Below are 72089 nucleotides of genomic sequence, written 5' to 3'. Positions count from 1 at the left end.
ATGAGGCTAAGCACTGCCTCCCTTCTTGCATAAGGCTAAGCACTGTCTTTCCCTGCATGAGACTAAGCATTGTCTCCCTCTTTGCATGAGGCTAAGCATTGCCTCCCTAATTGCATAAGGCTAAGCATTGCCTTTCCCGCATGAGACTAAGCATTGTTTCTTTCTTTGCATGAGGCAAAGATCTAGCTCCCTTCTTGCATAAGGCTAAGCACTGCCTTTTCCTCAAGATTAAATACTATCTCCACTACGCCATCTAAGAAATAGCATTATTCTCTGTTCACCTAGGGCTAAGCGCTGCCCTCATCTTACATAAGACTAAGCCTTATCTTATCCTATATTCGCATATGACCAAATATCATATCTTTGCATGGGCTGAAACATCGCCATTTTATCCAAAGGCGTCATAGTCCGAAGGCATCATCCTCATAGCCAGAAGACACCATTCCATGGCCTGAGGATCTCTCAAAAGTGCACGCCATTATTCAAAGGCGTCATAGACCTGATGCACCATCCTCATGGCCCGAGGACATCATTTCATGGCTTGCAAATCCCTTATCACATGATTCATGGCCCAGGACGTCATAGTCTAAGGACATCATCCCCCACCATCCAAAGACAACTTTCATGGTCCAAAGGGAATTTGCATCATGTTAAATTCTCACAATATTCCATATATACTTGCATGCATCGTGTTTTAAGTTTTGCAGGTAATCCAGGAAGTAACCGTTCTTCAAACGGGAGCAATCTTTGCTCCGGTTTCCGTTCATAATGTTCACGTCCTGCAATTGCTTCAAACATAACCGACCACCATCAATTACCCGTCTTTTACTCTATGACCATTCAAATATTTGCTCTGTGATACATCCATAATGTTTCAAATTCACATTCACGACTTCATAAATTCATCCGATACTATCCCACCCAAAAGAACCCTCTCTGAAACATGCAAGAACTCCTATAGCAACTCCATCGACCTCGTTCACCATTGGATTTCGAACTACACACGGCCTGATTCCTGTAACACCAGGGATATGTAGGCAACTCACGAACAAGGGTTCGGCCTCTATTTTCTCAAATCACATCATTCCTCACTCAATTCGACCAAAATTGGTCATCATTTTCTTTACCCGACAACTCTTTCATCATTTTCGGGTAAAGAGGGGCAGCTGTTGATACCCAATTTTCCCTCATATTTCTCAAATAGTATATATACTTTCAAAATATTATATTTTGCATCATTATTTAGTTTACAAGCATTTTTTATAATTTTCCATAATTTTAGAGCTTCAAAATTGATTTTACTTACATTTAAATTACTTGAATATCTATTAATTACTCCTTCAAATTATTTTGTGATGACTTAATTACCTAAAATTATTATTTGCACCCATAATACATGTTTCAAATATTTTTACTTCGTTTTATATAATTACATTAGTATTTTTAAACTATTTGCACAATCTTACAATAATAGCCTATATTTTATAATTTTATTGCATTCGTCATTTTATTCAAGGTCGAAGTAGTATCTTACATTTTTATAATCTTCTACTATTGTTTTAAAATATTAATTGGCATAAATGGCATTTTTATGTTTTTATTATCTATTTTTTATTAAATTATTTCCCCTTAATTCCCTATTTTAAATCTGGCCCAATATTAGGATTAATTTCGGACCATTAAGGTCCGAATAAACCCCTAGCCCAACAACCTCATCAGCCCAAATGACCCAATTCCCCAACCCATTACATAAACCAACCCCAGCCTATTTTAATCCCGGCCGTTGATCAATTCTCACAACACTCTCCCCCACTTTTCTTATATCCCCTCACCCAAACCCTAATCCCCATTCTCTCTTCAGCAGACGCCCTCAAACACTCCTCTCTCCCACAGAAAAACCCTAGCCACCCTCTCGTTCTTCTTCGAATCCCTCTCAATCATGGATTCCTTCCATGATTTTCTTGCCTTTGATGTATTCTTTCAGTATTACCTGCAAGGCCATGGTATCACTTAGTACTTGCCTGAACATGGCAAGTAGTATCTCTCAGAATCTGGTCGTTCAACTTTAATCGGTTGAATCTGGACGATATCTTGTCTATGTGCATCATGACCATGCTATATGGGTCCGATTAGCCAAGATCTCCGGCCAATTTTCTATTTCTTTTAATTAGGGTTTACCTAATTTTTTCCTAATCCAATTTTTTTTTATTGACTCTGCATGTTATTATTTCCTTATTTTAGGTTTTATTTACTTTGTTTCCTTGTTTATTCATCCAATTTTGCTACTATATAAACCCCTCCCCGTTCCCCTTTAGGACAGACCTTAATCGATATACTTTCACTAAAATTGGAACTTTGTTCTATGATTCCCTCATTCTCTTTGTTCTTGGCCGGCTAAAAGCCAAGGCCACTGAGATTCTATTGTTCGAAATTTCTCTTGGTACGAGCATTGCCCGGGGTTCTTTTGAACCTCTTGGAAACTTTGATGCATATAGATTCTGGGTTCTTGTGGATCTTTTGTTCTTTATTGTTGTCCGTTTAACTGGTAAGTCGCTTGACCTTTTGCAATTTCATTTTTATGTGTCTCTGATTTGCATGTGTTCTCACTTCTGAAATATATGGCTTAATGTGTCTCTGGGTTACTTTTATGCACAACTCTGTTAACGTTACACTTGTTTTAAGTCTTTTTAGCATTTAACTTCTCATAATGCTGCTAGTTATGAGATTATCTATGTCTAACTTGGATAACCTAAACCTTCCTAAGCTCGTTTAGCTAGTGTATTGATGCCTGAGTGTTCATGAATATGCTTACCTGCTTTGTCCTGAATCTCTGTAGTGAATGCCTCATAATATAGAGATAACCTGTGACTTGTTTCTCTGCTATTTTTGTCACTCAGTATGCTCACTTGATCCCATACCCCTTTAGTGATTGTTTGAGGTTTTAGAACAGTCACCTCAACTTGTTTTCCCTACCATGTTTTGAACTGTTTCATGATATTAGGATGAATCCCTGACATAACCTAGACCTTCTTTAGTTAATTAGTCTACTGTGTCAATACCTGAATGCCTACATTTTCTATTTGACATGAAGTTTACTATGTTTTGAATCTTTGCAATGATAGTCTTGCATATGTAATGTGTTCTAATATGTGCTAAGACCTTTTCTATCAACTATGATCTACTCCCTCACAGCATGTTTCTATTTTGCTTAGTCTTATATCCTTAATGACTATTTGAAACCTTTAGAATGGCCATCTTAGCTTGTGTTTCCATACCATGTTTGACATATCTAAGACCTGTAGTATTCAAATCTCTAAGTCAGTGCCTTATTTAAACTTGTTGGTATTATGCACCTGTGTATGATAACTTCTGTCAATCTCGCAAACTTATTTCTCCCCTAACTCTTTCAATATGTGGATGTTTATCTGTTATTTTGCTAAGTGTTGAAATCCTGCTGAACTTGTTTCTAAGTCCTGCGACCTGTTTGATTAACTGCTTTGTATGCTCAGCTTTGCTATGTCTACTTTAATCCATAAGTGAATTTCCTTAACTCATGTCCCTCAACCATTGTCCACTCTGCCTCATATGTTTCCTATGCTATTATGAACCTCTTATTCTTAGCCGGCTGAAAGCCAAGGCTGCCAAGGCTCTTACTACTGACCTCCCTAGTGTGAGCACTGCTCGGGATCCATTTGAGAACCTTGTGAACTATGACACTCTAGGACTTGGAGTCTTTTAGCCATTCTCTTTACTTCTGAAATCTGAGTTATCTCAGATACCCAATTCTTTCCTCATTCTATCTATTGAGCATATAAGCCGTTAAAAATGATTTCGAGGTAACTCTATGTTTGGTCATGTAGTCAATCTATGGCTGTCTTGTTTTGGTTTGGGTTTTCCTTTTGATCTCTGGTTTGCTGATAGATGTAGTCCCTGTTAATCGGGGTGTGCTAATTTGGTGAAGGAGTTTTGTTGGAGGCCTAGGCAATGCTGGGTATTTCTTTTGGGCCTGTTATAGATCCACTACTATTGTTTGTACAATTCCTTGTAATTCATTATTGGGCCTATAATACCTTTGTATAAATAGCTGGGGTGTTAGTAAAAATGGGGAATGGGTAGATTTTTAATATTTGTGTACAAAAGGGTAGACAATATGCCTATAGGACTCAGTGATTTACTTTCTATATATGCTATTCAATCACTATGTGCATTGTTAGAAATCATATCCTTAGGAAAATCACACACACACACTATTCGTATACCATTAAACATGAGTTTAAATGCTTCATCTACTTCTATGTCTACTGCTACGTGTTTCTAGACATCGTGCCTATAGGAAGTAAACACTCCTTCAATTTGCATAACCGCTTCAAATACATTAGAAATCATGCCTGTAGGATTTTAATTAGTTAATTGTCATTGCTATTATGATGCTCACCTAGAAAACATGTCTATAGGGACTAAATATAGGAAATCAGTTCCAATCGCCAATCTTTAGAAATCCTGCCTATAGGATATCTCCACTCGTTTTAATACAGAACACTTCAAACACTATTTATTGTTTCACCATGTTACTGTTAAAAAGCACGAGCAATTCTAAATACTTTCCAATCTATTCATTGTTCTCTACTGCGAAAATCACTTAGAAATCATGTCAATAGGTTTAATAATTTATTTCTTTAATAATCAGCATGCGATAACCGTAATTATTTACGAATCATGTCTATAAGTGGCGCCTTAAACTGCCTGCCTATTTGAATCCATGGTCATCTAGAAATCATGTTTGTAGGGCTTAATGATCTCTAATTCTGTCTCAGTCCTGAGACTGTCTAAACGCATGATATAAGAAATTGTTTTGCGTGCATTTGTCGCCTAAGTGTGGAGGCTAATTTGAGCCCTTAACTGTCCTTATATGAAGTGCTACGTGTTTTTTTATGTCTCTTAGCTTTTAAACATTTTGAGCAGCCTAGGTAAAGTCTAGAACTACCTAAATAGAGGTCCAAAACCTCCCGGACCATAGGTATGGGACAGGTAATACACGCATAGGGCTCGACTTAGAATTGAATTAGAGCGCTTTTAGGTAAACAACTCTAACATAGTAATCGGGTAGCAGGAGATGATAGTCTGTGCCCGCTGAATAATATGTGTTACTTCCTACCCCAAGGGAGTTGCGAAATATTATTTATGTAGCACGGGGTGATCCTTTAGGCTAAAAAACTTAGGATCACCCCCCCTCCCCCTTTCCTTTCTATGTTTGCTATTAGAATTGGAATAGTTGTATCTCTATATTCATATTAAGATTTTTGTAATAAAATTCTTTGACCTTTATATTCGCTTTGCTTATTTGATCACTAAGCCTAATCCACATAATTTTAAGTTCGGTCAGGACCCACAGTTGTGGACCTCGAAGAGTGCCTAACACATTCTCTTTGAAGTAATTTGAGCCCTTACCCGATCTTTGGTGACGCTGACTAATCAAACAGAGTTATCTGCAAAATAGGTCCCCTAACGCACCTTAAAAATTATTAGGTGGCGACTCTTCTTTTAGCACTCTATCTCCCACTCCAAAAAAAAGAGTTGTCACAATGTCAAAACCCGCTTTCACGAGAAAACGGGGCACGACATATATTCAATTAACATTGGCAAGATCAATTTTTTTTAGGTTCACGAAATAGATCAGACCAATTACTTATTAAATAAATCAAAGGAGTCTAGCAACTATTAATATAATAAAGTGATAATATATATTTTTTTAAAATTAAATATGGTTGTAACTATTAATGAAAAAATTATGAAGATTGGTTTATAAGTAGGATATTTATATTTATTTAGAAAGCTTTTTAGATCTTTTAACCTTTTAATTATGGAGTTTCAACTTTTATAATAAATATAGATAGATTGTTTGCATGCACCAGATATATCATCATATATTCAAGAAATAGGATTCCTTGCAAATTGCACCCCTAAGGTATGCACTCTTTTTTACAGTTTACATCTTACCCTATTTTTAAAATGATATGAACCCTAATCTTCTTTGTTTCTTGTAAAATCATAAAAAAAAAATATTTGTTTTCTTATTATGAGGGCAAAATAGAAAAGGCACAATTATGAAATTTTATTTTACCTGCAAGAAGGTACTATTTCGAGGGATTTGCATATATACTCAGCTTTGGGGTCACCATTGAAGTTATACTCATATTGCTAGACAAGAGTGGGTTGCTCTAGTGGTGAGCACCCTCCACTTCCAACCAAGAGGTTGTGAGTTCGAGTCACCCCAAGAGCAAGGTGGGGAGTTCTTGGAGAGAGGGAGCCGAGGGTCTATCGGAAGCAGCCTCTCTACCCCAGGGTAGGGGTAAGGTCTGCGTACACACTACCCTCCCCAGACCCCACTAGTGGGATTATACTGGGTTGTTATTGTTGTTGTTGTTGTTTAGAGACTTAGTGGGTCTGAAGTTGGAAAAATCTGTGTCCAAACCTAAGATGCCCTTAAGGTTGTTTTTGTCACGACCCAATTTCTTCAATAGGTCGTGATGGCGCCCAACGTAGCCGCTAGGCAAGCCAACGGTGAACTAGCCATGTGTTTATTCTTTTTAATGGTTTCGAAATAGTTGGTTTTTATTTATTAAGTAAGAGGTGAAAGATTTAATAAAATGAAGCATAAAAAAATATAAGGACAAGTGTAGTGAATTAAATACTCAAAAGCCATCGAATGTCTACTAGCATATATTTCAAGACCTAGTGTCACAAGTGTATGAGCTACTAGTAGAATATATAACAATACTAAACTACTGTCTGAAATAGAGTAGACAGAAGGTAAAGCAAAAAAGAGACATCGGGTGCTACCGAATACACTCAGAAGAGCAGCTCACCACTAGGCCTCGGGATATCGGGGGTGCACGCCGGTAAGACTGCCAGATGCACCTATCTCATATCATGCACAATTGGTATAGAAGTGTAGCGTGAGTACATAAACAACATATACCTAGTAAGTATCCAGTCTAACCTCTAAGAAGTAGTGAATAGGGGTTGCCAAACACACTTACAATGGGATAACAATAAAATACCGGAATGCTAAATAGACATAGAGTATGTGAACAATGATATTAACACAATAACAACAGTGGTCAAATAATTCCTCAACAAGTAGTAAATTCCAGGAGTCTTCTATTAGCACATACTAATTCCAAGTAAATTCCGAACAAATAAATAAATTATAATCTCTCAATTCATGAAAAGTAATATCAAGTATGTTCAGGCTTCAAACATTAATGTGTACACTGCCAAAGGTCGAGCGGCATGAATCAAGGATGCATCTATATATTGTTGAGGCGTTCGTCCCGCTCCACAAGAAGAGAGGATACTTTATGAACAACCGATTTAAAAGCTAATACAAGGCTAATGCACAAAGAATCACAATTTCTGTTAACGGTCAAGCAACCCGCCAAAACTCAAGTAAATGTAGTTCGGTCTTTACAAATTCCTTAATAAGTTTCAATATAGTTTAGGCACTTTAATTAACAAGTAGGGTGCAAACATTACAAGTATTTCATGATTTGGGTCCTAAGCTACCGGGACATAAGCATAATTAGTATCTACGCACGGACTCTCATCACCTCGTGCGTACGTAGCCCCCACAATTAGAAGCAAGTAGTAATTTAAATCACCTATGGGGTAAATTACCTCTTACAAGGTTAGGCAAGAGACTTACCCTATCTAAAAGCTCGCTTTCTGGCACAAATTTGTTCTAAAGCCTCAACTCGATGCCAAACAATCTGAAACTAGTCAATTGTTATATAAATTAATCAATTCATGTTCAAAAGTTCATAATTTAACTATTAGAGTAATTACCCAACCCAAAGTAGAAGATTCCTAAAACTCACCCTCCAGGCTCACGTGCCCGGATTCCAGAAATTTTCGAAGATAAATGTTACCCATAACCTCACGAACTCAAATATATAATTTTCACCCAATTCCATAATCATTTTCGTGGTTAAATCTTATTTTTATCGAAACCTAAATTTTTCAACTAAACCTATAATTTCCACTATTTTACATGTTAAGATCTATTCATAATCTATGTATTTAACTTACATTGGATAAGAATTACTTACTTTATATAGCTAGGTGGAAATCCCTCTCTAAGAAGCTCCAAAAATCGCCCAAGAAGTGAAATAAATGAACCAAAATGGCCTAAGTCCCGTATTAAATGGACCTCACTGCCTCCAGCGCTTCTGCTTCTTTGGACCGTAAGCCGCATCTGAGGCGCCACACCTGCGGAAAATCCATCGCAGGTACAGTCCTAACCCAGGCTAGCTGACTCCACTTCTGCGGATGGGTTCCCTCTTTTGCGGACCCGCTTCTGCGGAAAGTGGAGCGCACCTGCGGTCCAGGCCTGGCCAGCCTCTTCTCGTACCTGCGGTCTTTTTCATCGCAGAAGCGAGGCCGCTTCTGCGGGCCACTGGCCACTCACCCAAAACCACTTCTGTGGCCAAGAGCTCGCACCTGCGGCCAAAAGCTCGCAAGTGCGGGCACACTAGAACTGGTGCACCAGCAGCTCCTTTCAAGCTCAAACTCGATTTGTGCATCCTCTGAGTAGCACTCGAGGCCCCCGAAGCCTCGTCCAAATATATCAACAAGTTCGTAAACATAAGACGGATTTGCTCGAACCCTCGGAATGTGTAAAACAACATAAAAATTAAGAATCACCCTCCAAATCAAATCGAATCAACTTATGACCTAAGTCAAACTTAACCCTTTTAAGCCAATATTAAGGAACTAAGTGTTCCGATTTCAACCTGAACCCTTCCAAACCCAAACTAACCATTCTCGTAAGTCATAAAATAGTAAAATCACATACGGCGAGTCTTATTTAGGAGAACGGGGTTCTAAAAAGCAAATGACCAGTCGGGTCATTACATTCTCCGCCTCTTAAAGAAACGTTCATCCTCGAATGGGTCTAGAATCGTACCAGGAGTGCCGAATAAATGTGGATATCTGCTCCGCAAGTCCTCCTCGGCCTCCCAAGTTGCCTCCTCGACTGGTTGGCCCCTCCACTGAACCTTTACCACAGAAATCTTCTTGGACCTCGACTGGCGAACCTTCCTGTCAACAATGGCAACTGGCTCCTCCTAATAACCCAGACTCTCATCTAGTTGAACCGTGTTATAGTCTAACACATGCAGCCTGTCGGTATGATACTTTCGGAGCATAGACACGTGGAAGACTGGATGAACTCCCGATAGACTGGGAGACAAGACAAGCTCATAAGCAACCTCCCCAACTCACCTCAACACCTCAAATGAACCTATAAACCTTGGGCTCAACTTGCCCTTTTTTCCGAACCTAATGATCCCCTTCATCGGAGAGACTTTTAAGAGAACCTTCTCGCCCACCATAAATGATAAATCACGTGCCTTGTAATCCGCATAACTCTTATGTCTGGACTCTGCTGTGCGAAGTTGCTCCTGAATAAACTTTACCATTTCCAAGGCATCCTTCACCAAATCAGTACCATATAACTTAGCCTCGCCGGCCTAAAACCACCCGATGGGAGAGCGACATCGCCGACCATATAAAGCCTCAAATAGAGCCATCTCGATGTTGTACTGATAAATGTTGTTGTAAGCAAACTCGGCCAAAGGAAAGAATCGATCCCACTGCCCTCTGAAGTAAATCACACATGCTTTGAGAAAATCCTTCAAGATTTGAATCGTCCGCTCCGACTGCCCATCGATCTGCGGATGAAAGGTTGTGCTGAGTGATAAATGATGAAAAATGCATGTTTTTTAGTATGTTTGCATATTATTTCTTTTGTGAGTTGCGGGAGAGTACATGTTTATAAACATAGAATATGCCCATTACATATTTATTGTGTGTAGGAATGAATTTGGATGGAAGTTGGCAAGAATTGGATGATTTGATGCAAAAAGAGTAGAGATGCAAGACCTGGGAGCATGCCACAATTGGTGCATTACATGAAAGTAAGCACAAAATGGCCTAGGGAATGAACAAAAAAATAGTGGAGTATGGAGGTTGGCACAAGACCTGGCACGCAAAAGAACAAAGAAAAAAAAAAGAAATAACTGGGAGCGTGTTAGAAGTTGCGCGTTGCACCAACTCTAGCACGCGACTCGACGTGTCCTTTTCGAATTAGGAGAAATCAAGGACGCCCCACATCAGCCCTAATTGATATAAATACACCATAAAACATCCATTTGAAAGGGGAGACATTACTTTAGGGGAAGATAACACCCAAGGAGGCAACAATACGCGAGGAGCAAGGAGAAAGATTTAACCACAAGTTTTTCCTTTCCTCTTCCTATTTTTCATTGTTGGTTATGACTTTTAGTATTGTAGTTTTACATACTATTATGAGTAACTAATTTATTATCTAGAGTTTGGATGGAACCTCTTGGAGGATGAATTCTTATTATGTTTTAATATAATTTAACCTTTAGATTTATCTACTTGTTCAACTACGTGCTTATTTCAGTTGATTGAATGGCCATCGATTGATTGTGCCTATTTATTATGTGTTGCTTGAGAAAAAATACATATTTAGGTGGTTGTTTAACAACGTCACTCCTAAGGTATATGAGAGATCAATACTGCGGGTTTAAAAGCGGGATTAGAGATAGCGAAGCTTTGATGTGATCATAGTGAGTGGTGAAAAAGTGCGATCTAGCGTAATTCGAGAGAATATGACTAGTAAATTATTGTAGTTTCTCGAGAGAGAATTACGATAAGTTGAGTGGTCATGATCAGTAGAGCATAATTAGGCAAAATTATAGAACACATAGCAGGAAGTATTCCGACAATTGGGAAAATCATAACTCTAGGCCTCCTTAATTTTGTCTCCAATCCTTAGTTTCTTTATTTGATAAACTTCTACTGCTTTTTGATAATCATTAGTTAATTAGTTTAAGTAACTTAGAAAGCTTGCCCTCTTGGTGATATTGAACAGTTTTAGTGAAACCTTAGTTCTCTATGGGATTCGACTCCGGACTCTTAGACCGAATTATATTTGCAGCGACCGCTTATCCTTTTTAGGACTAGAGTTGGGCGTGATCAAATTTTGGCGCCGTTGTCGGGGAACTAACGGTGTAGTTGTAGCTGTAAATATTGCTAATTTCAAGTTTGAACTTTTATTTTATTTTGTTTTTATTTTTGATTTAAGAAACATGACATCTTGGAATTATGGGAGTTTAGGTGTTGGTAATTCTACTTTTTATCCTTATACATATTACGAAGGAAACCACTCGTGGAAGAATTATCAAAATGTTCCTGAGAGAGATTTATGTGCACTAACTCAATCTTATGTGTGGAATGCGTGTGATATGTGTAGTGGTCAAGATGGACACTTTTATGGTTGTGCTTATATTTATTATCCTCCCCAATCCCTTACTATGATGGTTCTACTTTTTCTTGTGAAGTTAATAGGAACAAAGAGCCTAGGGATGATGACACGAAAGAGATCAAGGATATGCTAAGGTGCCTTGTGGAATAAAATAATGACACACAATTACGGATACAAAGGCAAGAGGAAACTATTCACAACCTGAAGGCTCAAGTGAGTCAAATGGTAGAAGCTTTGAATGTTCAACAACTCAATATGGTGGATAGTAGCCAAAAACAATATGAATTAGAGTCAGCAGTTGACACTCTGGTGGAGGAGGTTAGAGTAGAATACCACAACCGAGCCAACTAGAATTTGAGGATGTTTATGTTGAAGACGTGATACTAGAGTCAGCCAAGGATAGTGAGGATACAAATTTTGTTGATTCTAGTGTCATTGGTGTTGAGGATGTTGAAAGTCCTGAAGTTTATGTATTTGAGCACATTGGTCCTCACTCCAATCATTTTTTCACATTGTGTTTGGATGATGATATGAAAATAGAGTCATTCGATCCAATTGAGGAATCAAGGAATGAGGAACAAGGTCCCTATATTCTGGAATTGTTCGTGCCAGAAAGACAGGATTGCGTACCTCATCTAGAGGCGAAGAAGTGTAGAATAGTACAGTGGTTGTTTGGGCCAACTACATTTGTTACACCACCCCTGGATTATAACCGAAAACTTGAAGCAAAACTTGGGTTCAATTCATAGGCTCAAGGTGGAGACAGAAAATGGTTCACGCCGTGCCGCGACGTTAAATCGGGCACTTTTTGGGAGGCAACCCAATTTTACTGCTTTCTTTTATTTTTAATTTCTTCTTAATTCTTTTATTGTATTATTTTTGTATTGTCGTTTTTGATTTTCTAGGAGCATGGGAAGCAAAGTTATTGGAAGGATGCCACAGCAAGCCAGATCGTTGGAACTAAGTGTGGGGTACCCACACAAAGGGTCATGCCTGGGAGAAGTCTGAGTACCCTATGAGCTACTAATGCTTCGGCCTTTTGCCTACCAAGGAGTTTCTTTTACCCTCTTGTATTTATGGGTGTGCATTGGGGACAATGCACAATTTTAAGTGTAGGGTGAAGAGACTGTTTGGATGATTTCCTATGCTATTTTAGTTGTATTATTTTATGTGTGTTGAAAAAAACAATAATAAGGTAGGAATAATTCCTCTTGGTTTTTCTTATGGCCACGGTTCTTTTCCAAGGGATGACTCTTTGAACCGGGTAGTAGTTTCTTTTGTAGGTAAACCTCTTGGTTTTTCTTATGGCCACGGTTCTTTTCCAAGGGATGACTCTTTGAACTGGGTAGTAGTTTCTTTTGTAGGTAAACTTTTCAACAAAAAAAAAGTTTTGAACTTTTCCCTACGATGGACTTCCTAGACAGCTTTCTTGGGGGTTTAAAGTCTAAACAAAAATATAAAAAAAACTCTTTTTTTAAAAACTGATAATGGAATAAGAAGAACTTGAGTGTCTATGTTTTTGACATGATTTATATCGGGGCTTAGAGGTGGAGCATTTGTACTGAGTACTTTCTTCTTGGTTCTTGTGACTATATTGGGATCATTTATTGACTCCTGTTGTTACTTCCTAGTGTTTGGATTATATGATGACTGTGCTAGTTGCTTTAACTTGAGAGAAGGGTCTGAGCCGTCCTGAGTAAGTCATGTGCATTGTGTGAGGTGAGATTTTGGTTGTACTCTGTTCATCCCTTGTAAGTCTAGAACTTTCCCCGTGTGTGAGTTGAAGCGAAATGATTAAGTCATGTGAGTCTAGGAAATGATATAGGCATTTCTTTGATTGACCCTTGAGCCTATTTGCGTACCAGTGATAACATTCGTAGTCAGCCTTTTGAGCATGTAGACCTTTTTCTTTGGCACCCACATTATGAGCCAACCCCTATTTTGTTATAAATCGTATCTTGTTCACCCTTTACCTCCGAAAGCACTTAAGTTGCAGAAAGAGTAAGGAAAAGATTGGGTAGCTTTTGAGTGGAACCATAAAAAGGCTGGCAAGGTGCATTTGTGGATAAAAGTCTTACTAGCCGGAAATACCAAATTAAGGAGAGTGTAAAACAAAACACAAAAGAAAAAAAAGAAAAATGAATGACACCTCCCATATGTTTGTTTGGGCTAGTGAGTATCTATATGTTGATGTACTTAATGAAGAAAGGCTTAATTGTGTATGGTTTCACGGCAAAATATTGAATCGATCATGACAAGAATGTGCTTGAAAGTGTGATGTATTAAAGTGCTTAGGAGGGTTAGTCACTATTTTCCTATATATATATATATCCTACCCGTCCCTTAGCCTACATTACAACCTATAAAGTCCTACTTAATCATAGATTTTACCAGCTTAAATTAGTTGAGTCTTACACTACGGGCAAGCCTATGGTACGAACTTGGGTTACATATGAGTTTCTTTGCGAGAGTGAGCGAGTTCTTTCAATATGTGAGTCCTTAAATTATACTTGAATTCATATTTAAGTGTGCGGACTAATTACTTTGCTTTGTTGGTGAGGGCACATGCTTTACGACGGATTGGTAAAGAACTCATATCTTTAGTTGGCACAAGAAGCGAGTCATATAGAGGAATGTAGTGGAGTCAACTTTTGAGGCTAGGATGTTAGAAGAGTCACACAAATATTTTAAATAGTCTTGGCATTGGTCTAAAAATGAGGAGAGTATGAAGAGTCCTTATGCCGGGTTCTAAGAGTTGATATAAAGCATTGTCATTGGTGTGATGCTTGAGTATGTTTTGAAATATGTGTTTTGCCTATGTACTTAATTTTAAGTTGCTCGAGGACGAGCAAGAGTTTAAGTGTGGGGTAGTGATAAATGATGAAAAATGCATGTTTTTGAGTATGTTTGCATATTATTTCTTATGTCAGTTGCGGGAGAGTACATGTTTATAAACATAGAATATGCTCATTACATGTTTATTGTGTGTAGGAATGAATTTGGATGGAAGTTGGCAAGAATTGGATGATTTGATGCAAAAAGAGTAGAGATGCAAGACCTGGGAGCATGCCACAATTGGTGAATTGCATGAAAGTAAGCACGAAATAGCCTAGGGAATGAACAAAAAAATAGTGCAGTATGGAGGTTGGCACTGGACCTGGCACGCGAAAGAACAACGAAAAAAAAAAAGAAATAACTGGGAGCGTGCTAGAAGTCGCGCGTTGCATCAACTCTAGCACGCGACTCAGTGTGTCCTTTTCGAATTAGGAGAGATCAAGGACGCCCCACATCAACCCTAATTGATATAAATACATCATAAAACGTCCTTTTGAAAGGGGAGACATTACTTTAGGGTAAGATAACACCCAAGGAGGCAACAATACGCGAGGAGCAAGGAGGAAGATTTAACCACAAGTTTTTCCTTTCCTCTTCCTATTTTTCATTGTTGGTTATGACTTTTAGTATTGTAGTTTTACATACTATAATGAGTAACTAATTTATTATCTAGAGTTTGGATGGAACCTCTTGGAGGATGAATTCTTGTTATGTTTTAATATAATTTAACCTTTAGATTTATCTACTTGTTCAACTACGTGCTTATTTCAGTTGATTGAATGGCCATCGATTGATTGTGCCTATTTATTATGTGTTGTTTGAGAAAGGATACATATTTAGGTGGTTGTTTAACAACGTCACTCCTAAGGTATATGAGAGATCAATACTGCGGGTTTAAAAGCGGGATTAGAGATAACGAAGCTTTGACGTGATCATAGTGAGTTGTAAAAAAGTGCGAGCTAGCGTAATTCGAGAGAATATGACTAGTAAATTATTGTAGTTGCTCGAGAGAGAATTGCGATAAGTTGAGTGGTCATGATCAGTAGAGCATAATTAGGCGAAATTATAGAAGACATAGCAGGAAGGATTCCGACAATTGGGAAAATCATAACTCTAGGCCTCCTTAATTTTGTCTCCAATCCTTAGTTTCTTTAGTTGATAAACTTCTAATGCTTTTTGATAATCATTAGTTAATTAGTTTAAGTAACTTAGAAAGCTTTCCCTCTTGGTGATATTGAACAGTTATAGTGAAACCTTAGTTCTCTGTGGGATTCGACTCCGGACTCTTAGATCGGATTATATTTGCAGCGACCGCTTATCCTTTTTAGGACTAGAGTTGGGCGTGATCATTGAGCTCTACCCGAGTCCCCAACTCACTCTGTACTGCCCTTCAGAAATGCGAAGTAAACTGAGGGCCTCTATCTGATATGATGGAAACATGCACACCATGCAACCGAACAATCTCCTGAATGTAAATCTGGGCTAATCTCTCTGAAGGATACGTGGTCACAACCGAAATGAAGTGTGCTGACTTGGTCAACATGTCAACAATGACCCAAATGGCATTAAAACATCCTCAAGGTCTGAGGCAACCTAACTACGACGGTGGAATGTATCTGTCCAGGAAGAGGCGTGTGAACTGGTCCCAAGTCATGGGAGGAGAACCTGTTGGTCGACAGAGAAGATAAGACTGACACCATCTATGGGCCCTGCCCTCCAGCTGAAAGGTAGTAAAGCCACCCCGTGGAACTCCAATATCCTCATGTTGTGCAGTCTGTCCCTACACCGATCAATAAAGTCTTGGGGGTCCTCATACCGCTCACCTCCAAAGACAGGAGGGTGTAGCCTGGTCCATCTGTCCAATATCTTCTGCGGCTCGCCGGCCGCAACTTGTCTAGGCTCAGGTATAGCTGCCGCAACTAGCTGGACTCCGCCCACGGGTAGTGCGCCCGGGGTCTGATATACAGCAGCCGCATGCCCTGGAGCCTGAGAGGTAGGGGTCTGTGCTCCCCATCCCGCCTGAGATGTGGTTGGGTCTGCTGGAAATAAACCAGCTTGAGTCATAGAATCCATGAACCGCAGCATACGGCCCATGACCTCCTGGAATCCCAGTGCGGACATGAAATCCACTGGGGTTGGCTCTGCTGCAGGCACATCACCGTGCTCCTCAATAATAGGATCCTCCACTGGATCCACAGGCGGCACAACTGGGGCATCTTTGGACGTACCCGTCCTCTACCACGAGCTGGAGCCCTCCTCGACCTCTAGCAACATGGGGAGGAGCTCCTCCATGATTGGGTACATCTGTCGCATGCGTTCTCCCGTCTGTGAGAGAATAAGAGAAAGATACTTAGCACAACATCAATTGCACGATAGGAGATGAAGAAAGAGTAATTTCCTAATATCATATAGCCTCTCGAAGATAAGTACGGACGTTTCTGCACAGATCCGCAAGACTCTATTAGGATTGCTCATAACTTGTGAGACCTACATGAATCTAGTGCTCGAATACCATGTTGTCACAACCCAATTTCTCTTATAGGTCGTGATGGCGCCCAACGTCGTCGCTAGGCAAGCCAACGGTAAACTAGCCATGTGTTTATTCTTTTTAATGGTTTCGAAATAGTTGATTTTTATTTATTAAGTAAGTAAGAGGTGAAAGATTTAATAAAATGAAGCATAAACAAATATAAGGACAAGTATATTGAATTAAATACTCAAAAGCCATCGAATGTCTACTAGCATATATTCCAAGACCCGGTGTCACAAGTGTATGAGCTACTAGTAGAATATACAAAAATACTAAACTAGTGTCTGAAATAGAGTAGACAGAAGGTAAAGCAAAAGAGAGACGCCGGGTACTACCGAACGGACTCAGAAGAGCAGCTCACCACTAGGCCTCGGGGTATCGGGGGTGCGCGCCGGTAAGACTGCCAGATGCACCTGCCTCAGATCCTGCACGATTGGTGCAGAAGTGTAGTGTGGATACATAAACAACATGTACCCAGTAAGTAACCAGTGTAACCTCGAAGAACTAGTGACGAGGGGTCGATATTGACACTTACTATGGGCTAACAATAAAATACGAGAATGCTAAATAGACATAGAGTATGTGAACAATGATATTAACACAATAACAACAGTGGTCAAATAATTTTTCAACAAGTAGTAAATTCCAGGAGTCTTCTATTAGCACATACTAATTCCAAGTAAATTCATAACAAATAAATAAATTATAATCTCTCACTTCATGAAAAGTAATATCAAGTATGTTCAGGCTTCAAACATTAACACGCACGATTTATGCCGAGGTCATATGGACCGATCCAGAATAATGTGTACACTGCCGAGGGTCGAGCGGCATGAACCATAGATGCATCTATCTACTGTCGAGGCGTTCGGCCCTCTCCACAAGAAGAGAGGATACTTTATGAACAACCGATTTAAAAGCTAATACAAGGCTAATGCACAAAGCAGCACAATTTCTGTTAACGGTCAAGCAACCCGCCAAAACTCAAGTAAGTGTAATTCGGTCTTTAAAAATTCCTTAACAAGTTTCAATATAATTTAGGTACTTTAATTAACAAGTAGGGGGCAAACATTACAAATATTTCATGATTTGGATCCTAAGCTACCAGGACATAAGCATAATTAGTAGCTACGCACGGACTTTCGTCACCTCTGCGTACGTAGCCCCTACAATTAGAAGCAAATAGTAATTTAAATCACCTATGGGGTAAATTCCCTCTTATAAGGTTAGGCAAGAGACTTACCTTGTCTCAAAGCCCGCTTTCCCCCCCACAAATTCGTTCTAAAGCCTGAACTCGGTGCCAAACAATCTGAAACTAGTCAAATGTTATATAAATTAATCAATACATGTTCAAAAGTTCATAATTTAACTATTAAAGTAATTACCCAACCCAAATTGAGAGATTCCTAAAACTCACTCCCCCAGGCCCACGTGCCCGGATTCCGAAAATATTTGAAGATAAATGTTACCCATAACCTCACGAACTCAAATATATAATTTTCACCTAATTTCATAATCATTTTCGTGATTAAATCCCATTTTTATGAAAACCTAGGTTTTTCAACGAAACTCATAATTTCCACTATTTTACATGTTCAAATCTACCCATAATCTATGTATTTAAGTTACATTGGGTAGAAATTATTTACCTTCAATAGCTAGGTGGAAATCCCTCTCTAAGAAGCTCCAAAAATCGCCCAAGAAGTGAAATAAATGAACCAAAATGGCCTAAGTCTCGTATTAAATGGACCTCACTGCCTCCAGCGTTTCTGCTTCTGCGGACCATGAGCCGTATTTGCGGCGCCGCACCTGCGGAAAATTCATCGCAGGTGCGGTCCTAGCCCAGGCTGGCTAACTCCGCTTCTGCGGAAAGTGGAGCGCACATGCGGTCCAGGCCTGGCTAGCCTCTTCTCGTACCTGCGGTCTTTTTCATCGCAGAAGCGAGGCCGCTTCTGCGGGCCACTGGACACCCACCCAAAACCGCTTCTGCGGCCAAGAGCTTGCACTTGTGAGCTCGCAGGTGCGGGCATACCAGAACAGGTGCACCAGCAGCTCATTTCAAGCTCAAACTCGATATGTGCATCATCCGAGTAGCACCCGAGGCCCCACAGGGCCTCGTCCAAACATACCAACAAGTTCGTAAACATAAGACGGATTCGCTCGAACCCTCAGAATGTGTAAAACAACATAAAAATTAAGAATCACCCTCCAAATCAAATTGAATTAACTTATGAACTGCAAGTTCTTCCAACTTGCTCCGAACGTGCCGAATCATACTTAAACTACTCGGAATGACACCAAATTTTGTGTGCAAGTCTTAAATCACCATACGGAGCTAATCCTAGGCTCGAAATTCCAAACGGACATCGATAACACCAAAACTTATTTCAAACCAAATTTAAAGAACTTTAAAACCTTCAATGAGCCAACTTCCAACTTTAGGCGCTGAAATCCTCCCGGGTCATCCAAAACCCGATCCGAACACACGCTCAAGTCCAAAATCTTCATAGAAATCTATTGGGACCTTCAAATTCTAGTTCCGGAGTCGTTTACTACAAATGTTGACCCAAGTGAAACTTAACCCTTTTAAGCCAATATTAAGAAACTAAGTGTTCCGATTTCAACCTGAACCCTTTCAAACCCGAACAAACCATTCCCACAAGTGATAAAATAGTAAAAGTACATACGGAGAGTCTTATTTAGGGGAACGTGATTCTAGAAAGAAAAACGACCAGTCGGGTCATTACAGTTTTCGTCTGAAGTGCGACTAATTTTTGCATGCACTTCTTTTTTAGGCTGAAGTACAAAAATTGCACTTAAGATGCACTTGACGCTTAATTGGTTTGAATTGCAACTAATTCATGCACTTAAGACTTTTTAGTCTGAAGTGGAAATTACCTAGAAATGGAAACTTATTATTCGAATTTCAACAATGCAACACACTATTCAATACCCAAATCTACTCCACATGAGCTCAAATTTGAAAATAACTTTCAAATATGATAAAGAACAAACCCCAATCATCAATTTGTCAAAATAACAACAAATCTAACAAACCTAGAAGAAACCCTAAGTAGTAGCAAAGAGAGGAGCGCCACATCAACTAATTATTGTAAAACATCATAAATCACCTTAAAACTTGCTTACAAATACCATGTAAATCCACTATCACCTTTGTTTTCACAACAACTAAAAGAAGATGAAGAGACAAAAAAGAGAAAAAAGTTTGGAGTTGCCTATACTTTGGTTACTAGTTAACTTTTTTTTTCTTTTTTAAAGTGGATTTAAATGGGGCGATCAAATAGGATGCCCGTGAAAGTTTTACTGTTCTTCCCCTTCCCCCTTATGTGTGCGTGGTTTAGGTCTAATCCCTAGCCAAGAATACAACTAAAACTCATTATGTAATAGGTTTGAATCCGAGCATTCTACTTTTCTCATACGTGTAGATTGCCTTCTGCATTTGGCAACAATCACGTACATCCAAAGAATCAACGGTGCTCAATTAACTAGTGTGTTTTGGCTCTGATTTAGTAATTTGTTAATTTTAATTCTCAATGGAAAGATTCATGCTTTATCTATAATAAACTAGTGTGTTTAAGAATCTAATTCATAATTGAAGCTATCTTTACCTTTTAATACTCTCGTGTGCGCAGTAAATCAAATTTGTCCTGGCATGCCTTTCAGTTTTATGCTTAAACCTAAACAACGCACACGTAAGAGAGAAGGCGGAAGAATACCACTTATGTTTTTCCTATTTTGCCATGGTAAGTAATTGGAAGAAATGAAAAGACTTTTTGTGATTTTGCAAGGAAGTGAGAAAGTTAGGGTGCAAATCATTAGGCAAAGGGATAAAGTGTAAATTGCAAAAGAGTACATATGTTGGGTGCAAATTGCAAAGTATCCCAACATCTTAATCCTTAACATTCAAACTAATTTTAACATACCCAAAAATGCAGACAATTCATCAGAAAAGGAAAAAGAAAAAAATAACAAGAGAAATTTTTCAGTTAGAAAGCCCATATATTTTTTAAAAAGTTGAAGAGTACTCTACAACATAAAATAAATTTAAAAAATGGTAAGCGATAATGACAAAGTGGCACCGATTAAAAAATCAATGAAAACAAAAGAAGAAAAACAAAGGTGAGTTTGATTCAAATGGAAACAACCAAAAATAAAGGAAAATAAAGAAAACAAAGGCGAGAAAATTTGAGCCAAATGGCAAAGAAACGAAAAAAGAAAAAGAAAAAAGAATAAAAATGAGAAAACAATTGCAAAATTCTAAATGAAAATTACGGTGAATGTGAGAAGAAAGAGAAAAGGAAAAAGAAAAAGAAAAAAAACGAAACATTAAAAAGGTTAAATGAGTGAAATTCTTTTTGTTTTTATTTTCGTTTCTTTTATCAAACGTCATACTGTTTGTCCGGTTAATAGGGGTGGCAAAACAAATCCAAACCTATTTGACCAGTCCAATCCGTCCAAGTTTTAATGGGTTTGGACTAGAACAATTTTGAAAATGGGTTATTTTGGGCTAGCCCAAGTTAACCCATCAAAAATCATCAACCCAAATGAACCCATGATGATACCCAACCTTGACCCATGAAAATGCTCAATCTTAAAATTCTACCTTGACTCATATGCTGGAAAATATTATCTAATTTTTCTGTGTTTGGTTGATTTAAATATTTAAAATTATTAGGCAGAATACTCCATCTACAACATTAAAAGAAAATACTTTTTTCTACAACAGGAAAAAAAAGTACTCATTTTGTGAAAAAAAAAATATTTTTTCTACATCATGAAAAGAACGTACTTATTTTATTAAAATAAAAGAAAATACTTTTTCTACATCATTTTATAATAATATTCATTTTGTTGAATTAAAAAAGAAAAAACTCCATCTACAACATTTCTATTTAGGGGTGGGGTGGGGGTAGGGTGGGGGTAGGGGTGGTGGGAGGTGGGGTGGGGTCGGTGGGAAGTTCTAATTTTATTACTTTTTAATTATTCTGATCTTTGTTAGTATTATAAGATAATAACTACTATCAAATAAAATTCTATATCCAAATTGAGGAAAGAAATCATTTGACATGAATTGACATTTATTCCAAAACATAGTTGAGAATATTGCAAAGATTTGAGTCAATTTGGGCGGGTTAGGTTACAACTCATTGTTTAGCTCATCTTAGCCCAAGTGAACTTTGGGCAGGGTTGGGCAATGACCCATGAGTGACCAGCCCAAACACAACCCATTTGCTACCCCCTACCTAAAACTGTCATCTAAAATCGGGAGAGCATGAAGCATAAACTTAGAATTTAGGCTGCTCCAAGAAAAAGGAATTACGAATAGACCCCGTTAGCAGCCAATCCAAATACCTAGTTATGGGTACCTAACACTACTAACTTATCAGGTTTACTAATTTTGAATTTGTCATACATGATACACCCGAAATTGAAAAAGTGCGATGTCAACAGGCTCAAGATACAACGATCATGATGTAAAAAATTGCCACACCTTTCTACTAATGGACGCTTCACCTGGGTGCTCAGATTCATTACTCCCATCGGCCTCATCACAATTACTCTCATCATACTCGTCATCCTCGAGAATGTGCTCATTATGTTCATCTTCACCGCAGTGTTCGGGAGTATAATCTGCCTCTTCTTTTAGATCCCTCTTCTCCACAAACTTTGCTGCATCACCATTTACATCTATGTCATCCTGCAGTGCCTTAAACTGCATCATATCAAGAAAAAGTTGAACATTGGGGCATCCTGGAATAAACAAATAAATATTTAGTAAACAACATGATGGCATAGAGCAAAGACTTTACCCTGACAACCCTATCTACAGCCACATTTTGATTTTTGGTGGTCCTATATGATGTAACATGCACCAAGGAAGTTTGGCTACCATTCTCGTTCCCTATTTCCACTGCTTGAAAGGAAGCACTTTCATCTTTTCCTGCTGCTTGCAAAGGACGATCCTCATAACCCATTTCCACATCAATACTCTTCTCACCACCTGCAGATTGATCGCCTATCTTCGTTTCTATGCTGATCATTTATCGTAATAATTTTAGAATCGTGTTCAAGTTGAGCTACATTAGCTCTATATTTGTTTTTGCGGACAAAGTTAAGTTTAAATTAGCTCAATTTTCTTATTCACAAATAATAACAAAAGTGATTAAGAGGAAATATACGGTTGATAAGTCTGCACTAACTGAAACTGATAGGAAAATGCCCAGGTATATCAGCAATCTTGTCTTTCAGCAATCATCATAGTTTCATCGAAACCAGGGTTGACATTTACTACCCAGATCATTACGGATTTAAGAGCTTCATCGCATGCATCAGGAAAAGTGTGTATGTTCCCTTAGGAACTATATCAAACTCTCATAGCCAACATATAAAAGCAGCTATTCTAGTTAGGCAACTCCATTTCCATTGTAAGTTGAAAAGAACTCATGGCAGACTAAGCAAATCGAAGAGAATAAACACAATTAAGCTTTAGACTAAAAGCAAGCTTCTGAATTAATCATGCACAACAAAATTCATACCAGGCTCCTCCAAATTTCTTATATACACCAGCGGGAGCAACCAGCAGATATCACTCCCACATTAATGCACATTAAAAGAACTGCAACTTACGTCTTGTGTCGTCTGAGATTATAACGCCTCTCCCCATGATTTTGCACAGCTGAAGTGGATGGCTGATGCCTCTTCCTCCGTCCACCTGTAGCGACACTTTCAGAATGAACCTCACTATCATTAGCATCAATTCCAGTCGCTGTAGTTTGAGAAGTTTGTCCGCGAGTCCGCTTCCTTGGGACGGTAGTGGCTGCTGCCTTTCCAGCAATGGCAGAGTCACCCCTACTCTCACTGATATCTTCGGGATGTTCGTCATTTGGTAGTAGTTCAGCATTGTTTCCAAGGAAAGCAGCAGCTTCTTCAATCACTGCCTTCACAGTGCGTGTTCGACAAATTCCCTTTCCAAATCTTTTTCTAGGTCTACACTGACCACTTGTCAGCTCAGATTGCTCGGATTCCTCTGGAACTTCTTGTATTCTACTATCCATGTCACTTTGATAATCAACAGTTGTATGCCTCACCCCTCTGACACTGTTGTCAGGTGGTAGATGCTTCACACTTGGGTCTTCAGCTATATCTTGGTCTCTTATGTCTGTACCAAATATCTTGCACGGCTCACATGGTTTCAAAGATGAATCCATTACCAGATTTTTTCTGTTCGGGGACAAGCTAAAAATCTTTGTGGTGCATTTGTGGAACCAGGAAATCCTAGAATTAGAATCTTTTTGTTCAACCTCAGCAGGAGATCTCTCAAAATTTTCTCCAAAAGAAGCAATTTTTTCACCAAGTTTGTCTCCCCGCAGAGAAAGAGGAGACTCTTCATTATCACCTATTTCGCCCAATGGAAAGTTACAAGTGGCATACTCTCTAGCAATTTTCCCACAATTTTCACAATCCTTGATCTTTTCAACATATGCAAGAAAATGATTTCTCTCCTTCACAAACTGCCGGCGCTGCTCCTTGAGCTTCTTGTTAAGAACATCAAGAGCATCTATGTCCTTGCGCAGTTCAAATTGGTGATTTTCCAACTTCTTATTCAATGACATTTCTTGTTTTTCATTCTCTAACCTAATCCTTTCAGCTCTTACTTCGTCCATTTCCTTCTGAGTAACTTCTTTCAAAGAATTAATTTCACTGAGTCCTTTCTCTCTCCGGTCAAGAAGTGATTTTTCCTTCCGTTCAAATTTTTTGTGCATTTCTTCCTGTTTATTCTGCAGATCAGTCTCAAGATCTCTTCTCCGAGCCTCAAAATCACGAAGCAATATGTTATGTTCATTTTCAGCTTTCTCAGATAACAATAATTGTTCGTACTTCATTGTTGCAGCAAATGATTCTTTCTCCAATTTAAGAGCTTCCCGCTCTCGCCTGACATAATCCTCAGTGGCAAGCTTATTTTTCCTTAATTGTTCGTCTTCAGTATGTCGCAAGTCATCAAGCATCGTTTTCTCTTCTTGGAGATGTAGCAACTCTTTAGTTACAACAGCTCTCTTCTCATCCAGCGCTTCCCACTGCTTTTCAAACTTCATTCTGTCTTCTTTCAGATCTTCACCCTCCTTCAAAATCAATTCCTGCTGATGTTTGTACCTCTGAATCTCCCTTTTCAACTCCATCTGCAACCGAAGATGCTCAGCCCTTTCCGCTTCACTAACTTTAAGTTTTTCAGTTGCATCAGAAATATTGATTTCCTTCTGACTTATATCAGCTTTCATCTGATACAGCTCAACTTTGAGATTTAGCTCGCTTTGTTTATCAGATAGTGTTTCCTTTTTCACAACCTCCAGCCTTTTCAACTCAGCTTTGAGAAACTTTTCTTTTTCTTTTACTGCTTTCAACTTCCACTCAATGTCTTTTTCTCTCTCTTTAAACTTTTCTAACTCCTTTGCCAGAAATTGCTCCCTTTTTCTGAGTTTTCCCTCTAAGTGGTTAAGTTCCAGTTCCCTCTCTTTCAAACCATCAAACTTCGCTCTCAACTCTTCGTCAAACAAATGTCTCCTATTCAGATTCAACTTAAGTTCCTGCTGTTCGGTATCAAACGCAGCTCTATGCTCATCAAGAAGCTTCTGAATCTCCCCCTGAAAACAAAATTTAGCATCAGCTCGTGCCCCAAAACTAAATATATTGCACATTTAACTCCTGAGCCAGTAAACAAAAAATACTTTTTACGTTGACTTGTATATATCTTTAGTAGCAAGATAATATACATCAAGTGTTCATTTTTTATGAAGATAATGCATCAATTATTCATTCTTCTGTATTTCGGCATCACTACAAAGCTTAAGCAAAAGAATAAAGTATACAGCCTCTAAATAAATAAATAGAGAAATTGGCAAGTCACATTATTAGACAAACATAGCAAACAATTACAGAAAAGCTTAGCGAGTTAACCAGCAAAAAAAATAAGTTAGCCACCAGAAATCGTAGCATCCTAGATTGTTTGAACAAATACTAATTGTTCATTATAAATTCAGAAGTGGAATAACTAAGAATTTTAACAAACAAAATTAAAAAAAGAAATAAAAATAATAGGCTAATCAGTGGAGGTATAATAAACTTAAAGAGAGGCAAAGGTAGGTAGCTAGTCTTGCACTGAAGGTTCTATAAGCAGTCCAAAATACATAATGGATGCTTGGGTGCAATTTATAAATGTCACTTCTACATTAAACTAGTCTGTTATAAATATATGATTCTTAATTCGGAACATTTCCCTGCTACATTGGCGACCGACTAAAAAGCGTATCATCCTTACTATATTGTTTGGGAACATGTGTCAATTCCATTTCCAACAACACTTGTTGAAGTGTATGACCATCTCATCTATTTATTTAATTATGTTTTCAACAAGCCCCTTCACGTGCAGGCCTGATTCTTTTTCATGGGTCAAGCATATCAAAAAGAATGAGAATAATATTACATGGTGTTAGTCTCTGCAGCTGATTACGCATGACAGGCAAGAGCAACATTATAGACGTATAGTGAAGCCGTAATCATGAACTAGCAGTAAGAGAGTTTTGAGAAATGGTTATAGCTTTTTAAGAAACTCATTGTAGACAATGAGAAATAAAGAAGAAAATGGAAACAAGAGGAGAAAATTGATATGGAAATTATATGCTACAACATCCAAGAAAGGATGTAAAGATTTCTTAGTTTTCTTCTAACCCCTGGACAAAGGTCATACCCTTAGGTGTGAAAATAGCCTTAAGTTGAAGGTTGTGACTAAGGTTGAATTGAGGGGCGCATGCTCTTGCCTTGTAGTGACAATCTGAATAGCATGCAGAGCAAGATTTTGGCTTAGAGACTAGAAAAGGCGAAAGTGCATGAGTAGTGCTACCAAGAATGAACTATAAGTCATATACACTCTCCAAGAAGTATGGAGTTGAGAAGTTACATCACGGCAGAGTTACCACTTGAACGCATTTAGTGCGAAGTAATAATAGAAAGAAGATCGTACGTTAAGCACGCATAAGATAGCACCAACAGTTGTATTCTAAATTGGCTGGCCTTATCACAACCACTATCAAAGTAGTAATCGGTAATGACTTTAGAGTCTACATGCGTACTTGAAGTTGGTGGAGAGCACAAACGAGTAGGAGAGGAGAACAAACAGAGAAGGGTATAAGAAGGCTAAGAAGGAGGCGAAGTTAGCGGTCACGGAGGCTAAGACTGCAGCATTTGATCGTTTGTATGAAGAACTGGGGGACAAAGGCGGGGACAAGAAGTTATTCCGGTTGGCCAAGGCGAGAGAGAGGAAGGCTCGTGATCTGGACCAAGTGAGGTGCATCAATGATGAGGAAGGCAGAGTTTTAATGGAAGAGGCACAGATTAAGCGAATATGGGAGACTTACTTTCATAAACTTCTAAATGAAAAGGGGGACAAAGACATTGTGATGGATGAATTGGAGCACTCCGAGAGTCGCCGAGATTTTAGGTATCGTAGGCGCATTAAGGTTGAGGAGGTCGTGGAGGCTATGCGTAAGATGAGAAGGGGCAGAGCGACCGGGCCAGATGAATTGAGGTGGAGTACGATGATTCCGTTGTACAAGAATAAAGGTAATATCCAGAATTGTAACAACTATATGGGTATCAAGTTGCTTCATACTATAAAAGTTTGGGAGAGGACGGTGGAAGGGAGGTTGAGGAGGATGGTGTCTATATTCGAGAACCAGTTCGGATTCACGCCTGGTCGTTCAACTACGGAGGCTATCCATCTTATTAGGAGGTTGGTGGAACAGTACAAGGATAGAAAAATAGATTTGCACATGGTGTTTATTGACCTAGAGAAAGCGTATGACAAGGTCACTAGGGAGGTTCTGTGCAGATGTTTGGAGGCTAAAGGTGTTCTGGTAGCATACACTAGGGTGATTAAAGGATATGTACAATGGAACTAAAACTCGGGTTAGGACAGTGGGAGATGACTCGGAGCATTTTCCGATTGTTATGGGGTTACCCAAGGATCTGCGCTCAGCCCGTTCTTATTTGCCTTGCAATGGACGCATTGACGCACCATATTCAAGGGGAGGTGCCATGGTGTATGTTATTCGCTAATGATATAGTTCTGATTGATGAGACGCGAGGCGATGTTAATGAGGTTGGAGGTATGGAGACATACCCTAGAGTTTAAAGGCTTTAAGTTGAGCAAGACGAAGACATAATACTTGAAGTGAAAGTTCAGCGACGTGACGGGGGAAGCGGACATAGACGTGAGGCTTGATTCAAAAGTCTTCCCCAAGATAGGAAGTTTCAAGTATCTTGGGTCAGTTATCGAGGGGATGGGGAGATTGACTAGGATGTCACGCACCGTATAGGGGCGGGGTGGATGAAATGGAGGTTAGCATCCGGCGTCTAGTCTGACAAGAATGTGCCATCAAAACTTAAAGGTAAATTCTATAGAGCGGTGGTTAGACCGGTCATGTTGTATGGGGCAGAGTGTTGGCCAGTAGAATTCTCATATCCAAAAGATAAAAGTAACAGAAATGAGGATGTTGAAATGGATGTGGGGGCATACTAGGTTGCATAAGAATAGGAATGTGGATATTCGGGTGAAAGTGGGTGTGGCCCCCATGGAAGACAAAATGCAGGAAACGAGGCTTAGATGGTTCGGGCACATACAGAGAAGAAACCTAGATGCCCCGGTAAGGAGGTGTAAGCGGTTGGTTTTGGCGGGTATGAGAAGAGGTAGAGGGCGGCCTAAGAAGTATAGGGGAGTAGGTGATCAAGTAGGACATGGCGCGGTTTCAGCTTTGTGCTGATACTATCTTTCTGGCTTTTGTTGTTATTGTTCTATTGTTTCTATTCATCTTCTTGAGCCGAATGTCCATCGAAAACAAGTCTCTCTACCCTCTAGGTAGGGGTAAGGTCTGCGTACACACTACCCTCCCCAGAAACCACCTATGGGATTATACTCGGTTGTTGTTGTTGTTGTATATAGCAGATGCATGATGGTAGGGGTTGCCTGGTGTCCCATTTACATGTGATTGATGGTACAGAGTCACTTGGAACTCCCTAGTATATGGTTAGATCGTAGCGATATTTTGCTAGTTAAGGATCGAGGCAGGTGGAAATCTAGTCTTCTAGAAGTGTTTTCCTCTAAATAGCATGTCTTCCAAGATTTTGATAAATTTGCATAAATGATGCATATGATTTAAATTGTGGGATTGTGCTTATGGGAGCGAGCGAGTATAAGTTTCACGGTGTAAAAATGATGTTTATGCCTATGTTTTACGAAGATGAAGCTTATGATCATATTTTGGATACTCGCATGTATTTGAACTATGTTTTAATTATTAAAGCACATATTTTAGCTTATGGTGAAAATGAACTCGCAATATGATTAGCAATCTATTCTTGAATGCTATTTTTCAATTAAGTCAAGCTATTCTTGAATGTTATTATGTTCATGTTTAAGCTTGAGGGTCATATACAAATTATGAATGTTAAAGATATGCTTTGGGAGGAACCTTTGACGACTGAGAGAATATTAATCATTCTCTAAGTTACTCGGACTCGGGTGCGAGTGTCTGATACGGGTGTGAATTTAGAGATCGGATCCTTCATGACCTAAAATTTAAGATTCGGGGGTATGGATCCAGGTACGGATACGGGTGCAGGGACTTAGCTAAATTTAATTCAAATATCTAAAAATAGAGTTATAAAAATATGTCAAAATTATGTGAAAAACTTACAAGGTATTAAGAGGAGAACTCGGGAAGATGATAAAAAGAAAAGGTCTGACATAGAAATTTCTATATACAAGGTATTTTATTTTCTTCAATTTCACCTAGTGTTTTGGAGAGCGAGAAGCGGAGAAAAGCGACGAGGCCTCGCTTTACCGAAGCGAGAAGCGTGAAGCAAAGCGAAGCGAAGCGCTTTTTTCATGTGAAGCGCAATTTAATACATAAATAAAAAATATTAAATAAGCATAATAGATAAATGCCAAGATATCAATAAAAATAACATATTAAGCAAATCTTTCAATTCTTAAATTAAGAAGTAAATAATAGATACTAAAACTAGATAGTCAATAATCCTCAAAAGTCATAACATATTAAGCAAATGCAAAACCAAATCACAAAAGGAGCAACATCCTATTCTTCGATACGCCCAAGCTGGATCTTTCTTTTGGTTTGATGCCATTGAATAATATACGATAGAATTTACTACAATCACACAAAAAAACAGAACAGCTAAAACAGAGAAAAAAACCAGAACAGTCAAGCTGGATCATTTTTTTTGGCTTGATGTTGTTGAATAATAAGACAAAATTTACTACAATCACAAAAAAGAAAAAAAAAACAGAGAAAAAACCAAAACAATCAACAGAGATTAAAAAAAAACAGAGCGGAAGCAGAACAGAGAAAGGATGAACTGAAAAAAATAGAAAAGAAGAGAAAAAAGAGAATAAGAGAAAATAGGAAAGGAGTCGAGAGGAAGCAGGTTAAACAGAAAAGCAGAAGAGATGAAAGAGAAGAAGATAAGAGAAACTTACTTTGAGAGAAGAGGAGGAGAAGTCGCAAGGCTTGCAGAAGTCAGTCGAAGCAGATGTTTTAGAAGAAAAGGTCGCGTAAGAGTGTATTTGCAAAACTTTTACAAAAGAACCCAAGGCAGCCGTCAACCTCGCTTAAACGAGCTTTTCTCGCTTAAGAGAGGTCGACGGCTGCCTTGGGTTCTTTTGTAAAAGTTTTGCAAATACACTCTTACGCGACCTTTTCTTCTAAAACATCTGCTTCGACTGACTTCTGCAAGCCTTGCGACTTCTCCTCCTCTTCTCTCAAGGTAAGTTTCTCTTATCTTCTTCTCTTTCATCTCTTCTGCTTTTCTGTTTAACCTGCTTCCTCCTTCCTCTCGACTCCTCTCCTATTTTCTCTTCTTCTCTTTTTTCTCTTCTTCTTTTCTATTTTTCTCAGTTCATCCTTTCCCTGTTCTGCTTTGTTTTCTATGTTCTGCTTCTGCTCTGTTTTTTTGTTAATCTCTGTAGACTGTTCTAGGTTGTTTCTCTATTTTAAGTGTTACTGTTTTTTTTCTTTTTTGTGATTGTAGTAAATTCTATCTTATTATTCAAGAGCATCAAGCCAAAAAAAAAAAGATCCGGTTTTTTTCTCTGTTTTAGCTGTTCTGTTTTTTTTTTTGTGTGTGATTGTAGTAAATTCTATCGTATTATTCAATGGCATCAAGCCAAAAGAAAGATCCAGCTTGGGTGTATCGAAGAATAGGATGTTGCTCCTTTTGTGATTTGGTTTTGCATTTGCTTAGTATGTTGACTTTTGAGGATTATTGGCTATCTAGTTTTAGTATCTATTATTTACTTCTTAATTTAAGAATTGAAAGATTTGCTTAATATGTTATTTTTATTGAGTTCTTGGTCATTTATCTATGCCCATTTAATATTTTTTATTTATACTTTTGAAGGGCATTTAAACGTTCATTTTCAAAATTATGGTGGGAAACAAAAAAAACCCTTCGCTTGTATTAAATTCAATATCTCTATGGGGTAAAAACGGAGTTAAGAAAAACTCTTGTATTAAATTGCGCTTCACATGAAATAAGCGCGCGCTTCGCTTCACGCTTCTCGCTTCGGTAAAGCGAGGCCTCGTCGTTTTTTTCCGCTTCTCGCTCTCCAAAACAATGGTCGAGACCTATATTACGATTGGAATATGGGAATGTTGTTGATATGATGGTGCCATGAAGGACACATCATATGTGACAGATATACAAGTTATGGGTTCGTTCGGTAGGGGAAGATCTATCAGATGCAGCTCGCAGACCCTAGTCTGGGTCACGACGATTTTTTTAAAAGTAAATAATTGTTATTACTACACTAAACAGCACCCAAAGAGTGCTGGTATACAAAAGTTATATACAATAAAAGGCTAAGCCTGAAGAGAAATTAGAACTATATGAATATCAACCACATATACATCATTAAGTTTACACCAAAACATTAACTGCTGTGTGCCTGTGAGCATTTATATTTAAACTATGTATAGGTTGAGCTATCCCTTCAAACATTTTCAATTTCATTCCTCCCAGAAAACCAACAAAACACGAGCTGGAACTGTATTCTATACTTTTACATCATTCCTCAGATTATATGATTATATGACCAGCAGCACAGTAAATCCTTAACAGAAGCAGGCATCACACATGAGATTCCAAAAAAATTAAGAAATAGACTCCATAATTGTAAAACAACAGGATAGTGTAAGAAAAGATGTCTTGATGTCTCCACAGCTTTTTTTGTATGAGTAATAAAGGAATATTGATGTAAAATAAACCAGCATTAAGAAAATGCTGGAGCAAAAATACATCCAAAAGAGAACTTTACATTGTGTGTAAAGAACTAAGAAAGTCAACAATAGCTTCTGACTCTAAAACATATGCCGTCCTATTGTCCCACCAGAGACTAAGCAAAAATATACACTTGAGCTTGAGATTAATAACATTGTCCCCTCTTGTCTTCAAACTCTCGCATTTCTTTATCTCCATATGACCCACCACACCACCAGAGGAATGGTTTTCCAGACATCTTTGGAAGGTTTTGAAAGGTCCAGTCTATGCCAGGAAAGCAAAAATCCACTGTATTATTTGGCATACACCATTGGATCCCAAAACATTAAAAGAGAGATGCCAAATATGTCAGCAGAAGTTACAATGGAGGAATAGATGGTTAACATCTTCCTCCTCTTCACAGAGAGCACATCTGTTGCAAAGAGTAGTGCCTCTCTTTTGAAGATTATCAAGTGAGACATTTTCTATATGCCAGTATCCAGGAAAAGCATTTAACTTTGTAAGGAGCTTTATTCTCCCAAATAGACTTCCATGGCTGCGACGTTAGAGAGGAGGGAGTACTGATTGTCAAGATTGTATAACAACATTTCACAGAAAAGCTTCCGTTGTTTTTGGCCTTCCAGGATAGAAAATCTGGAAGAGAATTCAGTGGGGATAGAATTAAGAAGACCCATCAGTCTCAAGAGTTATTCAATTTCCCAATCATTGAGATTTCTTCTAAAGGGAATGAACCATCCCTGGTTAGTCCAATTGTTCTGCAATTGGAAGGTGTTGGTTGGTGGCGCATCTAAACAGAACAGGGAATGTCGTCACGAGGGGAGTATGACCAAGCCATGAATCTTGCCAAAATTTTATCTTTCTGCCGTCCCCTACTCTTAAAGAGCATTGTTGCCAAAAGTAAATCCAATGGCATCGGATGTGTCTCCACACGCTTAAGCCAAGTGGAGAATACCCGGAAGGCCTTGCCTAATTCTGGAATCTAGACACTCGTGGGCATCAGAAATTTGCTGCCCTTTAACAAAAGCCATCTGATTGGAAGAAATAAGGTTCCCAATCACCTTCTTAAGCCTGTCAGCTAACACTTTGGAGAGAATGTTATAGAAGCTGCCTAAAAGACTGATAGGCCTAAAGTCTCGTACCACCTTAATACCATACATTTTAGGAATAAGAGCAATGAAAGTGGCATTAAAGCTCTTGAGAAAGTGTTCCTGATGATGAAAATAGTTCATGGCATTTCAGAAATCATGACGAATGACACTCCTAATATTTTTGGTAGAAACACATAGTAAACCCATGTGGCCCGGGTCCTTTGTCCCCTTCACACTCTTCTAAGTATACTAAGGATTTCATCTTCCAAAAATGGTTGCATCAAAGTTGAATTATCTTCCTGAGAAATAACCGGAGGACTCCTACAAGACCAAAGAAGTCTCAATGGATCAGATTCACTATAAAGAGCAGTGTAGAAGGCAACAGTCTCATTGCTAATGGATTCTTCATCTAATATAATAGAACTTTTAAGATTGAGAGTATGTGATTGCTTCTACGATGGGCATTCGTAATTTCACGAAAAAATCTAGTGTTGTTGTCCCCCCTACTTCAACCAAAGACTTCTAGATTTTTGTCTCCAATAAATTTCCTCTTGTTCAGCAATAGACTCAAGGTCCATATGCAAACCAGCTCGATGAATCAATTCGGAATCTGCAAGATTCCTGTCTTCAGCAATTTGTCAAACTTGAGAATATCCTCCAGAATAGAAGATATCCTTGACTCCAATACGCCAAAAAAGTTAGAATTCCACTCTTTAAGCTTAAGTTTAAGAGATTTTAGCTTTGAAGCAAAGATAAAATCAGGACAGCCAAAAACAAAGAAACAATCCCACCATACTTAGTCGACAAAACCCCCAGATTCCAACCACATATGTTCAAACTTGAAATATGATCTTGTCCTACGACTCCATTGGTTGCATTGGAGAAGAAGTGGGGATTGGTCAGAAAGTAGGGACTGCTTATGAAACCGAAGAAATCATCCCATTCAGAAGAGAAAAGAGATCTGCCCATTCATATATTAGAGAGGAATTAACTGTTTTAACCCACGTAAAGAGGCCACCAACCAGAGATGGATCATGTAACTTCATGTCCTCAATAAATTCCAAGAATTCCAACATACTTGAGGGACAGAATGTTTATTTTTTCGCTTGGAAGCGAATTGGGTAACATTAAAGTCGCCACAAATAACCCAAGGGCCATTTTGTAAGCCTCTAACAGCAGTCAATTCAAGCCAAACAAATAACCCAAGGGCCATTTTGTAAGCCTCTAACAGCAGTCAATTCAAGCCAAAGGTCCTGCCTTGCTTTCTATTAAGAGGAGCTTAACACCCGAAATGACACGTGAAAAATTTGTCGAGACATTAGAGAGAGAAATTGAGAGAGATGAGGAGTAGAGAAGTAGACCAAGTCCTTTTATCCCAGAGAAAAATAATACCACCTTTTGTGCCATCAGCTTCTAGAGCAATGTAATCCACCCATCTTCCAGCCCATACATTACCTGCCTTCTTAGAATTCCAATGCTCAATCTTAGTTTCTTGAAGTTTCTTGGAGACAAAGGATATCATGTTTCCATTTAACGAACAAGAGTTTTAAGAGATTGCATTTATCCAAACAATTTAACCGCCTAACATTCCATGATATGATGCTAATATTCATTATAGACAAATGGCAAGGACCTTTCTTCCTTTCCCACGGCTAGTGTTACCATCATAATTGACGAGGGATACCAAATTTTGAACTTCATACACTCCTTTTATTTCTTGGATTTAGATGAAGAAGAAGAAGAAGAGAAAGCATGGCAATTGACCAGTGACCTGTTTTTGTCAATCCCCATGAGTGTTTGAATGATTTCATCCTTAGCAGAAGGGCAATTGATACCGAGAATGCTCATTATTTTGATAGCATGTTTTTTACCCAATTTTTGGCTTGATCTACTGTAGAGGGAAGAGGATTCATGTCTATCCCCATTGAGTTGTCATGCCAGGTTAGTTGAGGAGATTTTCCAATTATGAAACTGGAGAAGCTTCCTGAATATCAGTGAGAAGACTTCTTCTCACAGAGCTCCATCGAATCTCTATTGGTGACGGAGAAATTATGAGTAGGCTGGACTTTGGAGACTGTTAGTGTGTTGGTCATGGCCGAGGTAGATGCAGAAGTAGAGGAGTTTGTGGAGTTCTTTGGAATTGAAGAACTTGGGTATGAAATCGCCAGAGATGAGTTCTGGGACCTAATTGGGGCTGAAGAATTTGTCTTTGAATGCGCTGGTGTTGTGGAACCAATTACAGAAAGAGGAAAATTAAAGGTAGGTTTTGACTGCAGCAGTTGTTTTGTAGTGGGTTTGGAATTGGGCCCAATTTATGATTCTCGCATCATAAGGGTCGAGAGGGGTGAGAAAGTGGCACAGATGAGAGTAAGAAGCAGTGGGTATTTGTTGGGCCCAAAAGGGGGTGGGATTTGTCTAGTGAAATGAGATGGTTTTGGGCTTCGGTTAATTGGGCTGGGTAAAGGAAGAATGGGAAGAGCTGGTTAATTTGAATTCCCTGCAGGAGAAACATGGGCCTGCACGTGGGGATGTACGTGTCCTTGACCAATCTTAGACCCAGTGGGTTTTACCATAAAAGGTTCTCCCCTTTGACCGGTCTCAGCAGAAGCGACCTCTTCCTATTGAGGAGAAACAGAATCAGGAGGCAGAAGAAACGACGATTCGATCCAAAAGGGAATAGCGGTAATCTTACCATCAACTTCAATTTCCACATAGCTTGGGATGGAGTTTCGTTTATTTCTCACTTGAATTATGATCCACTTCAGGCAAGATTTGTCTTGTGTGTGGGTCAATAGCGTTAATTCTCCGAGAAGCTTCCCGATTTGTTGAAAAATCCCTTCTGACCAGGGAAGACCTTTTAGCATTACCCAAATCTTAGAAGATTCCTCCCAAATCAGACTGATTTCTGCCTCCGGCGACCACCAGTCATGAATTATTTTTACCCCTATGAGTAACTTCCAATTATTTAAATGCCCACTCACAGACCTCAATTAATGCAGGCTTAGAGGCAGTTGGGAATACCCCCCTACTACGCATTTCTGAAGGAAATTGTGTCTAGCTAAGGTGGAGTTCACATTAACTGTGATTCTGGACTCCCCAGATAACTTGGCAACAATAAGATTAGCAGGCCAGGGGGCTGGTTTTGTCACGTCTGCATATGTTCCTGTAGAGGGTGGGGGACATGGTGGCCACCTGAATTTTCAGAGAATAGAATATCCAGAGCTTTTCTGCGATCTCAGACCCATCCTGTGTTCAAAGAAATTCCGGGATGGTGGTGCTTCTTCTGATGAGGTGATATTGGTTACAATTTTCAGATATCTTCCATAACTATTAAAAGTTCTGAAAGATGGAAAGTTGTACTTGCTTAACCTTCGAGGACCATCTGCCGCTGACATTTCCATGTCGTTCTGAAGCAAGTAACATAATGTGGCAGGTCCATTGAAGGGGGGACAGATTAACATAAATCCGACTAACAAAACCAGTCTTACATTCAATCAATTCATACCAAAAGTCAATTACAGAGTGTGATTCCTGAACTTCAAAAGATTTATGACCTATACTAAATAGAGAAGTTCTCTCCATCACTGGTTTTAAAATGATCACCTGAAAAAATGATCACTAAAACTAAGAAGAAAGAAGAGGAGAGAAGGAAAAACCAGAGAAAAGAAGAGAGAGAGAGAAGAAAAAGGAGATTGAGAAAGACCAAAATAGAGGTGTATGCATTTATTTTCTTTTAAGATAGATTCCACTCTTGCTTTAGCATATATGAACCTATATAATTCTGGTAATAGGTGACTCAATTAGGTTATCATAATATAGAGAGAAGATGGAGTCTTCCCTCCCACCCAATCTCTTCTTCTTCTCTTCCTCTCTTCATTTATAACAGAGATAGCCCCTCCGCGACCAACCCTCAAAAAACATCTCCGGCAGAAAAGACCCACGCACCCTCACGCGCCATTGGAAGGAGTTTTCCGGCGGTCCACGCGCCGGCGTGTGACTCTGTTTCCGGCCAGATTTTGGGAATTTTTCCTTCAGAACAGCCTCTTCTCCTTGCAAATCCGAGCCTACCCATCCAACTAAAATCAAATTCCGACCACTTTTATATTTTTCCGGTGTGACCAATGTGGTTTCCGGCATTTGAGTACTGCAGAACCTTTTCCGGCATTGTTCAGTACCGGAAAATACATCTTTCCTTCCTACACCCTGTTTTCACCCACTATGATTACTGAGATACTATCCTTTCCTTTAAATTCTCTTAAACAAAAGTTATTTCTTATGGGGGAAAACAGAATTTAATTTAATGCTGATATTAAATCTTTTGATATCACCAGATGGACCTCCAACAGTGATACATGGTTCGATTGGGTGGAGAGAAGTCGCAATATGATGAGACGCTCCACGTTAAGCAAAAAGACTATGGAATGGGTCTAATGTGCTCAAAGAAGCTTCTAATGACCAGAAGAATGTGGTACGGAGATGGAAGAATAAGGACAGACTAACTGAATATTTTTGTACTAGGAAGTACAATGACCGTGGGAGATACATGAGTATATTGTCTTTGAAAAGAGACAATCGTGAGGTCATTATAATCCCTGAACTTGCTTTGAATGCAGGATGGAGATACATTGCATTTAAGATAGAAAGGTTTATTAAATGCTCCTCCCAACTCAATTTCACAGGGCCACCCAGACTTTCTGAAGCAAATTACCCTTATGCCAAAGCAGTACAAGAGAGTAAATGGCAATCAAACAACCTTCATGAAGAAGTTGTCAGCACTAATAAAGGAGGCATCACAATCCTGGAGCCAAATGGGATGAAGGATAACGGACTTCTGACAAGATGTATCATTGGGTACTTTGGGAAGGAAACAACTGAGAAACCTACACTATCAGACATTCGAAGATGGGCCCGTATAACGTGGAAAACAACATTTGGAGTGAACATGTATGAGATGGCTGAAAATCTTTTTTTGTTTGAGTTCCCCAACAGAAACATGGCTGAGCAGATTCTCCAAGGAGAATGGAGGTGGAAGAAATTCAAGCTTTATCTCGAATGGTGGAACCCCATCACCGGTTGTCTTTGCAAATCCATATCTGTCAAAAGTACCTGGATCAGAGCCATGGGAGTCCTCCTACATCTGTGGTCATAGAAGATTTTCAAAGAAATAGGAGACCTTTGTGGTGGGTGGAAAGCTACGGAAGAAGAGACAGAACTCAAAAACCATCTCAAGTGGGCAAGAATTCAAGTAACAGGAGATGGACGAAATATACCAAACAAGGTAGTCATTGAGAGAGAGGGGGTCAAATTTTTCATACCAATATGGGCTGAAAGGAAAACTCGCTTTGAACTAGGGTCGGAGATTTCCAGGGAGACAACCGGAGATGACACAGGATCGAAGCCTCTGAAGAACGATCGGACAAAGATAACCTACGATGTAGAAGGGGTACACGATAGCCTTTTAGCTGTAGATGGGACGGGTAAGTACCACGTGGGGTGTACTGAGTACATTGACAAAAATAAGGGAAAGGCACGAGCAATGCAGGAGGATGGTTTGAGAGAAAAAACATTACTTTTGGGCCAATCCAGTGTGCCCAGCAATGGGCCAGCTATTAAAAATACAATTGGGCCTGACTGTGCAGCCAAGTCATCTTTAATGCATCATATCTGGAGCCCACAGAGATCACAAGGTTTGACTCTTTTCTAGAAGAGACGAAAGTTGTTTTGCATCCACAACAAGAAGCCAACCAGGAGAGTCAACAGAGGTTCGTTGATGTAGTTGCAAACTTGGGGAGTTCACCACATGCGGAGATGCTGATGCTAGAGGAGCCAAGAGAAGAAGAACGGAAAGGGTTACAAGAGATAAGGTAGACGATGCTCTGCCACTACTCGTAACTGGGGAATCTCATCTTATTTCTGAAATTGAGTGTGAAAAACCAACTACATCTCAATTCAATTGGGGAAAATTGGGAAGTCGAGTATGTCGAACCCCTTCTGGTTCAGCATCAGGAGTCTTTTCTGGAGAAAGAGATGGATGTGACCTTATGGGTTCATCAACATTTGCTCAAACTGAGCAAAATGTTTGGGGTAGACTTTCAGGGACATGAAGAAGAAGCTTTGGAATTACTTATGCAGATAGATAGTTGTAGACAAGCTAGAAGGATGGAGCTAGCACTGAACATCAAGAAAACCAGATTCAAAGGGGCACACGAGCTGAAAGGTTTGGTTTCCTTTGATGTTAAATTCCAGAGCAACAGGAAAAGATTTAGGGGAAAAAGCCCGACACTAGTTGATCAATGAAGTTCAAACTAGTTTCATGGAATGTAATGGGACTTAATGATTTGGCTAAAAGAAGGATAGTAAAGAGTTTAGTTCAACTCTGGAACGCAGATATTATCTATTTTCAGGAAACTAAACTTGAGGGGGAAATACAAGAGCTTGTTAAGCAGATTTGGGGAGGGCGTGAGGATTGCTTGTCTGGAGTCTAGTGGTACTAGAGAGGGCATTATGATGTTATGGGATTGTAGAATCTGGAAAGCGGAAGTCGTTCAAATTGGAGCCTATACACTCACATGCAAATTTGAGGCACTCTTGCAGCACTTTGAGTGTCACATAACAGGGGTGTATGCCCCAAACTGTAATATTGAGAGGAGGAAAGTTTGGTGAGAGATAGGAGCTGTGAGGGGTTTGGTGGAGGGCCCATGGGCTGTTTGTGATGATTTTAACGTTACCAGATTTCCTTCAAAGAAAAGGAACTGCCTTAGGAGATCCAGATTTATGGTGGAATTTTTAAATTTTATAGATGATATGAATCTGATCAATCTTCCACTAGAAGGAGGTGTCTACACCTAGTTCAAAGGGGATAATCAAATTATCTCCTCAAGAATTGATAGAATCCCGATCTCTGAAGAATGGGATGACACTTTCGGGAACATCAAGCAAACCCTCCTCCAACGACTAATCTCTGACCATGTTCCTGTGTCTTTACAATGTGGTTCTTGGGAGCACACCAAGTCATACTTCAAGTTTGATAACTGGTGGCTGAACACAGAAGGCTTCATAGATAGAATCAAAGAATGGTGAACATCTTTTGAATTTTCAGGGAGGCCAAATTTCATCTTAGCTTGTAAAATGAAAGCACTCAAAGGCAAGCTGAAGGAATTGAGTAGAAGTAGCCAGGGGAATTTGGGATTGCAAAAGACCAACATGCTAAATCAATTAGCAATGTTGGACTCTACTCTGGAATATAGAGCCCTAACAGAAGAGGAATCAGTGAAGAAGGCCTCTCTTCTCATGGAATATGAGGAACACCTGAAAAATGAAGAAATTGCATGGAGGCAGAGATCCAGAGCTCTTTGGCTTAAAGAGGGGGACAGGAATACAAGTTTCTTCCATAAAACTGCTAATGCACATAAGAGAAGCAATAACATTAATCAGTTAGTTATCCATGAAGAAACAATTGTAGAGCCACAAAGAACCAAGGCTGAGATCATTGACTTTTACAAAGAGTTATATACAAAGAATGAAGAGTGGAGACCTGTATGCATCTATGATATATGTCCTAAAATATCTGAAGAAGAAAATGAGTTCTTACAAAGAAGCTTTGATGAACAAGAGGTGTTAGGGTGTTTGAAGATGTGTGCAGTGGACAAGGCTCCTGAAGCTGATGGTTACACAATGGGTTTTTTTATCAAGTGCTGGGATGTATTGAAGCAGGACATTATGGAGGTTTTCCACAATTTTCACTCCCGCGAAATCTTTGAAAAACGTTTTAATGCATCATATATAGCCCTGATCCCCAAAAAGGTAGGTGCAAAGGAACTGGGTGTTTTCAGGCCTATAAGATTGATAGGCAGTGTATATAAGCTAATTTCAAAAGTTTTGACAAAGAGGCTTAAAGGAGTGATGGAGAAATTGGTGGATTCACAACAAATGGCTTTCATCAAAGGAAGGCAAATAATGGATGATGTTCCGATTGCCAATGAAGTTGTGGATTCAAGAACTAAACAGAAGAAGTCAGGAATTCTGTGTAAACTAGACATCAAAAAAGCATATGATCATGTAAACTGGAACTTCCTGTTAAATATGCTATGCCAAATAGATTTTGGGGTAAAATGGATCAACTGGGTGAAATATTGTATCTTCACTGTCAACTTTTCAATCATCATAAATGGATCTCCTGAGGGTTTTTTCCCTGCCCATAGAGGTTTAAAGGCAGGGTGATCCTTTATCTCCCTTTCTCTTCATAATAGTCATGGAAGGTCTGAATAACATGGTTAAAAAAGCAAAAAGCAATGGGTGGATCAAAGGATTTGAGGTAGCTAGAAGTGGAAACAATAGTCTGGAAATCACACATCTTCAATATGTTGATGACACATTAATTTTCTGCGACGCAGAAAAGGAGCAGCTGAGGTTTCTAAGAGTTATTCTAGTACTGTTTGAAGGGATTTCATGACTTCATATTAATTCGAAAAAGAGCCATCTTTACCAAATAAATGAAGTACCTGATATGGAACAATTGGCACTAATCTTGGGAGGTGAAGTAGACACTCTACCTACTGTCTATCTTGGCATGCCTTTGGGTGCCAAATCTAAATCCAAAGAGATATGGAACAATGTTATTGAAAAGTGTGAGAAGAAGCTGTCCAGATGGAAATCCCAGTACCTATCAATGGGAGGAAGACCCACCTTCATCAACTCAGTTTTAGATGCACTCCCAACATATATGATGTCACTCTTCCCTATTCCTGCAGGAGTCATACAGAGATTGGACAAACTAAGAAGAACCTTTTTGTGGCAAGGGAACAGAGAAAAAAGGGTTTTCCACCTAGTCAAGTGGAAATCTCTTATAATTGGTAGAGCTCATGGTGGACTAGGCATCTGGAATTTGAAGGATCATAGAAATGGCTATGGAGGTATTCTCAAGAACCCCAAACCTTATGGGGTAATGTGATCAAAACCAAATATGGTGAGGAAGACAAGTGGATAACAAAGGAAGTAAATACAGCATATGGAGTTAGCTTATGGAGATCCACCAGGTCACTCTGGCCTATTCTAAAGAACCACTCATCCATCAAAGTGCAAGATGGCAATAAAACCTCCTTCTAGAAAGATAACTGGTTGGGAGATGGATGCTTAAAGGACCTCTACCCTGATATGTATGTTCTGGCACAACATCAACACAACACAATAGCTGAAATGTGGTCCCCACAAGGATGGACACTTGTTTTTAGAAGATGTTTGAATGATTGGGAGGTGGCCAGAATGACTGACTTCTACAAACATCTGGAAAGATTCATAGGTTTACAGAGTGGGGTGGACACAATAAGGTGCCAGGAAAATAATAGTGGCATCTATAAGGTGAATACAGCATACAAGATCCTGAATCAAGCTAACCAGCAGATTAATAACTGGCCTTGGAAGCATATATGGAAAATCAAGATTCCCTATAAGGTAGCATGTTTTTGTTGGTTACTAGCAAAGGAGGTTGTTCTGACACAAGACAATCTTACAAAGAGAGGGATTCAATTGTGCTCAAGATGTCACTTATGTGGAGAAGATATTGAGACAGTTAGCCATTTATTTTTACATTGCAAGATAACTGACCAGTTATGGAAGATCTTTATTAATCTCAGGAGCGTAGCTTGGACAATGCCTAGTAAGATTACTGAAGTTCTTTTCAGTTGGGATGAAGCTGGAACTGGAGCAAGAAACAGAGATAGATAGAGAACTATCCCAGCATGTATTTGGTGGACAATCTGGAAAGAAAGGAATTCCAGATGTTTTGAGGATAAAACAATTTCTGTGCAGAAGATCAAGCTTAATTGTGTTTTGCTTTTTTGCTTTTGGTGTAAACAGATCTACGCAGAAGATATTGTTTCAATCCTTGATGTCCTAGAATCTTGTTAGGCCTGAGGTCCAAGTTTTGTTTTCTTTTGGCTACTCACTTGTAAACATGGTTTCAGTACAACCTATGTACTGATTTTATTATAATATACAATATGTTACCATCTCAAAAAAAAGAAATCGGTATGTTACCATCTCAAAAAAAAGAAATCGGAGTAAGAGTGACCGGAAAAGAAGAGAGAAGGGAGAGCATTTTCTCTCTTAGATAAGGAACTCCGTAATAGTTTTTGTCAGATAGTTATGTAATTAATATGTAATTAGTTTGAGTCCCACATTGAATAGGAGTAGGATATGTATTATGTATAGTTATAAATAGGGCTTATTGTATTACAATTAATACATCAATAATATATTTTTCTCCCATGCCTTCTCACATGTGGTATCAAATTGGTGAGAAAATTATCATTGTGCATCATTTCAGCAACTTCCGGGAAGAAAGACCTCGTCGCCGTACAATTTTCCAGCGACTTAAAAGGCTATCCGCGACAAAATCACTTTATGTTGGTGTCGTGCAAAAACCAACACCACCACTAGGTTGCGCCGATCACTCTATGTTCTAAAGCAGTCTCCTCGAGCCTGGTTTGGTAAGTTCAGCACAGTTATTCAGGAGTTTGGCATGACTCGTAGTGAAACTGATCACTCTGTGTTTTATCGACATTCTACTTCAAATCTCTGTATTTATCTAGTGGTTTATGTTGACAATATTGTTATTACCGGCAATGATCAGGATGGTATTACTAACTTGAAGCAACATCTCTTTCAGCACTTTCAGACTAAGGATCTGAGCAGATTAAAGTATTTTCTAGGTATTGAGGTCGCTCAATCTAGCTCAGGTATTGTTATCTCACAACGGAAGTATGGTTTAGACATTCTTGAGGAGACAAGAATGACAGGCTTCAGACCTATGACACTCCTATGGATCTGAATTCTAAACTTCTGTCAGGTCAGGGGGAGCCGCTTAGCGATCCTGCAGGATATAGGCGGCCGGTTGGTAAATTAAATTACCTCATAGTGACAAAACCTTATATTTCCTTTCCTGTAAGTGTTGTGAGTCAGTTTATGGATTCTCCATGTGATGGTCATTGGGATGGAGTTGTCCGCATTTTTCAGAATATAAAATAAGCTCCAGGCAAAGGATTATTGTTTGAGGATCGAGTGCATGAGAAAATCATTGGATACTCAGATGTTGATTGGGCAGAATCACTTTTGATAGATATTCTACGTCTGGATATTGTATTTTAATAAGAGATAATTTGGTGTCTTGGAAGAGCAGGAAACAGAATGTGGTTGCTCGATCTAGTGTAGAAGCAGAATATCGAACAATGGCTATGGCAATATGTGAGCGAGTTTGAACCAAACAGTTGCTCAAGGAATTGAAATTTGGTGAGATCAGCCACATGGAACTAGTGTGTGATATCAAGTTGCCCTTCATATTGCATCGAATCCGGTGTTCCGGTAGAGAAATAAACACATTGAGATTGACTGTCACTTCGTCAGAGAAAAGATATTGCTACAAAGTTTGTGAAGTTGAATGATCAGCTTGTAGATATTTTCACCAAGTCCCTCATTGGTCCTCGTATTAGTTACATATGTAACAAGTTCGGTACATATGATTTGCATGCACCGGCTTGAAGGGGAGTACTAAATAGTTATGTAATTAATATGTAATTAGTGCGAGTCACACGTTAAATAGGAGTAGGATATGTATTATGTATAGTTATAAACAGGGCTCATTGTATTACAATTAATACATGAATAATATATTTTTCTCCGGGCTTTCTCATAGTTTCCAATTAATGTTTATTATTGATGTCTCGACATCTTTCTCACTCATTATTCCTTGATTTCTCAAAAGGAGCAAGCTTCCAATATGTAAATTTACATTACATTGTATATGTTTTTCCAAGTTGTTCTTACAGATTGTGATGCTGTTATACTGGATTGGACTATTCACTCACCTATATATAGAGGTTTTCTTAGAAACAATTTATTTTCAATTTAACCTTGCTCAGCTTGCCCCTCCCCCGTCCATCTTCAAGCTAAAACTTTAGAAATGGCTTACAAGTTCCAAGACAAATAAAATACTCCAAATTTCTCTGTGAGTTTTTGGTTGCGATAATGCAAATTGCAGTCTAACTTGGCAACCCATAAACCCCTAAGGCAAGAATGACAACAAGCATAGAGAAAATTATCTATCTGACAAGCAACTTTAGTACTGTACTTAGGCAGGGGAAGGGGGAACAAAGATGCAATAGATGCAATTAGTAACACTGGTCAGAAAGATAATATGAGGTGTTCAACTAACCCTTTCTCTAGAGTTCAGCTTCTCAGCCAGAAAATTCAATTCCTTCTCCTTCATCTCCAATTCAGCTCTATAAGACTCTATATTCTGCAATAGTACTAAAAGTAACTAAATGTATCCATTTAACACATTTGAACAGGATAACAAATAAGAAGAAAAAAAGGATTAGAATCATTCTCACACCCACTTGTTCCTTTCTAGTCATATCTGCAACCTTCTTGCTTATAGCATCATCTCTTTTCTTTAGAGCTATATTAGATGAATCAATCCTTTTCTGCTCTTCTTCAAGCCTCATTTCCTTCTGCTTGTGAGCCACATCCAAATTATTCACCTTTTCTTCTCTTTCGTTAAGCTTCCTCCGTCCTTCATATAGTTTCTCTTCCTTCTCCTGCAGCTTCCTTTCCCACTCCCCTAAATCCTCCTTGTGCTTGGAAAATCTAGCTTCATGCACTTCTTGCCTAATGAAACAGTAGAGAGGAAGTCAAGTAAAATCCTTCAAGATATCTCCAAAACGGGAAAAGCAAAAGGAGAAAGCATTCAGTTGTAGTCTTTGTATTGTCTGCCATACTCTGCAGTCAAGGAGGCATGCTCCCTTCTTAGCACACTTTCCCGAATTTCAAGTTCACGCAATTTCCTCTCCAACTCAGAATTCATTCTATTTGCCTCAGCAAGCTTGGCATCTGCAGTATGCAACTTTCCTTGCTCTTCCAAAGACTTGTCGTGATATCCAACAACCAAAGCTCTAGCATCAGCCAACTCGGTTTCAGAGGCAAGCTTAATCTGACCACGCTCTGCTTGTGTTTGACGCAGAGCCTTTTCAAGCTGCAACAACAATGATTGCATGAACAAGGTAAAGTAAAATGGAGAAACAAAAACCTCATGGAAACAGTATCAAGCACTTTGTAAATGCGTAAATGCAAATAGTTACATGTTACAAGATGAACAAATCTGCATAATCTTAGAACAGTCCATTCATCATAATTGTATCAGTTTCTTCTTTTTCCATTTTCTTTTCTGAACAACAAATGTGTTGATTAGAGAAAAAATAAATAAAAGCTTTGTCCGGGGTCCCAACCCTTTGGGTAATGCATTGACCATCTAACCAGCACAGCAATCTTTTGACTTTTGGAAGCTTATACCACAAGAAAACAGTAAAAATATCTTCAACTAAGTTTAGGTGTTCTGCGAGGAGAAAAAGACTTCTCTAAAGAGGGAAAATTCCAAGGTACTTCGGGCGGAAAGAAGAGAGTTTCTTTTGGTATAACAAATTGTAATTAATTTTTATTGAAGAATAGCACCCAGAGAGTGCAATCACTGAGTAGTACGACAATCTGCAATATGCTTCTTAGTGCACTATCTACATGTGAAAGCAACTCAAAAAATTGGCCATCCTATCTATTTCCTGTACAATTTCATTTTTATTTTTTACAGCAAAAGGATAAGAGAGCTATCTACATGTGAAAGCAATTTCATCTGTGCTTTAAGTTACAAATATTTTCCTTTTTGCATTAAAGTATCTCAGATTTCTTTCCTGTTACTGAATCCACCATATGGTCGTTTGGTACAGTGATCCACAACTTCTAGTCATTTTTTGTAGTCCTCTTCTATTCCAAAAATGTAGCAGGTCTCGAAGAGATTCTGGAAGCACCATTTGACTTCAAGCAAATTGAAACAGCATGTACTAATCTGGTTTGTGATTTTGCAATTTATGAATGAGTACTATGCCAACCTCTTCTTGTAGACTGTTGGATCAAGCAAGCCTCTCTAGCTACTAGCCATGAAAACACTCTACCTTGTAAGGTGCTTTGTCTCTCCATATCAATTACAATGGCTATACATGTTCTTGTTGTCTATTTTGGAACAAAATTATATATCCAGACTTCACCGATAAAGGGTCATCCGTATGTTTATTCCATACTATCCTATCTGGTATTAACTTAGAAGCTTTCTATCATCTATAGAAAGCTGTTCATTTCCTCTATCTCCCCATTATTGCATCTTTTAACAGAAATGCTCCACCTTGAGCAGATTATTATGTCCTAACCATCACCGAAGAATGTATGTCCTAACCATCCGATCTCTAGTCATAAAAGTGATGATATGGCTGATGTGATCACTAAGTGTTTGCATGATTGGGGTTTGGAGAATGTTTTTACTATTACAGTTGATAATGCTAGTTCGAATGATACCACAGTGAAAAAGTTATCTAAACAATTGAGTAAATGGGGAACTAATATGATGGATGGTTCACGCCTTCATGGAGGTGTATGGCTCATATAATCAATATCATTGTTCAAGAAGGTATGAAGGAAGTTGGTGATTTAGTGAAACGTGTTAGGGAAGTTGTAAGGTACATTAGGCAATCTCCTGCGAGGTGTAAAAGATTTAAAGATTGTTGTGACATTGGAAAGATAACATGTAAGACAACATTATGTTTGGATGTTCCTACAAAATGGAATTCCACATGTTTAATGTTGGTTACAGCACAACAGTTTGAGAAAGCCATTGTAAGATATAGTTGTCTTGATATCGGGTTGTTGAATTATCTTCTTACATATCCTTGTGAGGATGAAAGGCCGCAAGTTCACTTGCAAGAGGTGATTGGGAGAATGTAAGACACATGGGAAAATTAATCTCGAAACTTTTTATACCCTTACCTTGAGGATTTCGAGTTCACTATACATCACATCGAATGTTCACTTTCAGTAAAATTAGGGGAGTTAATTACTTTTTGAATCAATTGATGAAAAATGAAGATACAGAATTGAGTGAAATGGCAAAAAGCATGAAAAAGAAATTTGACAGGTATTAGGGGGATCCAGCAAAATGAATAAGATGATCTTCATTGAATGTGTGTTTGATCCCCATTTGAAATTTGATTATGTGGCAATTGTACTCGTGAAAATGTACGGGGAAGAAAAAAGGGGAAAACATAAGAGATGAAGTGGAGGAGTACATGGTTTCTTTGTTGAAGAATATCAAAAGAGAAGTTCACTGGGATCTCAGTCTTCATCATCTACTGCTTCCAGCAATATTACATTAGGCATATCAGGACTTCCCCAAAGACCTCAAGCTGTTAGATTAGAGGAGGATCTGGATTATCTTGAGCAACTTGAAAATGGTAAAGATTTAAAGTTTTTCTTTTGCTTTTTATTATGATGGTTTATATACATGTGTTGATGTCATTTTTTTAATTCTCTTTAGATTTGAGCAATGATAGAAGAGATGCATCTGTAATGGACATATGGCTACGAAGAAAGAACTGTAAGTCAATGTATCCAATTTGCTCAACTTGTCATTAGTTTTTTGTTTCATCCATAGCTAAGAAATATTAGTTCAGTTCATTCAAAAAGAAGAGAGTAAAGGTTGCACTTGTAGCGATTATATGCAAGTTCATGTTCCGTGAAGACATATAAGCAATTACTTTGACTTAGTTTTTTTTGTTTTGTTTCAGATTGAAAGCTTCTTAACTGAAGACATGTTCAAGACTAATGGTTCAACATGGTGTATCTTGGCAAGCAAGATTTAATCTTATTTGAACTTGGATTATAGTTTAGATTTTATATTTTTGGTCATGTATTTATATACTTTTAAGTATTGTGTTTTTTTAAGTTTTACCCGTGACTTAGATTAAAAAATATATTTAAGATATTTGATGTTATTACTTCTCATTCTCTATGATATTTATTCTTTTTCTGTGATTCGAGTATTCGAATATGTTTTACCCGTGACATGTTCAAGACTGATGGTTCAACATGGTGTATCTTGGCAAGCAAGATTTAATCTTATTTGAACTTGGATTATAGTTTAGATTTTATATTTTTGGTCATGTATTTATATACTTTTAAGTATTGTGTTTTTTAAGTTCTACCCGTGACTTAGATTAAAAAATATATTTAAGATATTTGATGTTATTACTTCTCATTCTCTATGATATTTATTCTTTTTCTGTGATTAGAATATTCGATTATGTTAAAGTTTTTACATGACACCGAATTACCAAACCGAAAAAACCAAACAGAAAAGAGAAAAATCGAACCAAACCAAACTTATTTTGGTTCGATTTGGATTGCACTTTTTCAAAACTGAAAACCAAAAAAAAACGAAACCGAAAAGTGCAAAACCAAACCAAAAAACCGAATGCAACACCTAGGCCACAATATCCCCGTCATTCCCACCTTGTGCAGGGGCATTTACTAGTAGTCATGCCTTTTCTGAAACCTGCGTTGAAATTCCTTGAAGAGAAACAATCACCTTTTATGATAGTCATATATCCATATTATGCATAGAGGGATTCTTCGAGCAATGTGTCGCTAGACTATGCTATATCTAAGGCATCCTCCTAAGTGATTGATCCAAACACTAGGCTACTCTACACAAACATGTTTGCTGCCCAGCTTGATGCTATCAACTATTCTTTAATAGTGCTAAATATCAATGAGACAAGTTGGTCATCTAAAGGATCTCCAAAAGAGAAAGCTGCAAGCTTGCAACTAAGAGATAATGCACATACTTGCAATACAAATTTGATACATGTTATCAACAATACTGGAAATTCCGCCAGAACATGCAATTAATGCATTTACTCGGAGTTCAATGAGAAAAGGAACCCTAGTTTAGAATTCGAGAGGAATTGGGATTTATTTTTTCAAGACCAAACAAGTGTATACAACCTTGATTTCATTGAGAAGGATGTTTTTAGAAATGACTACGGATGCAAACATTTGAACTGGTGTATATAACCTTGATTACAACAGGAAGGGTGTTGCTACATATACAAACATTATCAGTTCAAATGGTACTTGGCGCATCGCTTCGTTTCTGCGTCTGAAGCTCACCTTTAGAATGCCTTGATTGGGCTTGCGGTTCTCGGAATGTAGATTGTTCTGCTATACAACCTAGCCAACCTTGTTCTTCTATATAACCTTGCATCCTATGCACTCAACAATTACTACCAGCAAAATAGAGCAACTGACATTTCTTGAAATTTTGGAGTAGTTTGCGCTAGAACAAACAAAAAGTCAAGTTATGACAATTGTCTATATGAACGCCAGAAGTACAAAGGCTATCGCTAGTGCAAGTTCTACCAAGTCTTCATCATAACCAAACAAGAGTTACTAGTGGACTTAGGATCTACTTAGGCTTTTTTATGTTACTCCTAATGTCGTTCTCATCTAACTTGGTTGGAGATGTCTCGAGTAAATAATGGAGACTAATCGAGAAAGAAAAATGTAAAAAGGGTAATGCAAGGAAAGATATACTCCCTTCAGAAGGCTACTAAAATTGCTTCTCAAATGTGTTGAAATAAGGATGTTTGAATTATAAATGATGATTCCATCTATAGCACAAATTTTGTATGACAGCCAAGGTAGATTCTTGGTAGATGTAAAATAGAAGAAACCCAATTACTCAAATTGGAATCATTTCTAAACTGTTTTGTTGATTCGTTGGCTAGCAAGCCTTGTACTAGTTCATTTTGGTGAATGCTCAAACCTGTTTGGCTAGCTTAGCACAAAATATTTTACCTTTCTCATATGTTAATTGTAATAAAGTATTCACAATTTTTCTCAAAAATCAAATCTAACTCCTAAAAGAAACTTACTGTTCATGGAACTAGAATAAAGGACTATATGAAGTCAAAGCAAGATCTCATAGGCTAACAACAACTACTGCGCCTCAATCCCAAGCAAGTTGAAGACGCTGTATGAATCCTTGATTATCAAAAATAAATAATCCGGGTCCATAATATTTCAATACTCTATACATCTCAAAAGGCTAAAGGCTAAATAATAATTTCTTTATGATAATTTCACTGACTTTTAAAATATCTAGGAATTTCTACTAATAAACTTATGGATACATCGCACAAGTAATTCAATACTTTCAACACCAACTCCAGCATTTACTCCCTTCATCCGAGAAAGAACGGGAATTTGAAATTCGGGCATTGTTAAATAGCTAGTAATGTATAATGTCCCACATCGGGAAGTAGATACTTATTATTATGTAATCATTGTATATAAATAGGGCATTATCCAGCACTTTAGACATAATCAATAAAACTTTTCCGTGCTATACTTCTCACATGGTATCAGAGCGTTGGTAAGAAACATCGGGAACGAAAACTCCGCCAAACAGTCGCCGTGAGTCAATTTTCGGCGACTTCTAGGCTGTTATTGCGTCACCTATGTTTCTCTCAGTGTTGTGCTAAAACCAACACCATCACAGGGTCCTACACCCTCCGATGACCAAACCCCAACAAACCCCGCCAGAAAATACCCCCCACCCACGCGCCGACCAGAAGGAAAACAATTCCGGCGAGATCTCCTCATGCGCCGGGGCGTGAGCTGCCCTCCGGCCAGTTTCTGACAAAACTTCTTTTGGATAGCTTGCTCGAGAGGCTATTCTGAGTCTATCCATCCAAGTTAAATCAAATTCCGATGACCTTTTTATTTTCCGGCAAAATTTTCGGTGACTGTTCAGTTTCCGGCGATATACAGTGTTTTTTTCTTCACTGTTCTTGTGAGCTTTTTATTGTTCTTGATTGTCTGTGCTATTTGGTCCAACAATGTCTTTGGGACTGGATGTTTTTGGTTCTAAAAGCACGAGTTCTGGAAATTCAAGTTTGATGATTACTTCGGAACCCTTAATGAGAAATTCAAACTACTTAGCTTGGGCTTCTTCCGTTGAGTTGTGATGCAAGGTCAAGGAGTTCAAGATCATCTAGCCAAGAAGACTAGTGATGAAGATGAAAAGGCCAAAGCACTCTGGAAGAAAATTGATGCTCAATTATGTAGTTTGTTGTGGCGATCGATTGATTCCAGACATGTTATTTAGTTTAGGAGAAGGCTCGTACTTTATACACTAATGATATATCTCGTTTTTATGATGTGATATCTTGGACGTAAAGAAATAGAAATTGGATATGTCTACCAGGTAGAGTACTCTGTTTGGTGGATGGGAAGCAAAAACCACCAATGGACTACCTCTATGAAGCTATGGATAGGGCCAAAGAGGCTATTCAAGCATCATTCACCGATGAGCAAAAATATGCAAAGGTCTTTCAGATCATTGATTCAAGATGGACGAAGCAGCTTCATCAACCTTTGCATGCAGCTGGACTTATTCTGAACTCGTCACTCTTTTATGATCAGTATGAGAATAATTCACTGGCTAAAGAAATGTGGAAGGGATTCCATAAGTGCGTTATTAAGTTGAACCCAGATGAAGACTTGCAAGAAAAGATCGTAGATCAGTTTGCTATTTACAAAGCAGGTGAAGGACTTTTTAAGCTGCGACTGACTATTAAAAAAAGAAAGACGAAGTCGCCAAGTGATCGAGTGCTTCTATATTTTATAGCTTTAACTTTTAATGTATTTTTTATACTTATTAACTCTTGAATATTTTTTTTCCACTTCTATAGTTGAGTGGTGGGACCAATATGGTGCAGAGACTCCGGATTTACAGACTTTCGCCATCAGAGTTCTAAGTTTAACTTGTAGCTCATCCGGATGTGAAAGGAACTGGAGCGTTTTTGAACACGTGAGAAATAAAAAGAATTATTTCGTGTTTTGAGATAAAGTAAATTATATCTCAATTGTCCCAACTCCTACTAATTAGTTGACACATCTTGTTTGCAGATTCATACAAAGAAGAGGAATCGACTAACCTTGAAGCGCCTCCATAATCTAGTGTTCATAAAATACAATAGAGCATTGAGGCGTCGCTACAACCACCGCAATCTAATTGATCCAATTCTTTTGGACAATATTGATGAGGCTAATGAGTGGCTAACCGGAGTCCCCGAAAATTGTGAAGATGAAGAAGTATTTGAAGGCGACTCTAATTTCACTTGGGGTGATGTTGCGGATACTAGTGGAGTTGGGGAGAACCCTTATGGTTTAAGGGAGAATACTTCAAGTTCAAGCTCGAATAGGAAGGAAAAAAGTATGGCTACTACAAGTCGATCACTATCCCTAATTGATGAAGATGAAAGTGATCATGAAGAGGAAGAGGAGGGGAAGAAGAAGATGACGAGCAATATGAAGATAATAGAGGAATTCAAGATTTTGACAATCTTGAAGAAGAACAAGAAGAGTAGAAGAATAAAATGTTGATTCTAGTAATTTAGTGGTTTTGATTTTGCTTGTCCTACGGTTTATGGAGGATTTTGTGGTACCTACTTTTAACTTTTTAAATTGAACTTTTTGATTATTTATAATGTCTTTTTGCAAGGTTTACATTATGTTTTTTAAGAATTACGCTTCACTTCAATGAAGTGTGCGCTTCGCTTTGCCCTTCGCTTTTAAAGCGAGGCGAGCCCCTATCGCTTTTTTGCGCTTCTCGCTCTCAAAAACACTGGTCTACCTACTTGGGACAGGTGTAGGCAGTTATAGAGGAATTTGAGAAGTTGATGTCAGAGTCACTGCTAGAGTTGAAAAACAACAAGAGCAGCAACATAAGATGTTTTTAGTTCTTACACTTGTTGGACTGCCTAATGACCTTGACTCAGTGAGAGACCAAATTTTGGCTAGTCCTTCAATTCCTACCTTTGATGAATTATTCTCTCGATTGCTTCGTCTTGTTGCGCCACCCAGTCACACAGTGGTCTCACCACCAACTGTTGACTCCTCTATTCTCGCATCTCATACAATGGAAAATCGGACATCTCAGGCTATGGAGAATCGACAATGAGGAGGTCATTTTGGGAGATATCGACCCAAGTGTTCTTATTATAATAAACTTGGACTCACTCGTGAAGTGTGCTATTCTTTACTATGTCGACCAACCAGAAACGCTCATGTTACTCTTACTCAGACCGAGACTACAGGTAACCAGGGATTTTCTTTATCTGAAGGGGAATATAATGAGTTCCTTCAGCATCGAGCAAATAAGCAGACATCTCCACAAGTAGCCTCGGTTGAAACAAGAAACCTAAAGATTTTAGAATTTGTTATTTTATATGCTCCGGATCATTGAAAAAGCCATTGATGCGCCTTCTAAAGAAAGTCAATGTAGGCATCATCAAGAGCTTAACCAAAGTGAGGTGCCCAATCTCGTATTTGAGAGTTCGCGGCTTCGTTTCTACCACTGCCTCCCCAACTGTCGAATGCGAGAACAGTAAGGAGCACAGAAAGAAAGAATATCGTTGTGCGAAGATGCGATTCACCAAGTTGGGGCGAAGAAAGCTATCAAAACCAACCGCCATAAGAACACGAAGGCCTCTCCTTCGTATTTCCTTTTTCATTAAATTTAAAGGATACTGAACTTAATGCAAAACTATTTCAATGTTAACCACCAATTATAGATAGGCCTTGTCTAAATAAAAGATGAACCATGATAGCATAGTAGCACAAGTTTCACAGCCTACAATATAGCATATTGAAACATCAGATAAGACAGAATTATACAGCAATGATTCCGTGTGTCGAGCAACCAAAACAGTGTTGGGTCATGATTGCAACATGTTAATGTACCATAAAATTACATTTAAATTGATAATTGCTGCGAGTTAAGATTGCAAAAGATCATGTTCTGCATAAACTAGCTGCTATCATGAGAAACTTCTGAATTATGTTGGCAAATATTACCAGACTTGGAATCCAAATGCAGAAACACATTCCAGTCTCATAAGTAGGAAAATTTGGTTATAAGCATTGTTTTCCCTAGTTCAATATCACAAATTGCAGACAAAGTAAAACTAGTTTCCCCGAAAGAAAAGTGTCTTGGTTCCTAAAAGCATAAACCAAGTCAAACTCAGTTTTCAGAACATACTTACTTTGGTTTTCAAAAACAAAGTAATACACTTCAAAAACTAAAGCAAAATGAAAATGAAATGCCACCAAAAATTTGGTTTTGCACAAAGTATTCATATATTCTGTCAAACAAACAGGATAAAATCAACAAGAACTTAACAGTCAGGAAACTTAGCATAAAGGTACATGGTTGGGTATGTTTAGAGTTACAGTTATATTCTGACAAAAAGCAAAAGAAATATGAAGCTGTTAAAATATTTGAAAATACAAATAGCGCAAGGAAGAATAGGTACAAAAGAATTAAAGATCTTACATCAACCATACATTGCTTCTTAGAAGCCAAAGCATTTCTCAAATTTTCTTCTCTCTTTTCAACTTCCGCAATGGAAATCAAATGAGCAGACTGCTCACGTTTGAGAGATTCATGTAGTTCTGCAAGTTCTTCTCTAAGTTCATCATACTTGGATGTCCATTCATTTTTTTCAATCAATAGAAGCCCCATATTATACTGATAATCAAAAAGCTGCCCATAAAAGCAAACAATTAGGGTAAAATAATTGTTAACCTGTAAATAAAAATTCAATCCACCAGTAGAGTTGTGAAAGAAGAAAATATACTTATTTCACATTCCAAACCAATAAATACACCATAAGTTTAGTTGTTTTACCTCTTTTTCAAGCTTGGCAATCTTTAGGAGCAGGGCTTGGCGGTCGCGGCCTTCCATTGCAGCCTCGTCTAGCAATCCAACTTCCTTGAATCTCCTCCAATCGTCAATGTTTTCCGTATCTCCCAAATTCCTTTGAGCATTCTCACTCAAGAGCCCCACAGGAGGAGGAACGTGGTCATCTGCAAAAGCCACTGCCTTGCCCTTACCGTTTCTTGGTGGTGTTACGGGTACCGCCTCCCACGCCTTTCTTTCTTGAGTGAACATCATACAGTCAATTGCCGGATGGATTGATCCAACTTGTTCTAAAGCAAAACCCTAATGAGACATGACTATTATTGGCCGATGAACACCATGCAACTTTTCTTGAGGACGAAACAGTTGAGTGCAAAATTGCAAGAGTGTAGTAGGAGGTCAGCGCTCGCCGTTTTCTTTTTCAATCAAAATGTTGGAAAGGACTTTGGTTAAACACTCCCCAACTTTTCTTCTTCTCCTCCCTCTCTTCTCTTCTTTTCTTTTCTTTCCTACGGTTTGAGATAAAATGACCAAAACGTTAGTTTTGACGGGTTTAGAGTGAAACTAATAGATTTGGGCGTCCTAGATAAGCAAAAATAATTGTGGAATCCTCTTATCCGTTGTTTGATTATTAATTATAAAATAAGTTATTCAGGATTAAAAATAATACCTTATACTTTGTTTGACCTAAAAACTTATTTTGAGATTAAACAATTAAATTAGTATTTTTCAAGGGCCACTAGCAATTTGTTTGATTCGAAACGGTTGCAGACAATGAATAAAGACAAACAATTAATAACGAAATAGAGAACGATGCAACAGAGAAAAATCTTCTTTATTTCCAATCCCGAGGGATCTCTGATCGCAAGTATGATTGAATTACAAAGCTTAGTCAAGAAAGGGCTAGCACAAGATGATATTTTGTTTCAGAGTGAGTTTTTCTTTTAATTTTCGATGATCCCTACTTGGAGCGTTGTGGCGACTTTTATAGCGGTAGGAAGAGAGCTACCATTCCGAGTTTCGAGCCAACACGATGGTGGATTAGGTAGTGGGGAGCGGGATCCTCGATAATGGTTTCCGCTTCGGTGTAACGTTGATAGCCACGATCTGCGGATAAGGTTGACTAAGTCTTCGAATTCATTTGTCCATTTTTGAATACTTGACCTACGATGACCATAATCTCAGGACCTTCTGAACTTGGAAGTGGGTTCCGTCACTTGATTTCTAGATCTTAATTTCCATGTGGGACTTTTCTGTCACGCCATGTGGAGAGCGTAATTTAGTCATCCCACTTGTCGGGCGATTCGATGACGAATGCTCGATAAGTGACAGTCTTATTTCCTTAGTAGGAGTCAATCTTGCAGAGAATTCTTCATTTGCTAGAAAGAGTTTCAATAAAACTCAATCTTTAGGACTCACGCGACTCACGCACTGTCCATACTTAATACGCCAGGACATATGGTTGTTTTCAGTCGGTTTTCCCACCTATTACAGTTCCTAGGCAATGATGACTACTTATGATAGGGAACTTTTCCTGATTTTGGTGGTTACAGGAGGAGGATTCTCCCGCCTATATATATCGGGTTATGGGCCTCCCAATCAACTCAAAATTCCTTCTCTAATCTTCTTCTCTGTCTTTCTTGTTGTCATTTTTCAACCCCTTTGTTTGTTACTCACATGGATTCCCAAGGTTTTGGCTTTCCTTCAATGGATGATCACCCCTCCACGCCTTTGGCCAGAGGTACTTCTCCACTTCCGCCAGGAGGGAAGCAGACCTCTAAGCCCACGGTCTTGGAGGTTCTTCCCAAAAGTTGGATTATGAGGGAGTAATTGAAGCATGGAACAAGGCGACAGTGCAATGTGGGAGTTCACATGTTGAAAATATAGATTTCCTTGTCCGTGAAGAACATGTTCCCCTAATCCTTTATGATTGTCGATGTGGTGATCATATCTCTATTCACGTTCCTCGGGCGAGCAAAAGAATTTCCAGCCACAGGCCAGGTTTCTCTTTCATCTATACTTATTTGTTCACATTTGGTTTCGAACCCTCGATATATCCTATAATCTTTGACTTTTGTCGTTATATCAACATGTGTTTGGGCCAAGTTGGGCCGAATGTATGGAGGCTTGTAGCGTGTTTCTATTTCTTAGTAAGTGTAGTCGATGTTTCGTTCTCTCTCTCTCTCACACTTTCTATATTTATTTGCTTCCGAGCCACCTAGGGGGAGAATTATTTTGATGGCTAGTTGAGGTAATCGAATCCCCGTGGATGCTGAGGATGACTACGATAGGGGGTGGTTTGATCCTTTCGTTGCAGTCCCCACTCATGAGTTGGTCAAGCCGAAGACATGCCTATTTCGGAGAGGTGGAATGACAGACGTAAGTACACTTTCCTTTATTACATTAGCATTTCTTATTTTACCCTCCCCATTTTCTTATTTTTCATTGCTCCGATCTTCCTTCTCTTCTTTCGGCTGGAACGTTGGTAGCTCCGGAAGGTATTCCGGACATTGAAGAGTGGGTCAAAAAAATATTGGCATCCTCTCTGACAACTGAGAGGGGTCCTAGAGATTTATATCTGAGGTCTCAGAGTGGCGAACCAAGGATCATGCTAAGGGTCCATACCAACTGCATTTCAACTCTTCGGGCTTCTTATTGTGACACATTTTTTTACATGTTCCTTTCTAGGCATCCTACTAAGGAAGGCTGCTCCGCAAGTGTTGATAAGGCTTCCCTCTTCCGTTGACTCTGCCCCGAAAAGGGTCAGACAGTTTTCTCCCTTTAATTTTTAGTCATCAAAAAAAGTTACCGGGGACCACGGTTTGGAGTCCCCTGCTTTAGAGTCAGCGAGAGGCGAACCCTCTTCCTTGGACCGTGGAAAAGGGATAGTTGTGGCCAAGCCCTCCGAGAGACCTCTCTGTCTTCATCCATTGCACATTTCTGCTCTATTCCCTCCCTTACTAGTTCTTCGACGAGCGCTGGTGTTTGTCCAATTTTGACTAATGTGAGGTGGGGGTTAACCTTCTAAATCACTCGGGAGAAGGAAAGGCATGGATGGAATGATTGATATGTCCCTTGGAGAGGGAGGATTTTTCTGCCCAATCTGGAACCGTACTGGCTGATGACAAACTTTATTGTACACTCCGAGTAATATCTCTGATCTTTTATCTCCTTGCCTTCTCTGTTTTTTTTGTTTATAAGGCCAAGTTGTTTCTGTGCAGGAGAATTTGATCTCGAACCGGATCAAAGGAAGGTTCTCATTCTATCAAAGAACCATAGAGTGATTAAAGCGGCATGCCAAAGACTGGGAAGCTTGATGTTTCGCGACGATTTTGGACAAAAAGACTTATGAGATGTTAGCTCTCCTGAACAAGGACGAGCTAAAGGAATTGAAGAAGGAGGTCGAGAAGATGATCACCACGTACAGTGGCAAGATCGAGAGTTTAGAGGCATCCTTGTCTGAGAAGAAAGCGCAAGTCGATTGGCCGACGAGGATACCACTTTGTCTTATGACTTGGTGCAGGCCAAGATGTGTGCGTTGTACCTTGAGGAGACCCTCAGATCATGGAAGGACTTCACTGATGCCCAGCAGGCTGAGGTGGCGAGGCTACAAGTAGAGAGTGATGATGTGGCCAAAGAGCTCGATCACTTGAAGTTGCAATCAGAGTTGGCGCAGAATGGTATTTACCTTAAGTCCAAGTTATCCACATTGGAGGGTGTTCGTGCAGGGATTCCCGATCTGGAGGATGAGATAAACAAGACAAGGTGGTCCATGGAGGTAGTTGAATTTGATCTGAACACAACCTCTCCCAAAGGGGGATTCCAGGTAATAAGGGGTTCGTTGGCCCTTTAGAGGGAGGCGACAGAGAACCTCCAAGTTCGCGTCTTGACCTTTAGACCCCTTGGAATGGATCTCGTGGTCCGCAGTCTCCAGGTGGGGACCATTAAAGGCGTAGTTCTACTGCATAGGAGTTTTAAGGCGTTCCCTAGTTAGCTAAGTTATGTTTCTTTCTTTTGTGTTTGTTTTATTTGAGGTTATACCACAGTCTTGTAATGAAACTTGTTTTAATTATATGAAGAGTACTTTTGAATTTAATCTTCTCATTCCTTTCGTGACAAATTGTGATGCCGAATTGCATTAGTTGTACCTCTCCGAGCCTCGATGGGTCCTATCGCAGTCCCCGAGAGAGCATACGCGTGGAGCGACAAGCGGTGCTCATATGACATCGACTTCACACGGTCACCGAAATATTTGCTCAGTGTTTGTTTCTTTCGAGCTAGGTTCAATGTTTCTCTAGAGGGATAACTTGAAAAGATGCGGCGTTCTGTCAGGCATCCTTTCAAGTACCTGACGTTTGACGGCATGCCCATTTAATGCGACCGACACGTGGTCACACCAATTGTAATTTTTGTTTGGGGATGTACTGTTTGGATATGTATAAAAGAAGGATGATGGCTCATTGCTCGTTCTCTCATCCTTTTCAGCCTTCATGTCTTGAAATTTCTTCTGATTTTCGATTATCCTCTCTTTCCCAACTCAAACACTTTCTTCAAAATCCAAGTTTCATCTTTGTCTAATGGATTCTCAAAATTATCACTCCTTAGAATAGTCGTCGTCTGCCTCTCCTTTCTATGCATGGGAGGAAACTCCATATAACATCGATATAAAAAAAATGGTGGTTTGTACCTTCCCTCCATCACCAAAAAGGAGAAGGACCACCAAAAATGTGGATTTGGCTTCTTATCTAGAGAGGACGGTCCTAATATCGTACCCAGGTAGTTGAAAAATGTCAACGACCTCAATGTCAAGGAGAATTTGGTAGGGGATCGGAATGTCCCTATTTTCATCTACCCCACTCTTATTACTAATGAAATCCTTCCCCAGGTTCGGAAGGATTGTGGATGGGAGGACCAAACGGGCCTTGTTCTTGATCATCCCCGCGAGGCCGAAAGGTTAACCACTCATTGTCGCGGACACTCATTTATCACCACGTACCTTTTTTCCATGGAATTTCCTCTTCCTATTGACAGCGTGGTTGTTGAAATGTACATCCCATGCAAATTGTGCTTTGCACAAATTAGCCCTCGGATCTGGGAGCTCATTATGTGTCGCTGCCACCTAGACGAAAAAGTTAGTGTAGATTTAACTTACCAGCATTTGCTCCATCTGTATCCCCCTAAGATCTACCGAGGGGAGTGATTAACATGACGCAACGAGGCTCGAATGCCCTCATCTCAGATAGCAAGGATGACTTTGATTTTCGGTTGTTCAAGAGATACTTGGTTGTTCCGACCAAGATTCTTCACGCAAATGACAAGATTCGATTTCCAGAGAAATTGAACAACAATCATAAGTGTGCGAATTGCCTTATTTTATTTTAGTTTAAATCATTTTTTTTGCCTTCCTTTTTTTTTTAAATTTTGCATCTGTAGCGGTGCTTCTCGAGAGAGTTCCCAACATCGAGGATTGGGTGTCCAAGATCTTGCAGGTTTCAAACAAATGCTCGAGGACTTGGAAGTCCATCGATGTTGAGCTCGGCGGCATCCGATCATTATACCATTGTAAACCTCTTCTCTTGTTGTGAGTATTTTCCTTTTGAAATTATCACTTTCTTTCTTTGCTAGTATGAATGATATTCTTGCTGGGGTGGGGCTCGAGAAGAGTGTAGTCCCCTTTCAACTACAAGCCCCAACAGATCTTCCATATGTCGCTGATGCCACTAGGCTACTTTCCGAAGTGTCGCGAGGAGATAATGCCGGTCCTTCCTCAGAACTTCCCCTCCTCGTTGTTCCCTGAAGGGTGCGGGTTTCTATGAGAAGAACGACTCTCCCTAGGGTTGAAGAGGAAAAGTCGGTCCTATCCGAGCCCATCATGGTCGAATCTTATGAAGAGGCCCCTCATCCCATGGACTTAAGGCCTAAGGAGGTGGCAGAGTTGATCCCAAAATAAAGATTGATAGTCGGGCAACCTGGCCAAATTGAGGTAAGGAGGGTTGATGCACTCTACCCCCTAACCTTGAAGGTCGACCTTCCCACGTAGAGCCGCCTACGGATGAGAGGGTGCCCTCGAGAGATGCTTCAGAGGTGCAAGTTCAGGCTCCGGGTAGTTCGTCACGCCCAACCATTGATGACCAAAGGTTTATTAGTCTCTCCCTACCCGGGAGTGCCGACATCTTCACGGATCCCTGGCCTATGATTGTACAACTCCCCAAGTTGTTGAATCAGCATGAGTATGCTCAGATGGAGTCTTTGAATGCTTAGGCGCTAGTGATTCAGATAACCCATGAAGCCGCCAAGGTAAAGTACATTATGGTTAGTTTTCTTTTTTTACTCGCATTGTTGGAGTTATCGGCCTCTTTCCTTCTATATCTTTTTAAACAGCTTGTTGCCCTCTCCTCGGGGGCTCTAAAAAAGGTTCGGTTTGATCTGGCCATGGACAAGGAGGTAGTGAGGTATGATAAGCTATTGAAGGTTGAAAATGAGAAGCTCTAGAAGGAGGTCGAGGAGCTTAGAGCTGGGAAAGAGGCCCTTTAGGAGCGGACAGAAGCCACAGAAAGAAGTGCCAATCAAAGGATGCAAGAATTTTTGGCCAGCGAGCCTACCTCCGGGTTGAGTGATCTAGGACTTCCGATATAATTTCGACCCTCGAAGGGGAGCTGGCTTTGAAGACAAGCACGAAAGTGAGACCGAGGAAAGATTGCTTTCGGTTAGAGGCCGAGGTTCAGGGCCTACGATCCAAGTGGGAAGCAATTGAGGAGAGGGCCTAAGCCAATAACCGAGATCAGGAGTCTGCTCAAGAGGCCTTCGTCAACTTACAGAAGAGAATGGTCATCGACCGGGCCTGGAAAATTGTGGAGACTCGCCTTAACACCCTTCATGAGGCACATATCGGCGAACCAGATATTCCTCTCGTGCTTTCTCAGCTTAAGGTCGAGGCAAGAGAGCTTTGGGTACTGCTTGGACTTCCTTCCCCTGACATGCAGGGGCTAATTACCAATTTGGAAGAGGAGGGCTTTGATGATGAAGACGAAAAGGGGGAAGAGATTGACCCCGACTCCTCAGCCCCTTCGACAACCAATGACGACCTGAATTCCCCTTATACTTCCGCTTCTAAAGCCCCTGACCATAGTCCGAGTCCATAGTTCTCCTTAGGCATTTTTGTACTCCCCGGTTCCGGGCCCCTTTTTATACATGAATGAAATATGTTTATATAAATTTTCTCTGGTTTGAGATTAAGCAATTAAATTTATAATTTTTCAAGGGCCACTAGCAATTCGTTTGATTTGAAACAATTGTAGACAATAAATAAAGACAAACAATAAATAACGAAATAAATTTAAAAGAACATTGCAACGGGGAAAATCTTCTTTATTTCCAAGCCCGAGCGATCTCTGATCGCAAGTATGATTGAATTAAAAAGCTTAGAGGAAGAGACTAGCACAAGATGATATTTTGTTTTAGAGAGAGTTCACCTTTTGATTTTCGATGATCCCTCCTTGGAGAGTTGAGGCAAATTTTATAGCGGGAGGAAGATAGCTACCATTCCGAGTTTTGAGCTAGCACGCTAGTGGATTAGGTAGTGGGGAGTCGGATCCTTGATAATGGCTTCCATTTCAGCGTAATGTTGATTCCACGATCGACAGATAAGGTTGACTGAATCTCCGAATTTATTCATCCACCTTTGGAATACTTAATCCTTCGATGACCATAATCTCAGGACCTTCCGAACTTGGCAGTGGGTCCTATCACTTGATTTTTAGATCTTAATTGCCACGTGGGACTTTTTGATCACACCAATTTTTACTCGTACATACCTGCTAGAGGGCGGAATAGTAATTCCAGAATAAAATGATATAATCGACAATCTCAAGATTAATACAATATATCAAATAGTTAATAAAAAATAATAGCAGGGTAACTAATCCCAGCATAGTTTATCTTCAAGCCAAATGACCCCTTAGGGTGTTGGATCAAATATGTCATCTTTTCACATATATTAAGGAATATACCATTTAAGGGGATATATTAGGGTTAAAATGACCCAAACCCATACATTATGGACTATTTTGGTCATTTTTTTACGGTTGGATATCAAAATGTTTTCTCAAAAAAGAATTCAAGTAACTCATAATATTTTTTATTTTTTTTAAATCACAAATTTTGGTGGATTTCAAAGCACGCCCTAAAATAGGAGTGCCCCATCAAGCGAGCTCATATACCTTACTTGACAACATAAGTCAGAAATGCATATTAGAGATTCGAGCATCTTCGTACTATTAAACACATTCAAAATAGGGTATCAGGTAGCCCCATACAATCATGTAGACTTTTATAATTCAAAACATATTCAAGAAGTCAACAAGTGGCCCTAAGACATCATCACAACCAAAATACTCTCCACGAGGGGTAACGTAATATAAATTGTCAAAAATATATACATGACCCATAAGATATATCACGAAACCTCTAAGATGAATACACCATATCAAAAGTCTTTATAGGCCACTATCAAAAGAGTATGAGGCTCACCATTATACATAAGGAGAGTGGTTATCAACACGTAGAGACATGAGCAATATATGTATCCAAATACATAAGATAAGAAGAATGAGTATAAACATAGTAAGTATAGATTGCCTTTAAATGTTGGGGCAAGTCGTGAAAAAAGTGCAACGAACAATTTTATTCATAACAACATCCCAATTTCATATGTTACATTTGAAAGCATAAATGTATAGTCAGGCGATCAATGTAATCATACATGGTTGGGAGGATACTATAAGACTATGACATATCCATTAAGCAAAATAGGCACTTATGACCTATCTTGAATCACATAGAAAGGTGGAAAATGCTTGCAGCCGATATTACCATGAGGGCACAATAAAAAAGCCAAGTTAATAGCATCAATTAAGGTCACAAAAGAATCAAGAGTAAGACTACGAATGGTATCAAGTATAAGACCGCAAAAGGCATCAAATAACCACACGTGCAAGTGTGGTTCTGGAGTGAAGGCCTCCTAAAGAAGAGATGAACACTCAACTCAGATGTCTATAGTAGCTCCAGTATATACTTTCATATAAACATTTGAATTGAATCCATCAAAACCTTCATTTACTATAAAGCATTCCATTTAAATGTAAGCATCATAATTTTTAATATAATATCATGACCCAAATTCGGGGCCAGTGACCTGCACCCAACTAGCGAGGCGCCCGGAGAGTGAATCCTTAAATTATGTTCTTGATTGCACATAAAATTTATATTAGAAAAAGATATTCATTACTGCTTTGATCTATTTCGGATTTGTTAAAAATATTCTTGGCGTCCATTTCTTATTCAAGGATTATAGGTAAATATAATAAAATTACTCTACCCTAAACAACTTAAGACGCATGTAATGTAATTTAAAGGAAGTCCTGGCCATAATGCAATTAAGCATCACATAACAAGACCCCGACCAATCCATACCAATGATGATGTCAAAATCCACCATTCAAGATCATAAGATCAACTATAGTGTCAATGTGCTGAATAGAAGTCACACACCTATAGCAGGCTCTATCCACTCTAATGGACGCCCCCACTAGAGTGGATATATCAAAAGGATCATTGAGATAAGCAAAATCTCTACCCAAGCACGGTATAAAGTATGGCGACTCATATGAATAAGTAGATCGCAGATCTTTGAGTACAAATGCATCGTGAGAGCACACCGAAAGTATACTTGTAACTAGTGCATTGGGTGCATCAGCATCATGTTTGACCGTTGCAAAGATACGAAAAGGTCCCATATATCATGAGCTCCTTGTCTACCAGCTACTTGAGTAGTCTTAGTAGTAGTTTTAACTGGATGAGTTGGGGTTTGAATAGTAGTTGATGAACCTTTTGGTCTAGCTGACGTCTTTCCGTAGTAACACCCCGACCACAAGCTTTAGTAAAGTCTCCAAAATCACCACAAGTGAAACATTCCTTGCTCTCCTTCCTACATGGACTTGGATGTCCCTACCACAAGAAATACAAGTTGAATGTCCAGACAGAGGTGGTTCACCTCGTCTATACTACTGTTGTAGGCCATGACGCGCCGGTAATGCACTAATAGTAGTTAGTGAACTTGATTGGGTTGGTCTAGAAGATCCCTAACCATGACCGCCCTTGCCCTTAGATGAAACACTACTAGCAGGTCTAGAAGGATATGTTATCTCTCTCTCTCTCTTAGCATCCTCCTATATTTGCATGGGCTTGATGCAAATAAATACATCCACAACACTAATGTAAGTACTACTACAAACTTCAATTGTCAACATAACCCGAATCTTGTACCTCAAACCATCAATAAGTCATGAAAACTTGTCTCACTTAGTAGGGATTAAATAGTGTGCATGGCAATTCCAAATTTGTGAACATCATCATACTTAGATACCATCATATAATCCTAGCTCAAGTACTCAAATTTACTTCTCAAATCATCAAGCTAACTCTAAGGGATAGACTTCTCTATAAGAAGGGATACAAATTCATTCCAAGAGAGCGGCGGAGATCCAACCTGTCTGCCCCCTCTAGTACACAAACCACCAAGACTTAGATATCCTAGATAGTTGAAAGGTGGTGAAAGCTACCCCATGTGTGTCTTTCATACTCATATCTAGTAGTATCTTCTCACACCTACCAATGAACTTTTGAGCAGTCGGAGTAGCTAAGGTACTATCAAAGTATGTGTAACTACTCGGACTGTCATTTTGAGTATTTTAGTTCATTTACCCCATTTGATGCTTTTCTTATGTGTATTTATGGTTACGTAGCTTTTTGGGGTGGTTGGTTTAGTTTTGGGGAGGTTTTGGAGTAAATTGGAACACTTAGTCCCAAGGTTGGAAGCTTAAGTTGTAAGAGTTGATCAAAGTTTGACTTTTGTATAAACGACCCCGGAATGGAGTTTTGATGGTTCCAATAGCTTCTTATGGTTCATTTTAGACTTAGACGTATGTCCCGATGTGGATTTAGAGGTTCGTAGGTTGATTTGGTACTTTTTGGCGAAAGTTGGAAAATTAAAGGTTTAGAAGGTTGATATGTTTGAGCGAGAGTTGACCTTGATGGTATCGGGTTTAGATTTTGGTTCCGGGAGTTGCAATAGGCCTTTTGTATTATTTTAGACTTATATGCAAACTTTGATATCATTCCGAGTTTTTTAGGCTTGTTCGGCGTAAGTTTTGAATTTGAAAAGTTAGATTTGTTCCTTAGGCTTGAATTGAGATGAGATTCATGGTTTTGTTGTTGTTTGGTGTGATTTGAGGCCTCGATTAAGTCCGTGTTATATTTTGGGATTGGTTGGTGTGATTGGACAGGGTCCCGGAGGCTTCGGGTGTGTTTCGGATGGGTTTTGGACCATTTCTCCATGTGTTGGAACTGCTGATTCTCAGTTTTGGTTTTCTTCTTTGTGATTGTGACAGAGCAGGCGCGTTGGCGAAGGGTATTTTTTATGGCAGGCGGGTTGTTCTTCGTGTTCGTGAAGGTATGATCACGTTCACGTAGCTTTGGGAGGCAGTGGCCTTCGTGATCACATGAGGGGAGACACGTTCGCGTAAAGGGGAGGCCGGTAGGGGTCTTCAGGCCTTTAGCCTTCGCGATCGCGAGGGTGGGACCACATTCGTGAAGGGCCTTTTCTGGGCTGTGTTTGATTATGCTTCGCGATCGCAAAGTTGGTTCCGCGATCACGAAGGGTATGGCTCAGCAGAGCATAAGTACTCTATTTTCGAGGGTTTTAGTCAATTTAACATATTTTGAGGTGTAGAGCTCAGATTTGGACAATTTTGGAGGGAATTTCATGATTTGGATTGGGGTAAGTATTTTTGACTCGGAATTGTTTATTAATCAAAAGTACAACCTTTATTTTAGCAGTTAAATGGTGAATTAAAGTGAAAAAATTGGGAATTTTAGTAAAAACTTTCCGAAAGTATAAATTGATGATTTGATGGTCGATTTGAGGTCAAATTTGGATGAAACACATATATTTGGACTTATATGTTCGAATTTGTGAGTTTGGTCGGGTTCCGGGGTGTGAGCCCGAGGTTGACTTTTTGATATTTGTTAAAGATCTTAGCTTTATCATTTGGAATCGTTCTTATGCTTTTATTGATGATATTAAGTAATTTTGGATAGATTCGAGCCGTCCGGAGGTTGATTCATACTGGAAGGGCTCATTAGAGGATTGATTTGGTTTGCTTGAGGTAAGTATCTTACCTAAACTTGGTTGAGGCACTAGTTGCCTGAGTTATTTGTGATAGTTACGTGCTCTGGGTGCCGCACGTGTGTGAGGTTAAGCCCATGTGCGCACACCGTAGTATATATTCATTCTCGGACTATGTACTTAATTGTGTAGATCTAGGTGTTGGACCGACCCACCGTGTTGTGATGTTTCCCCAATTTGTACCCCTTTTTTTGAGCTATTTTATCATGTTTGAGGTTACTCAGAGGTTAATCTCCCGATTGAACCTGATAAGCTATGTTAGCACACTTTGCACATGTCTACACCATAGCATGTCACTTATACCAGGTGGGGAGTATGAAATTTGATATACATTGTTCATGTATATGTATTCTTGTATATCTGCTTTCTGTGTGATATGGATTGGACTGGTAGCACGTGAGTTTTCCGTACGGTTGAGACATGATAGCACGTGAGACCACGCATGGCGGAAGTGATATTGAGCCTGTGACCACACAGGGCAGATTGTGATATTGGCACGTGAGTTGCCTGTGCAGCAAGTGAGTTGTCTGTGCGGATCCGAGATATTGATATTATTGGCACATGAGTTGTCCATGCAACATGTGAGTTGTCCGTGCGGTTGATATTATTAGCATGTGAGTTGTCCGTGCAACACCTGAGTTGTCCATGCAGCGTGGATATGGATCCATCCCACTAGAGTCACCCTCTCATGTTTCTTCTTGATGGTGTACACGCGGATTTGAGGAAAAACTGATTAGTGGTTTGGTTGGATTATTGAGATTCTGTGGAAAGTTTGGCTAGTGTTTGATTTGGTTATTGCATTTCATCTTTACTTGTAATTTTTTTGGCTGTTTACCTGATTTGTTGCATATTTTCTTTATATACTGGTTTTGTTGACTTAGCAAAGTACGTTTAGTTATTATGTTCACCAAGGTGGTTTTATCTGTGATTCATGACTTGATCATATTACTATTCTATACATGTTGGAATTTATGAACTGTGCAGGTGATTATCAAGAATCATTAATAATTCTTGCTTCTATTTTCCTCGCTGAGGTTAGTTTTGATACTTGCTGAGTACATGGGATCGGTTGTGATCATACTACACTATGTACTTAATTGTGTAGATCTAGGTGTTGGACCGACCCACCGTGTTGTGATGTTTCCCCAATTTGTACCCCTTTTTTTGAGCTATTTTATCATGTTTGAGGTTACTCAGAGGTTAATCTCCCGATTGAACCTGATAAGCTATGTTAGCACACTTTGCACATGTCTACACCATAGCATGTCACTTATACCAGGTGGGGAGTATGAAACTTGATGTTCATTGTTCATGTATATGTATTCTTATATATCTGCTTTCTGTGTGATATGGATTGGACTGGTAGCCTGTGATCACACCGGACGAATTGTGATATTGAGCCTGTGACCACGCATGGTGGATGTGATATTGAGCATGTGACCACACCGAGCAGATTGTGATATTGGCACGTGAGTTGCCCGTGTAGCATATGAGTTATCCGTACGGATCAGAGATATTAATTGTAATGACCTGACCGGTCATTTTGAGCTCTAGTGCATCATTCGATGATTTGAGGCCTTGTCTAGCTTCACTTCATGTATCATGACTTGTACGCGTGGTCGAAATTGAATTTCGGGAAGTTCAGAGTTGATTCAGATGGAAAAGTGCCTAATTCGGAAGCTTTATGTTGGAAGAGTTGACTAAGGTTGACTTTTGAGTAAACGACCTAGGAATCGGGATTTGAGGGTTCCAATAGGTTCGTATGATGATTTCGGACTTGGACGTATATTCAGGTTGAGTATCGGGTGGTCCGGGAGCATTTCGGTGCTTATTATGGACAGTTGGCATTTTGGAAGTTTAAAATTTTAAGTTTGATTTGAAGTGAATTTTGGTGTTATCGATGTCCGTTTTGGGTTCTGAGCCCTGTAATTGGTTCGTGTCGTGAATTGTGAGTTACACGTAAAGTTTGGCGTCATTCCGGGGTGTTTAAGTATAATTCGAACGTGTTTGTCGAAGTTTAAAAGTTTGAAAGTTTAAAGAAAGGTTTCAATGGTCGATTCGTAATTTTGATGTTGTTTGACGTGATTTAAGGCTTCGATTAGGTCTGTATCGTGTTTTGGAACTTGTTGGTAAGTTCAGATGGAGTCCCGGGGTCCTTGAGTGTGTTTCGGATGAGTCGCGGATCATTTTGGAACCTTGTTGTATGGCTGAAGGACTTGAGTACTGATGCAATCACACTTGTGGAAAAAAGGCCGCAGATGTGATGCCGCAAAACGGCCAAGCAAGCGCAGAAGCGGATTTTGTTTGGGCAGTGCTGGGACTGCAGATGCGGTTGTTTTGCCATAGAAGCGGGACCGCACCTCCGGAGGAAGCAACGCAGAAGCGTGAGCCCAGAAGCGCTACAGGGACCGCAGATGCGGTCGGCGACCCTGGCTGGGTTCTCGCAGGTGCAAGATTTAAGCTGCAGAAGTGACCTTGGAACCCCAGAAGCGGGATTTTCTGGGCAGTGTGGTTTTAAAAGCGGGGCTTTGGGCTCATTTTCACTTCATTTCTTCCCTGGAAGCCAACTTTGGAGCGATTTTGGAGCGCCATTTTCATCGCCAATCAAGAGGTAAGTGATTTCTACATGTTGTGAATTAAATACACGAATTTAGACTTGTTAATTCAACATTTTGAGTGGAAGATGTGAGATTTTTGGTAGAAGATCTAGAAATTATGTTTTTGGATTTTACCATGAAATTTGGAAATGGAATTTGAAATAAATCATATATTTGAGTTCGTGGCGTTATGAGTAAAGTTTATCTTCGAAAACTTTCGGAAACCGGGCTCGTGTGCCGCAGGGTTGACTTTGCTGAATTTTCGAGCGAAGTTGGGAATTATTATAAATTGTTAAATTGCAAGCATTGGAGTATATTTTGATTAAATTGCACATGGTTTGACTAGTTTCAGATCGATGTGCATTCAGCTTGAGGTGTTATAGAGGCATTGGAGCCGGTTATGGAACTTCGGAGCGAGGTAAGTCTCATGTCTAACCTTGTGAGGAGGAAATTACCCCGTAGGTGTTATTCTTGTTATATTCTACATGTTGTAGGAGCTGCGCACGTATGAGGTGACGAGTGTCCGTGCGCATGCTAGAATTCATGAGTATGTTCGGGTAGACTAGGATTCACACCATACTTTATTTGTACTGTTTGAGTTATTATTGCCTACTTAGTTACTTGATTTCGCGTTACGACCTGAAACTAGGCTTGCGTAGAGTGATAGACACGCTATTGTAGAGGTTTGATGAGCTACTTTATTAGCTACGGAATAATTGTGCTTCCCTTACAAATTTCTCCCGCGTTGTGCGTTTTCATCGAAAAGCTTCCTTAAATTTCATACTCACACGTATATTCGTGAGTGGGGTCAAGGACCCGTTAAAGCTTCTTATTCTAATGGGATCGGGCCATTCGCCCCAGGCATGATTATGTAACACACTCTTATGGGATCGGGCCGTTCACCTCAGCAGTGTCATATTCTTATGGGATCAGGTCGTTCGCCTCGGCAGTATCATACTCTTATGGGATCGGGTCGTTCGCCTCGGTAGTATCATATTCTTATGGGATCGGGCTGTTCGCCTCGACAATATTTTTTTTCTTATAGGATCGGGCCATTCGCCTCGACAATATCATATTCTTATGGGATCAGGCCGTTTGCCTCGACAATATCATATTCTTACGGTATCGGGCCGTTCGCCTCGGCAGAATCGTGCGTAATATTTGACAAGAAGCCAGTGTATCCGTAAGTTCTCCTGATTTGAGTTGTGACAACCTATCTGGTGGGGACAAGTGTGTGTGTGTATATATATATATATATATATATATATATATATATATATATATATATGGTTGAAGAGGTAAACGATAATTGAGAGCTTGTGTTTACTGTTCAGATGAGGATCGTACCACGTACTTATATTTGTTTACACTATTTGTTTACCATGCCTCAGACTTGTTTACTTTTTACTGTACTTCATTTATCGGACCACTAGT

The 72089-nt window shown here is 39.2% G+C and overlaps 1 protein-coding gene and 1 pseudogene across 2 annotated transcripts; one reads left to right on the top strand and one right to left on the bottom strand.

Moving 5' to 3' along the window:
* Nucleotides 1–21783: 21783 nt before the first annotated feature.
* Nucleotides 21784–56374, bottom strand: LOC107793731 (nuclear matrix constituent protein 1). 2 transcript variants are annotated; one of them, XM_016616140.2, is made up of 8 exons: nt 55803–56374; nt 55449–55658; nt 45949–46202; nt 45568–45838; nt 45384–45467; nt 23367–25378; nt 22550–22772; nt 21784–22452 (listed from the first exon to the last, which is right to left on the bottom strand). In XM_016616140.2, the coding sequence occupies exons 1-8, from the start codon at nt 56067–56069 to the stop codon at nt 22207–22209; spliced, it is 3567 nt and encodes a 1188-aa protein (XP_016471626.1). In that variant the 5' UTR covers nt 56070–56374; the 3' UTR covers nt 21784–22206. The 2 variants fall into 2 exon arrangements, with proteins under 2 accessions (XP_016471626.1, XP_016471627.1); XM_016616141.2 differs by lacking the exon at nt 22550–22772 and having other exon boundaries at nt 21784–22490.
* LOC142169167 (glucan endo-1,3-beta-glucosidase 13-like) lies at nt 47481–50599 on the top strand (annotated as a pseudogene).
* Nucleotides 56375–72089: the final 15715 nt, after the last annotated feature.

The sequence above is a fragment of the Nicotiana tabacum genome, chromosome 14 (genome assembly GCF_000715075.1).
Source record: "Nicotiana tabacum cultivar K326 chromosome 14, ASM71507v2, whole genome shotgun sequence".
Taxonomy (NCBI): domain Eukaryota; kingdom Viridiplantae; phylum Streptophyta; class Magnoliopsida; order Solanales; family Solanaceae; genus Nicotiana; species Nicotiana tabacum.
The sequence above is the reverse complement of the archived record's forward strand: the minus strand, read 5'-3'. Positions and strand labels throughout refer to the sequence as shown.

Excerpts from the sequence above, each read along its gene's own strand:
- LOC107793731 (XM_016616140.2), bottom strand. The coding sequence starts at position 56,069 with ATGATGTTCACTCAAGAAAGAAAGGCGTGGGAGGCGGTACCCGTAACA. Across the intron at positions 46,203-55,448 it reads AGAAGCAATGTATGGTTGAT|CTTGAAAAGGCTCTGCGTCA; the intron begins GTAAGATCTTTA and ends TTGTTGTTGCAG. Across the intron at positions 45,839-45,948 it reads CATGCCTCCTTGACTGCAGA|GCAAGAAGTGCATGAAGCTA; the intron begins GTATGGCAGACA and ends CTGTTTCATTAG.